General features: G+C 44.6%; 1 protein-coding gene across 1 annotated transcript; it reads right to left on the bottom strand.

Moving 5' to 3' along the window:
* Positions 1 to 31,715: 31,715 nt before the first annotated feature.
* Positions 31,716 to 53,945, bottom strand: RIPK4 (receptor interacting serine/threonine kinase 4). The gene is made up of 8 exons (XM_086608265.1): positions 53,764 to 53,945; positions 45,639 to 45,930; positions 37,849 to 37,997; positions 36,999 to 37,048; positions 35,749 to 35,907; positions 34,687 to 34,790; positions 33,902 to 34,154; positions 31,716 to 32,893 (listed from the first exon to the last, which is right to left on the bottom strand). The coding sequence occupies exons 1-8, from the start codon at positions 53,943 to 53,945 to the stop codon at positions 31,716 to 31,718; spliced, it is 2,367 nt and encodes a 788-aa protein (XP_086464391.1).
* Between the last annotated feature and the right edge of the window lie 18,144 nt (positions 53,946 to 72,089).

Genomic DNA, 72,089 nt, shown 5'->3' on the forward strand with positions numbered 1-72,089 from the left:
GAGGGGATCGCAGTCCAGAGACTCCTCTCTGGCCTTGTGGGCAGTAGATTTATTTGTAGCTCCTTTATAGGAATAACTAGCTCTAAGGTCAGGTCTTTGTTTTGTCTCTCCCTGTAGAAGAATCTCTACTGTCAAGAAGAAGCTTGCATAGAGGGAGTAAGGATATAATTTTTCTCTGGTCTTTAATTAGTGGGTTTTCTTAATGGTTTCTTCAGAAGCTAACCCTTTAGGTTGTTACTATTTCTGACTTGTCTGACTCTAATGTCTGCTCTCTCTCTCCCCCCCTCCCTCCCTCCATGCCCTAGCCCTCTCATTTCCATTTTTGCATCTTTTCTTCCCTTCTTGTTGCATTTCCCTGCAGAGTTTCATACCTCTTCATGATCTTCACGCCTACAGCAGTCTTTGCTTAACCTACAGAAAGGATCAACCATTGAAGAACTAATGTTGACATTGAACTGTCATCGCTGTTACTCTGCTGTGCCAAGATTACTGGGAGATGGCCGAGAGGTCTAGTTGCTGAGTCATTGTTTGGAGACCTCTGCAAGCTTGTGTGTGTGTGACTATTTCTGCCTGGTTCTTTTTTTGGCAGGCCTCTCCTGTGACAAACAAGGTCTAGAGTCTTTTCCATTAAAAAAAACAATGAAAAGCAAAGAAACCCTCTAAAACACACTTAGCGTCTGGGTTTCTACCCAGAGCAAACTGGGCTCACAAACCACACACTCCACTGCCTTTCTGCATGTCTCAAGTTTCACGGAGCTGCTTTTGTGCCGTTACGAAGAGCAGGCTGGACATACAGTCAGGAGTAGCATTGAAACTGATATTTAGATGGCCAGCTAAGTCTTAATACCCATGGAGAGGCTCTATGTTCCCATAAAGTTTGGGACTGCTTGCATACCAGATGTATTCTAGAGAAAATAAAAGTCTAGTTATGGGTTTAGTTATGCAAAGCAGGGAACATAAGCGAGAAGATGAATTACGTTTGATTTGAGGATATTTTTAACATAGCATCAAGCTAACTTACTTAAGCAAATGGTGTACTTGAGTCAACGCCCACCAGAGCCAGCAGCAAGATCAGGTTCCAGAAAGATGAACATGATGCTTAAACAATATTAGAAATTGTGTGTGACCATTTGGCTTCTCATACAAAGAGCGAGCAGAGAGTAGACTAGGTATGCATCAAGCAAGCAGAGGATGAGGTGACAGCACACAGGCCAAACCCTGGTTGCCCTCCCTTGCACTCCCCCTGCACACCCCAAGAGTCACGATGTCCTCTGTCCAACTACCTGCCATGGGGTGGGTGGAGGGAGGGAGGAGGAAGGAAGGAGAGTAGGAGGAGCTTCCACTTTTGGTAGCAACAAGTTACTAAGCCTTGACATGAGCTCCTACCTTGAAGCAGGGCAGTGAGAGCAAGGGGCAGAGCAGGGCAGCAGTCACCCTGCCAGTGATGGTGGGGATGGATCTGAGGCAAAAGATGGGGCATGACCCTGGCCTGCACAGCAAGATCTGGGAGAAGATGTCAGTCTCTGGTGAAGCTGGTGACAGCCCCACAGTCTGTGCTCGGAAAAAGTCTATGACAAGCCTGTTTGTGGGGAAAAGAAGAAAAAGACTTGAGAGGGCAGCAATGTGGAGAGCAAAGAGGAGAAGTAAAGTAGTGAAGGTCAATTAAAAAATTATTTATTAGTTAATTTCTTGAGTTAATGGAACAATAGAAATGATCTGACATAGAACTTTTAATTTGAAAGAGTCTGAAAGAGGCAATGTTTTCTTTTTGAAACTTTCTTGCTTTGGTTTCAGAGTATGATTTGAAATACCTTCATTAAAGAAATCACTTTCCCAAATACCATGTTTATCTGTGGGGGGAACTGGACAATTATTTTAAAAAAATGCTTTTTTTGGGCAGGGATGTGGAGCAGGGGGGAGAAGTGCTGCTTGTATATATGCGTGTGTATATATATGTATACACACATATAAAAGTCTGTCAGGAAGAACCTTCAGTAACTTGCATGAAATACATAGATTTTAAAACAGTGTCTTTCAACACAGAAATCTAATTACACTGGCACAGATTACTTTTTCTTCTTAAATGAAGTAATCTTCTCTAAGGCTGTTATGCCAGCTGTGTGCTGGAGCTGAGAGTTCAGGTATCTGCAGACAAGTCACTAATGGGGTGCTGAAAGAAATGACCTCTTGTTTCTCATGGCCAGGGATGGCTTCATAATGAATCTCTGTCCTGATGCCATAAGTTAGAACTTGGTATAGACCGATCTGCATTGTAATGATGATACATTATTGATACAAGCAGAAATATTTTGCTCAGTTACAGCGCAGACCTCTCCCATAATATCTTCTTGTGCAAGTGCATTGAAATCTCTGTTGACATTGAGCGTGTCCAGCTGTGTCATTATGTTTCCAAATGAAGCCACTCCTTCTCCCCATTGTTTCTTAAGCCTCTCTCTGGAGAAATTATTTACTTCAGTGCTAACTCACAATGAGGAAAAAAAAAAAAAACCAACAAAAAACAACCCCCAAACCAATAAGCCCGAGAAATCTGTCGTAGGGCACTTTTCAACTAGTAAAGGAAAGAAATGCTTTTGTGAGGTGTGGTTTTAGGAGATCTTTTCATTACATTCTACTACATTTTTCTTCTTCATACTGAAATTTCTTTGGGAGAGGGAGACTGCTCACACTAAGCAGATCCATCGATGACAAGTGTCTCAATTTCAAGATGGAATTGCCCTCAAAAGACTTTTATTGCCACATCTATTTTTCTGCCCCAAACATTAAATCCTGTTGGATTGTAATTTGTCTGTTGACACATTGTCTTCCTGCTTCCCAGACAAAGTACTCATCCACACTTAAAATACTTGGGATTTTTCAGGGGAGGGGAGACTCTATTTTTTTTTTTCATTGCATTTGATTATCAGCAGTACTGGATTGTATAAAATCATGAAACAAAAGGAGCCTTTCGTATAAGCACAAGTTTGTCAGCACAGGAAGGTCTTGAAAAAAGTATAGCCATGAACAAGTAGTACTTACAGGTGAATGAAACTTGGAATTCCTGTCTATTGAGAGGCTTATATGTTTTGCTGCTGAGTATAAAACCGTTCAAAAAAACTTAGTCCAGAAATACTTCAGACTGGAGCCTGTCAGTTGCTGCTACTGGATTTTTCAGGTGTCCAATTGGAACTGAAATTAGGGCATGTCATGTCCCTTCTTCTTTTAGGATCAAGCTGCTTTGTTGAAAAACATCTCCATTGAGGAAATACTGTATGACTTGAATGGGTAGAAAATACATCACAAAAATCTAACTGCTCAGCAGAAAACAATAAGGGCACTGTATACCTGATTTTCTGTACTGTGTGACTGATAGCAGAAAGGTGGTGTTAAGCTGCCCAGAAAAACCTGAAACTGTGCAAGATAAATTAAATTCTGAGGTCAGAGTAATTTTTCATCCAAAAATATTTTGGTCAGGAAACTCAAGCTTGTGTGTCTTTTGTTACGTATGAAAGTGGCAGAGACTTTTCTGTGGAACTTTGCACGTACACTTGTTGCCTCCTGTGTGTAGTCTGCAAAGCAGTCAAACAATGACAAAACCCAAGTGAGTAATGTTTTTTTTTTCCTAAGAGTTTATGTATGCTGGAACTTATATATCCTGTTGCAAGGTGACTGAGTTTATCCTGTGTAGTAACTTCAGGAATAGACTCAGTGTGAACTTCCTTGCCAGTTAAGGAGAGATATATACATCCACATACTTATTCCGTAAAATGCCAGATTACAGAGCAAGTTCTATGAGACCAATGGTGATGCGAAAAAAATATATTCGATGAAACTGGACAAGTGTTAGTCACCCCTCACTCGACCTGGATAGGAAACTTGGCTACTGTTTGAAATTAGCGGGAGTCTTAAGTTCAACTCACTCGGTCAGTTTTGAAGTCTGAGTTCCTCCATGTTTCAGAAAGGAACCCCTCAGGTGTTACACACCAGTCTACTTTTGAGTTCTCACATCTTCATTTATTTCTTTATTTGAACATACTGCTAATTGTGCCAGTTAAACACATAAGGAGCAAGAACACCCATGGTGGTTTAAGGGCAAGCTGGCTTTCAGCAGCAGAAGTCTACCTTTGGTGGCAGAGAGATCATGCACATGTGTTTCAGCTGTTTTGGTGCCAAGTGATGGCCCGTAACAGAGTCTGAGCTGGTCTGTGAGCTCAGCCCTGGGGAGGTTGAGGTGCCAGCATGTGGTCTGTTTTACAGCCTCTCTTGTGTCTGGCCATGCCGTGCGAAGGCCTGGGTTGCAAACAGCTTAACAGGTAGCAGCATCCTAAATTGCTGCTATCAAACTTGGCATTGCATGCTTGACCCATGCCCTTAAAAGCTTTTGTGAAACCACTCTCCTTTAAGCTGGTGATGAGACCTTTGCAATTTCTGAGCTTGTTTTAGTGAACTGATCTTATCTGAAGATCAAAATAGACTTTTAAAGGTGTCAAATGCTTGCAGTGTATCTCCTATAACAACGCGCTTGTCAGAACAGGTGGAAATTCCAGATGGAAGTGTATACTGGGCTCGGCCACTCTTTGCTCTCCCACCAGCTTCAGTGAGGCTGTCTGTGGGAGAGACGTGAACTCTCCCATTGTACAGAGCAATGTGACTTTTTGGGCTGTTTGGAGTATGCATTGCACTCTGGTCTCTGGTTTGAGCTGTTGTTATCACTATGTTTCACAAGGACAATGTTTGGTTTGACACACATGATGTTTTTGTTTTCTGTATCTTACTATTAACTCCCTGACTGGAAGCACATTGCTGCGTAATTACACACAGGCATCTTCCTTTGGGTTTAGAAATAAAATTGCAGGTGTCTGCAAGGGGAATGTCGTCTTCTGTCTATTCAAAGAAATAGCAGCCATCTCGTAAAACGTGCAATGTACTCTTGTTCTTTCAGCCTCAACCAGAATGAATTCTGCAATAATGCTTGGTGACAGACGTCTGTGGGGGTGATGGGGTTTAATTTTTCATCTTCGGAAACGGTGCTTCAGTGATGCTGAAACACTTTACAGCACTTAGAGGGTGTTATATAATAACTTAAGTGTGTGCTCAGAGGAGTTGGAGAGCTTTGACCAGGAAATCGGGCTGGGGAGAACAGTCATCACGGGTCAGCCCTGCGTCTGGGTGTGCAGCTGCTTGCAGTGGGGAGGAGGTTGGGCAGCCTCTGAGTCTTGGAGCAGAACTGGATTGGAGATACTGCTGCTTTAGGGTTACTTCCCAAATGCGGTGGTGGAGGGGGGAAGTGTTAAACCACAAACAGGACGAGGCATCTGTCAGTCTGTGGGCAGTGCTGGAGAGAGCTGTCCTGAGAGGTGCTTCGTGACCTGCGCTCTAGGTGCTAAACATCTGCTTCAGGCAGAGCTGAAGTCGGGGTGAGCGGATGTTGTTTAAGTGCTTGCCTTGCCCCACAAACCCCAGCTGTCCCCACAGCCTTCAGCAAAGACAGCACAGGGTCACATCTTTGCACTCAACCGGCATAGTCGCAGCACCTTACGGGACAGGAGGTGGTGGATGAAGTCCAACTGTGCACAATGGTGCCCGTGCCTGGTGAAGAAGCTCCTGTCCATACTGTAGTCCAAAGCAGAGTTGAGCTTTCCCTGCCACCATCCCTGGAGCATGCCCAAAGCCTGCAATGAGTATGCACTTGGGCACCTTGTAGCTATGTTCAGATTGCAGCGTGGAGCTAGTGCCCCCCTCCCCAGCACCCCCCCCAGCTATTTTCTAGGTGCATCATAGATGCTATGAAATACAGGAGAGGATAGAAAAAAATAGGCTTGTCAAGTGCTGTTTTGTCAAAATACAACCAGGACAAGTGCAAACTAATTAGAAATCTAGACAACTCCCATAGAAAATGCAATGGTGTGTCATGTGTGTGCCAACACGCAGAGTCATTACTCAGTTGTTGTTCAGGCAAAATTCCCACTGAGTAAGGTCAGAGTAATCACCTCAGGATCAGGCCCTCCTGTGTTCCCCTCCAGTTGTCATAGTGCTTTCCATGTGACGAGCACAAGGTACTTTCTGATCTTGGCTGGGTGTGTGTCTTGTGCTCGCCACTTAGCTGAGTCAAGGCTTGGCATGGCACTTGGATGTCCCCCATGCTCTCTGAGAGGAGGCAGAATTTCATGGGCTTCTGCACATTGTCCTCCTGCAAGTCCCTCTATCCCCATGCTGTGTTACCAAAATGGCCACAGTGATTAGGCAACGCTGCGTGGAGGTTGCTGCCTATTGGAGTCATCACTGTCGATTCGTCCTTATCATCTGTTTCATCTTCCCCTGTTTTTCCATACCAGTGGGCAGGCTAACTGGAGGCAACTGGGGCCATGCTCTCTGTCCACTTTTCACCAGAAGCCCTGCTGAGCTTTTCCCCTGCATGGGGGGAAGAGGACGGTGCCCAGGCACAGTCCCACCTGGCATGGGGGCACTTGCCGCCAGCCCTGCGGTAGCCATGTGCTGCCTCAATCCTTTGTGTCACAGCTTCTTGGAGGCAGGTGCATGTCTTGTTCTGTTTCTACAGATTTGAGGCTTGTATGCACCTGAGACTCCTCCTGTGCTCCCTCAGGATCAGTAACAGTAGGACTGTGATATTTTTGGATGCTTTTCTTCATGTAGAGGGATGCTTCTTTGCTGCCTGGGTGCCCCCCACCTCCATCTACCTCTCATCTGCAGGAGTGTATCAGACCCTTTTTGTACCTCTCCCCAAATCAGTGTTGCTCCTCAAAGGCCAACTCCAGGGCCTGTTCTGAGACTTGCTGGCCCCTCTGGAGGTCCGGAAGGTTGGTCTGGTTCCCTTATTGCAGGTCAGCTTTCAAGATTTGGCCCAAACTTTTCAATATGAAAAGGAGGAGAAGGTGGGCACCTTTTTTTGAGGGGTAAAACCCTGGCACGGCTGCAGTCCTTTTAGGAGACTGTTAGTGCCGTGAACACTGCTAGGCATGAACTGTCATGCTGTGTTCCCATCGCTCTATTTTAGGGATTTTCAGTTCCCTACGTCCCTCTCCTCCTACTCTGCCATTTCCCAGCAGGGATGGATTGGACGCCTAACTTAAATATCAGGGGCTCTCGCTATCCTCCCTTGCTCCCTGTTCACAGCGCTGAGCAAGGGATTGCATGCATCTTATCTCCTGTACTGTGTTTCTCTCCTGCCCCACACCAGCTCCCCTCTGCTCTCCTTTCCTCCCTGGGCTCCACCCAGTCTTATCTTATATACAGACGGAGAGATATGACACACTGTGTTCAGACCTTACTTCACTTGGCTGATGATCTCTTTCCAATTAACTTAAATGCAAGCTAGCACAGCAAGAAGCAGTTGTCTTAGGAGGGCTTGAGAGAAAATGTCACGCGTTGTGGTAACATCAAAGGAAAAATAAAAAGGTTTGATTTACAGCAAAAGGAGGCTGCAAGATGGACTTCTAGTCCAGTTAGCAGGAAATTAATGATAAAAGCATAAAGTGTGAAAATTTTGGCCTTGGTTCTTCTGTTGCTTGTGTGTAATAGGCATCTGACCAAGGATGGCAAGAGATGAGCTCTGGGAGATGTAGCTGTGGCTGTTTTGATGTCCCTTTCTGTGCCCTGCCTCTCTGCTGGAGATTGATGTCTATGCAGTGGGGCAGCACTGAAGGCAGGAAGACCTACAGCCCAGCTGCTGCTCTGTGTTGTCCAGTCCAGTTCCCGAAATCAGTAATGATGGCAAGATTGCACTAAGATGATCTGAGCCCAAGGGGGTGCAGGGTGGGCATAAATAATTTTCTGGCACCTCTTCCGAGAAGATACCCTTTGGAAAAGAGTGTGTCGGGAGGGTGGTAATGCTAATGTCTTGTCTATGAAGGCTGTCCTGTCCGTAGACAGACTAATTCCCACTTTGACTTCACTTTCTTAGGCTTAATATTGGTTTTCTCTTTACATGCCCCTGGCTGGATGGAGATAGACCTTTTGACGTTGTGTGACATCAATGCTTTGGAAGGAAATGTCTCCATTTATGCTTATTGTGGATATTATGTATGGCTGCTGGGAAGGAAAAGGCCTGTCCTTTAGAAGAGCCTTATTAAGGGAAACCAGTTATTAACAAGTATATATGGAAAGGGTGGAGTTCCTCATTGCTCCACTCATTTCAGCATCTCCTATCTGCCTCAGGAGTGCATCATGGTGATATCAGCCTTTATTAATATAAAACTCAGTATTACGCACCCAAGATTACACCACAGGGAGCTAACTCAGTGGGTCTCTGACACTGCAGCCTATCTGATTAAAGTGGCAGTGGAGCGATCAATGACAGCAAATTAACCTGTTGGTGTCAAGGAGCTCTTGGTGTTATGGTGTAAACTTTAAATGATATTCAAGGATTAAAACCTGGGAGACTGTGATCTAATTAGCTGAACTTTATTCTGTGAGTGGTTGGGGTGTAATGACTTGGAGATGCGGAGATGAAAACGCCCAATGGCCAATTTTCTCTGTGGGAAAGTGAGAAATTAATTGGGTTTGGTGTCTGCTACATGACTTGTCCGTGTGCATTTTTGACGGGCTCTGTCCAGTTTGAGGAATACACCATTGTGGCAAGATGTATTATTTTTAACTCTTTTCCAAGCAAGTATGGCTTACAGAGCTTTCTCCATCTCTTTGAGGAAAAGTGTCTTTATCTGGTTCTTGCCTTTATCACAGGAGTTACCGTGAAACTTAATCAGGGGAAACACGTTTCTGGTAGTGGAGCTGCTGAGAAATTAGTACTTCTGTTTTGAAGTCCAATGTCAACACTTAAATTCTGTGTGGGAAGAAAATGTCCACGTTTCTTGCAAAACAAAACTCAGTTATTTCTAACGAAAATTTTCTAGAAACTTTTCCTTTTGATAGTATGGACATCTTAAACTCTACTGTTACACAGGTAAAACGATTTTAATAGAGAGAACATAATTTTTAAAAAAGTCACCTTATCAAAACAATTTGCTCATTCTGTTTTGTTAATCTGAAAAACTGTTTGGTCTCTTCCTTTCTTCATTTCTTGAAAACACTTATATAAAACCATTTCTGCAAAACAATTTGATTCTGTTTAAACTAACTTTTTTTCCTTTTAATAGAAAAATCCTCCCTCAAATATTTTGATTTGTTTTATTTAGCATATGAGTGTCCAGTGTTTCAGATCCCAAGAGGCACAGGGTGGCTTCGGATGAATTTTAAGGGACTCAGCATTTCTCAGCATGAGTCCCACAATATTTTCCCAGCGATGAGACAAGCAGATGTAATTATGTTGGCCTTTATCATTTTCTCACAGCTGTCTTGCAGATAAGCTGCCCTTGGTGAGAACTGCTCATGCACATTTGATGACGAACCGGCATGTTTGCATGTGTGTGTGTGCACATGCGTGTGCGCAGAGACATCAGGGCTGCCTGACAGTACCCCTCCCACCCAGCCTTGGAGCAAGGGGGAACTTGGAGCTCTTACTGTCAGTATTAAGCTGCTGTTGCTATTGCGGATTTCTGATGTGATTCAGTTGTGGCTCAAGACTCTTCTTCCTTCCTTCATCCTTCTCCCTCCCCCATAATTGGGCTCTGTGAAATGAGGTCCCTCAAAGTTGACCCTTGCTTCAGAGAGCTTGGCACCCAGGCTGGCCCAGTTCTGCAAAACTTTGAAATAAACCACCTTTTCCAAGTGCCGTTATGCTCTGTCCTCATCAGAACTGCTCTTTCCCTTTCTTTGTTTCCTTTTTCTTCCTCTAAACCCAGGCTGTATACGTGTAGAGGAGCCCAATCCTTCTACTCTGGCAGCAGGCTCACAGCATGTTCTTTGCCTGGCTGCAGTTGATGGGGAGGTTTTTATCATCTGCTATCAGCGGATGAAGCCCAGCACCCCGCTGACCATTTGTAGAAAACAGAGGATAATATGGAAGGTTGTGTTCAACCAACACACGAATGGACAAGAAGAGTCAAGCTATCTTTTAAAGCAAAACATGAGCTGTAAAAAAATATTTTTATCTGAATGACAGTGAGAAAGTGATATAAGGAATGAAAATAATTGGGTGCAGCTCGAAGAATGAAAAATGTCCGAGATCTGTAGTCTCTCCTATATGGCAATATTTAACTGTTAAATTTTATGGAGGGGGTATCATAGGATCTATACTTGTGTTTCAAGTAGTGCCTTTGACCTACTTGCATGATAAGCTTATTACTTGGTGTCTAAATTAAACTTCTGATGACAAGTCAATGATGCTATTCCCAAGTGAACTGTACAAGAAATGTGCAGGTTACTAGTTAACTCATTTTTCAGCTTGGGAGACAGACACTGGAGTGAAAGCTGAGTGTGAACTTGCTACTGTGAGCATTAAGCATTGGAGACATTCATGGTTGCTCACAGGCTGTTAAGTCAGTTTCCCGTTCCCCAGTACTTTTCTATTTCTACTTTGGCAGGTTTTGTCTCCTAAAGGGTATATTTTCAAGTCTTCTCACCTCATTTCTCTTTCCATCAGCACTGCACCTCCTCTTCAGCTCCCTTATGCCTTTAAAACATTGCCTACATCTCTCGTGGCCAGGAAACTCACTGTTCTCCTCCACTTCGTTGCTGGGGAGGAAGAGCAAAAGTATTGAGAAAGATGTGAGGAGCTGAGGTTTACATCTTTTTGCAATGAGTTTGGGGTGGTTATTTTATGGGCAAAACTTTTGTTGTGCTCAGAATTTACATTCATGTCAATATGTAATTCATGAAAAGGAAACCCTCGTTCCCATTTCATTTTTAATTGACATTTTTAATATATCCTGCTTTGTGTATTGGCAAAGAGAAACCTTTTCTTTTTAATGCTTTCTCCCTTTTTGACTCTTTTCTTTTCACTCTGTTCATTTCCAACATCTCATCAACCAATTTATTTACTTAAGGTTTTTCAAAATACTGTTGTGTTTTTTTTTTTTTTTAATTTAAAGACAGTAGATTTAGATTAGGTCTAAGGAAGAAATTCTTCACTCAGAGGGTGGTGAGGCACTGCAACAGGTTGCCCAGAGAAGTTGTGGATGCCTCATCCCTGGAAGTGTTCAAGGCCAGGTTGGATGGGGCTTTGAGCAACCTGGTCTAGTGGAAGGTGTCCCTGCCCATAACAGAGGGGTTAGAACTAATGTTCTTTAAGGTGCCTTCCAACTCAGACCCTTCTGTGATTCTATTCAACATATGTATCAAAACATCCTATTCAAATGAATAAAAATAAGAAATATCGAGGATTTTGAGTCATCAAATCTATCTATATTATATTAATTTTCACAACAAAAGTTTAGTGATTTATTTTGGACATATTTCATGTAATAGAAACTTTCAGGTTTCTCCTCTTGATTCTTTTTTTTCCCTTAACCAGAAATTCATGTTCTTTAAGAGCTGTTTGCCCAGTGCCATTTTTATACTCCTACCATTATGTCCCATGCATACCTTTAAGTATTTAATTGGTGCTAGAGACTGTGCCATGTTTAAAACCAATTACGTTAATTCCTATATTTTTCACATAATACAGTGTGTGTCTGCTGCAGTCTACAGAGGCTTAATAACATGGCTAAATACTGTGTGTGGGTGCAGTGAAGATTAAGCTGGGCTGGTGTGGAAAGCATAGAAACCAAAGTAGAGGGGAAAGGCTTGTGTTCGACTAGAATGGGGTGAAAAACTTTTTCTTTACCTGGGGCCACAGAGGGCTCTCAGGTACCATATCAGTGGCTTTTGCAGTAGCACACACCAGTCTCTTTCCTTATTGCCCAGACTCCATACAGTGCCCGCAGACTTGTGATATGGCTACAGCCAGTGGGCTATGTGCAGCTTCTTGCCCAGCACCTCCCACCCCACAGCATCAGGTTTCTTCAGCTTGCTAAGCCTGGAGTCATTGTGGCATGCTGTAGCCCGTGTGGTACTGAGCTGCCCCAAGCCAGGCATCGTTGACCTGTATGGAGTTAGGAAGTCCTAGAACATCCTTTGGGACAAAGGGTGGAAATGTGGACTGGAAAAAGATCAAGAGAAGGGATGGGGAACTGAGGTGGGATTTCACAGGGCACCAGGCCATGTTCGAGAAGTTTATCATAAAGGTGGAGGTTTTCCACCTCTGTGCTAGACACTCAGCTTTCAAAATCAGCCTAGCAAAGAAACAGTTCAGCTCTAGCAGTGTGTGCTGGGAGCTGTGCATGCACAGGTATATTCCTTGATGAAAAACAGCAGCTGTGGCTGTGGTAGAGGGAGAGGCTCATCAGTTTGGGGATGGTAATAGCAGGACAGAAGGGACGTCTGTGGTGGTGTGTGTACAGGCAACGTGCTGCAAAATGATAGTTGTGTCATCCTGCCAGAGGGGATGTGACCCAGAGAAGATGATACAAAGTATGAAGGAATAAATTAACTTGGAGGAGCCTATGTTCCCTGACAGGACAGCAGCTGACCAAGCCATGCGGATGTAGTAGGGAGAACTTGTTGCCTTTAGCCTTGCTCTGGGGGGCCAGATTGGGTAAAACACATATTTATTAACCCAGGACTTAATTTCTAATTTCTCCTGGAGGAGAAAATTCAGAGCTAATCTTGTTCTTTTTTCGTTCCTCTTGACACCCTAGAAAGGAAAAGTAACCAGCCAAGGTTTAAAGTGCGACACCAGTCCTGATGCAATGGCAATACGGGATAAAATAACAAGTTGCAAACCCTGCCTGGGAGCATGGAAGATTACTGGTGCTGTGTGGAGGGACACAAGCTGCCGACGGTGCCTGAGCCGTGGCTTCCCAGGCGGCAGTCGCACCCTTTTAGCCTGTGGTGTGGGCATTGCCTTTGGTGTTACTGGCTCAGCAGCAAGAAGTGCTGAGCCAGATGCTCTCTATTTAGGTAGGGTTCCCGGCCCGTGTCCCAGGGAAATCAGAGTTGCGTAACGGCACAAGTTGGAAGTCTTGCTGGGGCGTGGGGGAAGAGGAAGTTGTAATGGGAGAAGCATATGTGAGGGAAGATCCTGTGGGAGAAGAAAGGGTGAGAGCCAAGTTTCTCTCTGCCAACTGGGGAGCTGACCATCCACCTGCTAATTTTTTTTAACTTTCTATCTGCTCATGGTTCACGTTCTTTGACCTGATGTAAATTCCTGTTCTTTGTTTACATCTCCGTCCTCTCCTGCCCAGCAGGTCCCTGTGCCATCACTAACAGCTGCTGGAAATGTCGGACCTGGTCTTCAAAACTAGACGCCTCCCATTCAGTTTGACTTGTTCTGGAGATTTGTGTACACACGTCCTCTACACACACCTGGACTGGCTGGTGAGTGGCTGTGAAGAAACTGTCTCACTAAGTTCCTTACAAGCACTCTTGTGGTTGTGCACACAAACCTTCCAATTATAAAAGGGAAAACCAAGGTAATACGATAGGAGGGTCTGTAACAGACCCCTACAGTATGGCAAGGGATGGATGTGGTTTGGTTTCTTTAGGTTTTGGGTTTTTTTGGGGGTTGAGTGGTGGTTGTTTGTTTTTTGTTTTTTTTTTTTGAAGGCAGCTATCATGTCTGTCTAAGGGATGGGACCCTGCGGTAAACAGACGTCTTGCTTTCCCAAAGGTCTGTTGGAGAAGCAGTCGAGAGGCCAGATTCCTCCAACACGGTAAAAACAACTCATCTCAGAAACGAGAGGCAGCTAATAATGGACTGGCTATTTCAGTACCTGTCCTGGTTAACAGAAACTGATTGAACAATCCAAAGGTGGGAGTTAATTGAGTGATCATAAAATAAGCCAGGTCACTACGATAAGAATCGTGGATTTCGGGAAAGGTATGGAGCTGGTTGGTTGTTATCTGGGACAAAAGTCTAAAGGGTAAAGGATGACTGGCAATAAGATACTGTATCCAAAACATGCTAGTAGACTTCCCTGATGTAGCAGCTGGCTAGAAAGCTTTGTCTGAAATGCCCTGCAGTTCCTAGAGAAGAGCTCAGCGCAGACAGACGCTCTCCTGCTTCAGGATGTGGCATGAACTGTAGCTAAGGAATAACTCCTTGGCAGCGGTGGAGCAGAAGGATCTGGTTGTGAACTGAGTACAAAGGATGTCCAGTTGCGATGCAAATGTGGCCTTCAGCAAGAATGGCCCATGTCTAAACAGGCTTGTGCTCCTCTATGGGCTCCCTGGGTTTGTTTGTGTTTTGGGATTCCAGCGCGTTGTATCTTGAGTGTTTCACATCCGCAGGAATGTGAAAAGCATTAAAATCAAGATGAGGACGATTGATACAGTGCTGTTTGTTTGCTAACCTGGTTACAAAAAGCATTCCGCTTTGTAGTGCACTCTGAACTATAAAGGAGAGTAGCCTGATGTCTGAATCTGCTCTGAAATGTTTGTAGTGTAACCAAACATTCACAGTGCCCCCAAACAGCACTGACGTGTTGGCCTTTGTGCAGTCTGGGAATGCAAGGGAGTACTCACTCTTACTATAATAATATTAATAATGAAAAATAAGATATTTGAAAGACATCCCATGTAATTGTCAAAGTCCTTCGATTCAGCTACACTTTTGTCATTTTCTAGCCCTTTCACACCCTAAGTATGTTCTGTTAGCTAGTGCTAGTGGTTCCTTTTACTGTTACAAAGCTAGATCATGAAGAGAAATATGCACCGTGTCCAGTTTTTCCTGTTTAGGGAGTAATTTTTTCCATGACGTCTAATCCTTTTCTTTTGCTGAACTGTCAGTAAAGCCAGACCACTTTGGTTTGGCATTTCGCCCACATCCACCTACATATTTTTCTTACCAGCAAACAAACTAATTAAATGCCTTTATCTTATGAGGCATTCCTTTCTCTCAGGTAGTTACTGATTAAATAAATAAATAAAACTTCTCACTATTTTGAAAAAACAAGAGATGAGTCAGTGTGTTCACAGCCTGGTTTATTATTAAATAAGAAGCCAAGATCAAAAAATGAGCAAGGTGGAAAAAAATGTTAGTGCCGTTGTATTATGTTTGTGGCCAGTGAAAAGAGTCTGTTCTCACTCCAGCAAGCGTTTCCAATATCTATTAAAATTAATGAGCATTACCTTTGCACATGAAGGTGGACAGGGGTGCATAAACGAGGCAGAGGTACATCTCGTGAAAGATTACTGCAATAAAATGTTAATTTATAAACTGTAGTTCATATTGCTTCATGTTAGGCATGTGTTTTAATAGCCTTTCCGATAATGCTAACCTGAAGCAGAAAGGCAGTTATTTAGAGAGTTGACAGAGGTTCTCCAAATCTAATAGATAACAATAACTTTACTAATTGCAGCTTTGTCTTCTTTTACCTTAAAAAAATGTAGACCTATAAAATTAATTAATTGGAAATGGAAAAATTCAGAGAGATCATCTAGGCCAACATCTACTAAAGGGGGAGTGGGGTGGAATAACAGTATGTGTGATCTGGAAGTTTATAACTCCCAAGCAATTTCCCTGATTTGTCTGTTTCCCCTGTATGAAATATCTTGTCTAGTGGGTGTCAGGACATGTCTGGGCTGCAGAATAGCATAGGGTAAAAAGGGAGCAGGAACAAGGGACAAAAATCCTGGCTGAGTGGAACCATGGAAGTGTGGGGGGCTTACGGCTCAGTGGCTCCAAATGCTATAGCTGGGGAGCAAAGGTGCTGCTAGGTAGCCTGGTGAAGACAGGTGGCTCTGCTTTTGTTAGTCATCTGAGCCAACCCCCACAAACATCTTGGGCCTGAGCAAAAAGGTTGTTCATTCAGCCCTGCTGCCTGAGCACTGACCACAGCATCCGGGTTGACCCAAGGCACCAGCCAGGCACTGAGTGCTGGACATATCAGTAAGTTCCTGCCAGGGTAGCGTGTGCTGTAGTACTCTAAACGCAAGAGAAAACAACAATAAAGAGGTCTTCTGTCCCTGTTGTCTCTTTCCCTAATATTAAGCCCAATCCTAGGCTTGCCTGTGTTTAGCTGGGGAGCCATTTGTGCCCCGAGACAAACCAGGAGACGCTTGCTGCTATTACCAGCAGCCCTCAGCCTACCTTGGGAGGTGTTGCAAAATGTGTAAATCAGCTTAGCTCTTCATCCCTTGGTTTTCTTAATCAGGACTTCAACTCCAGCCTTTGAAGCAGGCTTTACTCACAACAGACCTGTTAAGTTATTTGCTTCTGCTATTGTATATCCAGGTGATCCACACATGCCCCACAGTTACATAGAAGCCATCCAGACTGACACCAGTATTTATGCAAATCTTCAAGATTTATCATTTGGTATGGAGTTTGGGCCAAAGTGCCAACCCTATATTTAAAAATTACCATGCCGTGGAGTAGCATCCCAGCAAACTCTCCCTGCCCCAGAAAAAAAGCAGGAGCTATTGGCTTCCAGTGGTACCATCTCTAATCTTAGCCTCCAAGCATTGAATGATTCAGAAGCAAACCGAGATCTTCCTTGTGTTGTTTTGATCCCTAATCCTGCCCAATCCTCCTCTTTCGAAATGTAATAGAGGGCTGCTGTGGCAAGTGGCTGCTGTTCCTCAAAGGGTGGGTAGGAGACAGAAGATGCTGGAGCTGCTGAGGTACATTAGCATTGGGCAGAGTAGAGTCAGCATGGCCTGAAAAAGGAGATTTGCTGGTGGAAGTGGGAGGGCCCCATAAGTGGAGCTGATGGTGAGTTTGGATAGACAGTGCTCACTGAGATGGTAAGAAGAGCTAAATAACCCCAGCAGCACGACACCAGCTCCCATCCTGCCTTCCCACTTGGCCAATTACAGCGGGAAAACAGGCTCTTCCAACCCAAGCATTAAGTGTGTGCCCATAGACAGATATGTAGGAGTCCCTGCCTCATCCCAAATTAGTCCAAAAGTCATTTGTTCCTGCCAGCCCTCCTTCTGCTTATCTGAGCTTTGCAAATCACTTGGGCTCCTCAGACCCTGCAGTTTCTAACCCTGGCCCTCCACAGTACTTCTGGGAGCTCACCCTTAAGAAAAATAATTAAGCCCTTGAGGACGCTGCAGACTCTCATCCCAGGCCTTTGGATTTACCCCATGGTAAAACAGGAAACTCCTCAGCTCCTGTTGAATGAAGCCCTGGCCCTGCCCTAAGCTTTCTGGGGCGTTTCCACTGCCTTTGGGCTTTGATTAGCACTGGTGCCATGTGGGTGGGGGTTTGTGGCTCCTGTGTCTGAGGAACCACATGGAAAGGGAAGGGTCTAAAGAGCTGCATGGGTCAATATGTACATGTGCCTGCAAGGCTAAACAAGCAAAAGTGAGGGTGGCATCCTGAGGGAAAACATAACCTTTGATTTGTTCAGATGTATTTAAAAAAAAAACACAGCACAAGGCATGACAGTCAGGGTTTGGCTTAACATGGGCTAAAGATCTCTCGGGCTTTGTGTTCTGTTCTGTTGGGTCCTGCTACAAAAGTAGGATGGCTAACATGTGGGTGAAAAAGTCCTTATTCGTTTTGTACCAACTCAGGATCTGTAAGCAAGGATATCACCCTATTGTTAGGGCTTAAGCTGGCTCACAAAGAGCTGTAATTTCTGTTTTGTTCTTGTGATCTTGTAAAGCCTAAGAGTTAACATCACCTGGGGCAAAAGGGTCATAATTCATCCAGGTTCAGCTCAAAATCACTGGACTTAGAATGTTAAGAGCAGAAGCTGAAGAGTCTGATATAATATAAGGAACTGCAGAGCCTGTCTGGCTAAGATAAGAGTTGCATCATGTGGAGGCAAATTGGCTTTGATTTGCTCAGAAGTGAGATGAGATTTTTCTGGAAGGCTAAAACGAGCCAGTGCCTCCTAGCATGAATCCAATGTTGATTATTTTGGGCGCGATTCAACTTATTGAATGGGCGTTATGGTTTGCACCTAGTGCACAAGAAACTACAGCGTAGAAGCAGACGGGATTGTGGCCTAGACTTAAGACAAAGGGTAAAACGAGTGCTAGGTCTTAGAAAAGCAGAAGTTATCCTCATTGTGAAGAGTGGCAAGTTTGGCTGATCACTGAACATGAGGCTGGTGCCAGGAGTGCTGAATGGAATACCTTTGTTTAGGAGAAATGAAAATGGTTGGGTGTTACTGGGAAGGCTGAGAGTTATTTATCTCTTCTACTACCTTCAGCCTGCGTTTGCCTTCTAACCAGTATTGCCTAGGTTATTTCTTTTGATCCTTTGGTACTTAACCCAGACTCTGGCCTCAGCAGAATAGCTCAATGCAAAGCACATGCTGATAATACCTCTGTCTTTAGGCTGTGTTTGATTCAGTTCTGAACTTCCTCAGAGCCACCTATACCAAATGATCATCTGACCTACCCCTCCAGCTGTGAGCTTCCCTACATGCAGGAATCCTCAGCCAATTTCAGAATGATCTACAGCCCTTCAGAAACTTGCCTGCGTGCCCATGTACCGTACATCATCTTCTGCCAGGGCAGCCCTAAGCCCCAACCCTAACACAGGAGACCACCTCAGTAAAGCACTGTTAGCTCAAGGGTTGATGACCCAATTACCCCTAGAGACAGCAGTACTTGCTGTAGGTCTTTTAGTCCTTGCTTTTAACACAGTGGTAGACCCAGCTCTTTGGTTTCTTCTGTCCTTGTCCATAAGCATAACTCTAACCTTAGTGTTAGCTCGTTAGCCTGGTCAACTCAACCCAAACTATTAGACAATTTGCTTTGACAGCAGTCTCTCATAAACAGGACTCACCCTAGAAGGACCCATCAGATGAAATACTTGACTCTGCTACTGCCACAGTCCTCATCCTTCCTCAAGAGACTCTACAAGACATAGTCATGAGCCCAATTCTCTAGCTCCTAGACCAAAATCTCCTTATAACTTCGGCAATACCCTGAGGCATGTCACAGGAGCTTCTTAACATTGGCCTTTCCTGGGGCTGTTCTAACAACCAAGCGTAGGTATCCTTGGTGGGATTTGTCTCTCCTTACTTTGGCCAGCCCAGTTCCCCGGGGTCCATCTGAGTGGTCTACTTTCCCTCTTTGGTCAGTGCAGGGTGCTCGGCCCACCCAGAGACACACAGCTCAGTGTCTGAAGAAGATGGGATGAATAAATACATTGGGTTTTCCTCTTCCTTTCTCCACTGACTGCTGAGGAAGCTTTTGCACACTTTGCAGCCCAAAGTTGGGTGTGCTGCATTCCACCTGGCTATGAAAATTTATATTCAATGAATAACCTAAACAACTGTGAGTGTCGCTGACTAGCCTTATTCCCCCTCTTTTATTAGTCTCTGACTTGGTCACATATTTCCAGTACGTGTTGTTCTTTTGGCTCTTCATTGACACTCTCAATGATTAATTAGTCAGCCCTTTACCTGCTGTGGTCTGGATCAAGCCCCCTGCGCTGTGATCTGGGATGTGTGGGAGGGGAGCCCAGGCGGCAGTGTCTGCCTGGTCCCATTGCAGGAGGGCTGTAAGCACAACTCCTTGGTGATGCTTAGACAGTTGGTGCCATGAATTTCAGCTTCAGGGAGCTGAGACACTGCACTTAGGCAGTTGCCTGAGCCCTTCCTTGGAACACCTGCCACTTTGGAAAAAAACACTGAGATCCTGCATCCACGTTCATCCAGCACGTGTCAAAAAGAACAAATCATAAAGGAGGCCATAGAGAGATGCAGCAGTCAGAGGAAAACAAAACAAACCCACAAACTCTTTTTTTGTTGTTGGGTGTTTTTTTTTTTTTTTTTTTTGGAACTGTCAGAAAAACACCTGGTGGAGAGCTGATTTCAGCAGCAGTGCTGTTACCTGATACCAGCTTGATATCACGGTGCCGTCTTGGGTGAGGTCTTTGCAGAGAAAAACTTTGTTACAAGAGCATTAAAGCCATAATAGCTGACTCAAACAATGCAAGTAAAGGGAAATAAAAGAGGAGGATAAGAAAATAATTGGCATAATTAGGCAGGAGGAGAAAACTGAATAGGCTGTGTTGGGGGGAGCGGAGGCAGCAAAGCGCTGCTGGGCTACCTGCTGCAGGTGTTGAGCTGTAATGCCAAAGACTCAAAAAAAAAGTAAAAATTAAGAGTAGTGTAATTAATACCCTATGAATAATGCAAATAGGTGCCCTCACAGGTAGTTGAATAACTGATTTTGTTACAGGATGCTGCATAATTCCACAACGTGCTTTTCTTTCCCAGCTGCCTTCTTGATTTTCTTCCTTCTCCTCTGCATATCTGTTTCAAGGGTTGCTGGCTTTCCTTTAGTGAATCAATAAGACCTCCATGTCTCTCCTCGTTTCACTGCTGCTAGAGGGAGATCCTTAATAACTCTGCCCAGCCAAGGCAGGAGGAGGTGAAGGAAGGATCTCTGGGGACCTTCATCAGAGGTGGCAGAGAAGAAAAGGAGAAAGTGTCTTCAGAGGAGGGAGGGGAACAAAAAACCCTGCAGTGACTGGGCCAGGATACATGTAGGCTCAGTTACAGAGAGTGTTGGCATCTGTACTCCCACAAAATGCTGGAACAGCTTCTCCAGAGGAGCAGACACCCACTGCCTCCAACCTCCAGAGCATGTAGTATGGCCCCGCAGGGTACAGAGCCAAGGGAAAACCTGTACCGGGGGCTGAAACTTGTGGCCTGTCCCTTGTGTTTGTTTCCCATGCCCCCCATGAGTCACTAAGGCTTCGCCCTTCAAGCCTGGATGCGTTCAGTCACTGAAGACTCAAAGGACAGGACCCAGGAGAGGAGCAGGAGGTGAAGACAGCAGGCTTAAGCACTCTTCCAGTGGCAGCTGGCACACCTAAAGAAGAAAAGGGCAGGCTGGGTCGCTGGCTAGTGTGGTGGCTGTAGGCACACCTACGCACCCACAGGAGGTACAGCCTGGTCACCCTGTGGTGATGACACCCCTGGCACCTCCTGCTTTCCAGGACAAGCAAATGTAGGCATCTTGGAGCTGTCTTTAAGGTCCCCTGGGTTAAGTTTGCAGTCAAGGATGAGGTCAAAGTAAGATGGGACAGATATGTTTGCAGCTTAATGTCCTTTTAAGACAAAGGAAGAGCATTTAATGGTACCTAGGCACAAAGTAGGCGCTAGCTTGGAGCAGTCATTCCTTGGAGAGCCTCATAACTTCTCATGTGCGTGTATGTTAGAAAAAAATCTCAGCTGGATGTGAGCGTTTCCAGTGAGGAATAAAATAGCTTCCTGGCCCAAGTTCTTTTAATGACTTAACTGAAGGATGGGATGTCAAATAGGACTAAATTTAATCCGTAGTTAAAGGATTATTTCTTGGCTCCTCAACAATTACATATTCAGTGGAAACCTGGTGATCCTAAGTATGTCACAATATAATATTAATAACCTCATTACATATTAACCGTGTCACAACTCAGATCTGCAGCCAAACTCTGCTGGCAGCAGACGTGTTTGTACTGACATGTTAACTTCACTGCTGTCGGCCAAATGCCTTTTGAGCAAAATAGGAGGATTGGATTGGTTGTTCAGGAAGGTCATTACGGAGTTAAAAGCATTGGTGGGGGGGAACACACAAACTCTGGGCTGGCTCTGGGCTTCTGGCAGGTTTCTCCAACAGCAGCAATGGTTCTCCTCTGGCTCACCCATTTCCCATCCTCTCCTGGAGAGCAGCAGAGCTGCCCCTCAAGCCCCAACATCTCTCAAGAACTGGCCTGCGCCTCTCCAGAAATTAAACATTCTGGAGCGCCAGGGTGCTGGGGCTCACTCTGCCTGTGGGCAGCCCTGCCTGGTGGGGCTTAGCAGCACTGTCCCACCGCAGCCCAGCACCTTGCCCAGGTCCGCATCTTCTCCCTGGCTGGGTCTGCTTCTGTCACTTGCTAATGCCAGAGGAGCTTCATTATCTGATTGAGGAAGATAATTATTAAAACTCCTTGGGAGACCTTCGAGGAAGCTATAATCCTCTGGCATGTCGACAGGGCACAGCTCATGCTTGCTGCATGGCTGGCGAGGAGTGACCCGGGGCTGGGCGCAGAGCCCCTGGCACCCACCAGGCTTGCGGGTGGGAGCAAGGGGATGTTTTTAGCTGAGATAAATTAACCTAGGGGTTAATCTCCTTGCTGGGGGCTGTGGTCTGCTTGGCTGCAAAATTTTGCATCTTGGTCTCTGGTGAATATTGTTATTCTGGAACGTATTTAGGGCCTAAAGCAAACGTGGGAACACAAACAGAGCTTGGGAAAACAGCAGAAGGAGGCTTGATATGTTGCTGCTTGTAAAAGCAGTCTAGTGCTGCAATTGTGTGTGCATGCATACGTCTGCAATGGATGTAATAAATACTTGGTAAATACCTTCTCTATGGGCCAAAGACTGCTCTTCAGTGTGAACTTGATGCTGTCACTGCATCAGCAGAGACAGTTACTAAAAAGTGTGTTGAAGAAGGCAGCTGGGATACAGGGGGAGGAATAAACCGCTGCAAAGATACAAGGTCAAAAGTAAGTAAGTCACTCCCAGCGCCTCCAGTTTTCAGTGATGTAGCAGCAGCAGCTGCATGCACCATTTTGGACCCAAGTCCTTGCTGCTGGGTTTGGATTTGGGCTGTTAGGATGAGATGAAGATGGAGCTGTTGCGAATAAGTAGCATCGTAGAGGAAACTGTAAGTGTTTGTATCCCATATCTCATGTGACTGCTAGAGAGTAGGTAAAGACAACTTACTCTGCCGCAACAGGAGGTAGAAGCAGAATCCAAAGATGGCATGCCGTTAGACTGATCAAATACATGCTTTCAAGGATTTTCATATGTATATATACACATACATACCCCCACATATATATGTATGTGTGTGTATGTATAAAAAAATATATATGTATATATAAATATTAAAAGAAATGGTAACTGCTAAGAAGTGTAGGATTCTGGAAATATTTAAATATTTTTGATAGGTAATGTGAACACTGCAATAAGTGACTGGGATGTGGAAGGCATTTTCGCTATAAGCGTTTTACTTGCTAAGTGCTTAGAGCAGGATTACGTTTTGATTCTTCCTTAGGCTTTTAACACTGAGGCAAAACACTGAATTTGACGAATGTTGGTCTGATCCAGATTGTGTATACTGGGTTGGGAATACCTGAATGGGAACAACCATACTAGTGTTCATGGCTGTGCAAGTGGATGTTTCTTCCTCTTCTTTTTGCAGCCAGGATTTCAGTATCTCAGGGGAGTGGATTACAGGGTTACGGTAGTGCTGCAGATGTGTCTGACTCGAACCTTTGGCAGCCTCGAGGGATACGCCCTGAGGCAGCTTTTAGCCATCTGGATGCTCCGATAGACCACAGGGAGCTGGAATGGAGTAGCTTAAGGGGAGAGCTGCAAACTGCTGTGGTACTGAGTGGTCGGTGGAATGAGGTTAGCAAAGCATTGCACGAGCAGCGGTGCATTACTGCTGTCTCCTTTCTCGTTTTTGTAGCTTGTTTCTGAAAGTGAAGAATTATGACCCTGCCTGTAAGTAGCCTGGGCTGGAGTGAGTTTGGTGGACGTAGCTGTCTGAGAGCTCCCTGCCTTGAAAAGTGGTTAATAAAATAGCGGCACCATAAAAAATCAGAAATGAATATTGCGTTTGTGAGTGTGTGTGCACAGATGCACGCCCGTGCGTGCAGGCAGAGAGTAGACACGTGCACTTGTAAGCCTGCGTGTGCAGGTAGGCAAGCGCGTGTGCCTGTGTAGGTAGGTACACATGCACCGGCACCCGACCGTCCCTGTGATCGCAGTGAAGAAAGAGCAGCATTAAAAAGCCAAAATAGTTTGTGATCCCGTCCTTATTGCCTCTGGTCTCCTACCTCGCCCAGCCTCACCCTGTCCCGTGATCCCGGTTAATTGCTCGCAAACAGCAACAGGGACTCAGCGGCAGCCGGGCTTGCTGTGCACTCGCCACGGGGCTGATTGGCAGGTGCGGTCCTTCTCCGGGAAGCCGTACCACCTTGTTGCAAGGCTTGTGCCAACCTGTGACGCTGGCTGCTTTGGAGCAGTTAGGCAAAGGGCAGAGGGAGAGCCCTGCCCACGAGGTTGCAGAGGGGGCAAACTGGTGGCACACACAAGGGCCCCTTGCAGCACACCTCAGAGCACGGTTCTGGGAATTTTATATGGAAATAACCTGACTTCAAGCCCTGTGGGTCTTTTTCTGGATGCCTCGGAGCATGCACGGGGCTGCCGGCTGGAGGGAGGCAGCAGGGTGCTGCTGTCCAGCCCCTCCATGGGGCAGGAGGGAGCGGAGGAGGTGGCATCTGAAGGACCGGTCCCAGCCATCTGCAGCCATCAAGCACAACGCTGGCCAAGTCCTGTAAGTTGGCGTCCCTCTGATTTTAATGAGAGTCAGATGCATAAAATCCCTTGGAACCAAATGGCTTGCCATCATTAAGGGACTGACAATCTTCCCCGGAGCAACTCTTCCTCGCCCACTCCAGCCTGGGGAGATGCTGTCAAGGGGCTGGCAAAGCCCCATTGCCACCAAAATGTCATGAAGCAAAGCAGTCCCTTTCTGAGGGCAAGCATGGCTAGCTGTGCTGCTGCCGGGGAGCTGCACCCTCTGCCAGAGCCCAGGCCAGCCTCGCTTCCCCCCTGCCTTTTGTCTGCCAGCATGTACCCCACTGGGGGGAAAGAGAGCATCCCCCTTCAGGCACACACCTCCAATGGTGGGGAGAAGCCAGCGTGCTCCTCTGCATTTGCTGGTCTTTTAGTTTATTTTTTCTTTTAACTCCTTCAGGAAGGAGGCAACTAATTGAGAGGTGAGGGAAGCTCAGAGGGAGGAAGAAGAGGAGCAGGGAGACCTCATCTTCCCCACTGGCACAGGCTGGTTATGAGCCATGATGACTACCCAGCCATTTTGCTTTGCTGGGTGTGCTGCCAGCACAGTAAATTACCACTGCCTTCACCATCCGGCTTTACCCTGGCTTAAGGCTGGAGGAGCTGTTTTGGTTACTAATGGGGAGAAATGAATGGAGAAAGTCCAGAGGCATCTGCAACACCACCTCCCTGCCAGAAAGCCAGCTGGAAAACCTCAGCCAGCCTCGTCTGGGCAGGAGCCTCCCACGATGGGGAGGCAGGCGGCGGTGAGCCGGAGCCACCTGTAGCGTGGTGCGTGCCGGCACACGCCATGCAAGCTGCTGGGGTTCACTTGCCACCCAGGGCAAAGGGCTGCCGTTGAGTTCCTAGTCCTGGCAGGCCTGCGAGGAGGAAGGAGAAAGAGTGCTCTGCCGAAAGCGTGTCTGAGGTTGTGTCCTTGGCACTGCCATGGCACCGGGAAGGGGATGCTGGGAGGAGTTCTGCATCTTTCTCTTTCTCCAAAGCCGGCAGAGCCAAAGATGGGAAGAAAGCCCCTCAGTTTCCAACTCTGCAAAGATATTCGCTTTGGAAACATCCCAGAGCTGGGACCTTTTCAGCAGAGAAAGCACCGCCCCGGTGAAAGGGAGGACAACACATGCTGCGGGTTGTAGGCAGCTTGTCTGCATCTGTGTGGGTTGGCCGGGTTTGCTGCACGAAAGCAAACTTCTTCCCTGGGAATCGGTGCACTGAGAAATATGTCAGGAGTCTAATGGGTGACAGGAGAACAGAGATGGTCCTGAGAGTGGTTTGACTTGGAGAGCAATGGAGCAGTACCACCTTTCTGTAATAAACCACCCTCTGAATCTGGATTTAGGTGAAGTGGAAACAGAAAGCCCTGGCTGCTCGTCAGTGGCCCTTTGCTGCTCTTCTCCCCTGGGTCATGGTTACCACAGCAGCAGCAGCCATGCAGTGCAGCTTCCTCCTCTTCTTCCCTACTGCTCCCCGTGAGGGAGCTTAGTTGGGGAGCAGGCTCACATGTCCTTGTGTGGAAAAACAAGGAGCTTGAACATGAGGAGAAAGCCTGGAACCTCCCACCCATCCTGAAGGCAACTAAACAAGCTGTAGTAGTACCTGCAGTGAGTTGTACTCCAGCTGTGCCAGGCAGAGGGGTGCTGTCATGCTCTGGAACTGTGATCAAGTGGGAAGATACTAGGGAAAAAAGGCTTTTTTCCTTTAAGAAGCTGGTGGTCAGGCTAAGTTCATCTCAAAGCATTGAGCATCTTCAAGCCAGCATGGACCAGTCTGCTGACTATACTTTAATATTTTTTAATTTTTTTTAAGGAAAACGTTGCAGATTTTTGTGAGCCCCTGAGACTGGCAGAGAGACTTCAGGTTAGGCTGAAGTCAGCCTTTATATTCACCCCATACAAACTTCTAGACTTTGATTTTGCAGATGTCTAAACCCCGTTGCACATGTGCTTTTGGATATAGCTACCGGGATGAATGTTCCCAATGGCAGTTATAATTGTGGCCTGCTTAACTTTCTACGATGCCCCTAACTAAGCATCTTTGCAAAGAGCAAGACAATGCTGGGACAAAGCCAGCCTCAATGGGGGTTTTAAAACACATGGCAGACGTCAGTAATGGCGGCACAGGACTTGGCATGTTTTGCCTGTGAGTGGACTAAGAAAAGGAATCCTATTTAAAATCTATTTAAATAGATAAAAAGGAAACGTATTGGACCCAGTCCCTAGTGAGGCAGGGTCAGGGCATGAACTCATGTGAAAACTGGCTCTGCCAGGATTTATTTCCTCTGATCCGGTGAGGTGATGGAGACTGAGGGGGGACTCATCAGGCAAATTTCTGTCTTGTGCATGTTGTGAGTCTGCAGCCCATGGGCCCACATTCCTGCTGTGGTCCAAGGTTACTCTCTGCCTGTGGGGCAGAGCCTGCCCCAGGGCGTAGCGCCTATAAATGGGCTCTTGCCTGCTTTTCCAGGGAAGAGTGTAGAACATCTTTCCCCTTATGGTTGCCACAGCTGTAGTGTGTGTCTTGTGCGTTTGCATGTTACTACTCGAGCCTCTCGGAGCCAGGTGTTTCTGTGTAGATCACGAGTAGCTCTTTATTAGCTTTTAAATCAGCTTTGCTCTACATAACTGCAGAGAAAAGCCTAAAAACCTTTCCCACAGCATTTCAAAAATGCATGGTAAATAAAGTGGTGGTAGCAGCGATTTCAAACCCTGTTTTTGCTGCCACTTGGTTCCCTGCAAGCTCAGGACTTCCCCGGTGCAGCAGCGAAGGCTTCCCGGTGCAGGCGAGCGTCATGCCTGCCTCCCTGCCGGCACAGCCTTCCCGCCGCAACACCCTGCCCGCCGGCCCCGCGTCTCGCTGCTGGCGGCCCGTGACGCTCAGCCGCCGAGCGACCACAACGGCCTGACATGTTGGGATCTGCCTTCCGCCGCCTCCCCTGCTTGAAAGGGCTCCCTGCCCTGTTACGCTGCCCTGTTGAATCAGCACTCGCTTTGAGTTGTGAATCTCTCCTGGGCTCGGGTCAGCGATGGGAGCGCTGGTGGTTGGCGATTTGCCATAGCCCCCCTCCCTGGTTAAAGTGCATCCCAAAAGCAGGGAGAGGGGAGGTGCCATGCATGACCCATCCCTCCACAAAACCGAACCGGTGTTGCAAAAGCTGTTGAAGGCTTCGTGCAGAGACCTGGGCGCACGTGCAGAAGGTTTTGGCCAAAGAACCAGATGGGCTAAGTGCCACTGACATCTTATCTCAAACCTCTGGGCACAGGACTTGTGTGTAAAGAAGCCCAGTGCTCTTTCTTGCTTGCTTTTGTGGGTCTTCTTCAAAGAAACAGATCTAAATCAACATTGCTTGAAGAAAGTGCTCTCTGTCTGAGATGAGGAGGAAAGAGGAAAGGCTGGATGCCTCCTCCCAAAGCGCAGGGACGATGGTATCTGATCAGCAGCTGGGTCCAGAGAGGAAATGCAGGTTTGCACTCCAGCAGCAGCACCCAAAGGCTTCACCTGGGTTTTGGGAACACCTGCAAGCTGGTCTGCACCTTATGCCACCCAGCTGGGGTTAAAGGAGCATGAAGGATATCTGAGGATGTCCCCCCTCCTCAGACCTCTCCGCTAAAGGAGACCTTGCAGAGCAGCTCCCACATGCCTTGTTTTTCTTGCAACCCTGTTGTGCAGAGCCAAGGTGGTGCAAGAGAGGAGGCAGGAATGAAAGGGCTGAGGTTTGCCTCGGGGCCTCTTTGCAATCACCCAGCAATTCTCTCCCCTCCGCCGCCGCCACCACTGCCAACCATGTTTGAACCTCGGGCTTGTCGAGTCCTCTCGAGGCCTGTAGAAACACGGCACTGCAGTGCCTCGTGCTAAGTAGCAGGTAAATAAAGCTGCCGGCTGCTGGGAACAAACTTTTGCAAAGACAGGTGATGCATCAGGGGCTGCGCTATCCCCCCGGAGGCGGAGGCTGGGACAGAGGAGCGAGGAATGGGGATGGTGTGAGACACCTTCCCCACTGCTGGGGCACCTTCCCCGCTGATGGGACTCCTGCACGGGGAGCTGGCAGAAACCCAGACTACGCTACCGCAGGCATGCAGGCAGAGGCCAGGCTGAAAAATCATGTCTAGGGATGAAAAGGTGAAGCTTATGGTCGCTAACACCCTTTCACAGTGTCTTTTTTCCTATGTTCGTTACTCTTTAGGCTGCAATAGCCACTTTGGTCAGAAGCCCTAAGGAAGCAGGTGAGCATGGTACACGCAGAAACCCTGCAAGCAACCTCCACCTGATTTCGGAGGTGAGCAAGAGGACCTTATGTTCATCTTGCAGCCCTTTCCGCTGCCAGGGAGCAGTTAGGCAGCACAGGAGACCTGGAGCAAGGCTCAGCTTCATGGAGCCCTCCATGCCCTCACACCACTTCTCAAACCCGCTTCCCGGGCGTGCGGGGTTTTGTGCACGTTTCAGGGGTTTGCTTGAGGGCTGGAGCTGGCAGGTGAGAGGGCAGAGCCCGCGGCTTAGGAGCTGGTTCACACCGTGTTCTTGGTTTGCTTCAGGGCATGAGCCAAAGTCGAGGGAGAGAAGCCAGCAGAACGTGGTGTGGGGAACAAGTTTCCTTTCAGACTTGGGGCAGCCAAGTTCAACCTGCCAACTCAACCCGGGAAAAGACATCGAATGATACCAGGTGTGCCTTTATGGTGGGCTTTGGGGATTTCTTTTTTCCTTTGGTAGAGCTTGTGTTTTTGTGGGTAAGTAGAGACAAGGCCTGACATAAGGTCATTCTGTGGATTTTTCAGGTATTTTTTAAAAGAACATGGCTAAGATTGGAAAGTGGCAGAGAAATGCTTGTAAACTTCAGGTCAGCATCCCAGTTAGGACTTCAGCTAAGTCAAGAGGAGTGCACATATGACCAGGAAAGTCACCCGCAGGAGACCTTTACAAAACAATAATTCATAATTTCTGCGTTAGTGCTAATTTAGCACCCCCATTCATCCCTCCTGCCCCCAAGGAAGGCTGGTTCATAGGGACAAATACCCACTACAATACTGGCAGCATGTCATTGCAATCCCTTCATTGTTTTTTTGTCCAGTGCCAGTTGTGTTGCCTTCTATGTAATGCATCGTTAGTGCCTGTTATTGTGAAAGACAGCATGGAAAATAAAGACTCATGAGTATGGCCTCACGTTTAATTAGAAGCTAATGTGCTAGTATTATTAGGCACTGAAGGAATGTACTGGCAAAGCAGTGCTTGAGCTGTTTTAAAAGCATTTTATAAGTGTACTTTCCCCTTGCCTAGCTGGCATACACCGCCTTTATTAGGAGGCACAAGGCTGCTGTTAACCTGGTCTTACAGCACTTTTACAGTTCTGGCAAATACTGCTGGAATCGAAGTATCTCAACTCTCACTGTTTGGAGGACTTTGAAATGGAAGGGTTATGGTGTGTGCTAGGCTAGGACAAGTGTTTAATCACAGTGGCCCAGGACTTGAGAGACTAAGTGGTCTATAAGGAGAGACTGGTTAAGTACAGCTTAATGAAACATGACAACCTTATTGGTCTGAAAAGAAGTTGAAGGAAGCAGTAAGAAAATTACAGTTTTGTTTGTTTAATGAGAAGTTTCACAGTCAGCACCTTTAGGAAGCTTACTGTGACTGTCATGCTCCGGTAAGAGGTATATTGCTTTGTAACCGCCATATATTGGCATGAGTGTGGCTTCACCATCTATTCTTTAATAGAGTTTCATTAGGCAGCCAGTGAACGGTCTTGAAATTCAACAACTTGAGGAGTTGCATGCAGGTACACAGAGGTACCTACTTGGAGCCAGAAACAGTATCAAACAGCAGCAGGCTGCCTGCCCCCTCTGCGAGCACCCATCCTCCTTTGGTTGTCACCTTCAGCCACTACCGACTCCAGTGATGGGAGGCCGCTGTTTGGTTTTTAGGAAGGTATTGACTTACATGGGGCTAGATTCGCCCAGGAGCACTTTGACTCCTAAAATGAGATACTGAAGTAGCACCGGGATTGGTATCGCTGCCATCAGGTATGTGCAAAAAAGGTCTTGAGCAGGAGCAGCTTTCCTGTCAGGGGAGGTGGGAGCAAAGCAGGACACTGCCCCTTGCTCTGTCGTATGCCTGGTGGGAGCACATCACTAAGGAGAGGTGAGGTACCTCTCTGGGCAGCAGCCCACTAGTCAACAGGGAAGATGCAAAAGCATTTGGCTTGGCTTCAAGGCCAGGATGACCTTGAACGGCTACAGCACAAAAGGAAAGCATCCTAACTTGTACATCAATGTGTTATGCACATAAAGACTAGGTTATGTGGGGTTTTTTTCCTATAAATTTATTCTGTAAATAACAGCTCCAATTCATTCAAGTTTTCTCACCTTCTACATAAAGCTAAGGGGAGTGTAAAACTGAGGACAGCCTCACATATCATCAGTTTGGGCTTCAACATCATTAAGCACATTGCAGTTGTGTGCTGCTGCTGGTCAAGGGCTTTCAGTTGCTTTAACAACTACAAAATACAGACAGGTGTGGAACACAATCTTTTATTAATAACAGATCACATTTGAACTTTGAAAAGAGTGAAATTAAAAGGTGTATTAAAACATACCCACTCTAAGCTGTCTATTTTCTTCAGTAGAAAAAAAGCATACAACAAGTAGAACTACTATATACACAGTATATCAGTCTAGTCATCAGCCCCTCCATTGTTTTGCAAATTGGTATAATGGTGTTAGAATATACCATCCAGTTACAGTCCAGTATGAATTTTAGCTTTTGACTTTTTCATTTAAGACAAACCACTAAGCACCTAGTTCAGGTCACTGATCTTAGAATACATACAAGGTGGTACCATATATGAAGACACCCGTGTTAAGCTTTTACTTCTGCTTATGTATTTTTGGGATCCTGCCTTGCTAACACGTCTGCCTTATCAGTTTTGAGTACATGGAAATCTGTAATCAATGTCTCCATTAAACAGAGTACCTTCTGACACTGAAACATGATTAACTATATCTTAAATAGCCCTTTCCTCATATCTTGCATTAATTTCAAGCAGATTTGTGTTGTGTTCATTCTAGGCTGGAGGCTTTCAGCCCAAAATATAGATCACTGCAATAAACCAGGAATCTACGCCATCCCTTTTTTTTTTTTCCTGGGGGGAAATAAAAAAAGCAGAACCTTAGTTCTTAAATTAGTTTGGCACATAAAAAAAAGCAGGGGGGGAACCTACAAGTTGCATCCTTCTCTCACACCATCCTTGGGAGGGGAACGCCAATATACAGACAGGGCAGGCACACGCAGAGTGACCGATACAGACCACGGCACAGCCGACTCCAGCTGTTAGCCTTACATCTGGCCTCAGTCCATGTGTTCTCTCACTCACACGCTCAAACACAAGTAGCTTCTGCTGGTTGCACCTCAGTCCATCAGCTGACACTGCTCATGAGCAGGTCACTGCACAACTGGAGAAGGCCCTCATGAGTCAAGCTCCAGCAGCCTTCTCACACCAGGTAGAAAGGTAGCAAGTTATGTACCTTCAGCCTAAGTCTCGCTTAACAACACAGTAACTGAGCTGTTACTGCTCTGCCGAGCAAGCCGTAGCAGGGTCTGACATGGGGATCTTTGCATGTCAGCGTGCGCCCCGTGCTTCAGAAGAATCTCAACTGTTTTTGTGTGCCCTCCTCGTGCAGCCAGATGAAGAGCTGTCAACCCTTCACTGTCAGAAACATTGATATTTTCTGAACTGACAAGTTCTTCTACTACTTCAGAGTGCCCGTTTTCTGCAGCAAGATGTAATGCTGTCCTATTTAAAGGGCCTCTGGCTAGAACACTGGCTCTTTCATCTATGAGCAACTTTGTTGTTGCTAAATGGCCGCTGCGAGATGCCAAGTGCAGAGCAGTGTATCCTTCTCCTGTTGCTGCCTCAATGTTTGCACCGTGTTTAAGGAGCAGCCTCGATGTGCTCGTGTGGCCAGTTTCAGCGGCTATGTGGAGGGCAGTCTGCAAGAGCGTGTTCTGTATGTTGACATCTGTCTCCAGGTCTATGAGAAGGCGAGCGACACGGTAGTGTCCTCGTTGAGCAGCCAAGTGTAGGGAGGTCCTTCCATCCACGGTCTGCACATTCACATTTGCACCTCGCTGTTTGGCCAGAAGCTTTACGATGGGGAGATGACCTTGCCAGGCAGCATAGTGCAGTGGCACCCAGTCATCCTTTCCTTTGATGTTCACATTAACACCTCTTCTCAGCAGGATCCGCACAATATTCTCTTGGCCGTACTGACAGGCTACATGGATGGGAGCTCTGCCTTCAAAATCTACCTCATTTAAGGATGCGTTCTTGTCAAGCAGCATTTTGGTGCTGAAATCATCCCCGTTTTGGGCCGCAAAGTGAAGAGCAGTCCACTGATCTTCATCTTTGGCATTAACGTTGATTTTCCTAGCCATAATCAGCTCCACAATGCTTTTAACTTTCTTCTCAATGGCTATGTGGAGAGGGGTGGATCCTTTCTTGTTGGTGAGGTTAGGGTTAGCGTTGTACAGGAGGAGCCATTTGACACACTCTTCTTGACCAGCTTCAACAGCCAAGTGCAAAAGACTGGAGTTCCCATCTAAAACAATATCAACATCTTGAGGCTGGAGGATCTTCATCAGCTTGCTGGTATCTCCAGATAAAATGGCCTCTGTTAGCTTCCTCTTCTGTATGTCTGTAGTTCCAATATCTAGATAGAGATAAGGAAGAAAGTTTTTACAGTGACAGTGGTGAAATACTGCAGCATGTTGCTCAGAGAGGTGGTAGATGCTCCATTCCTGGAAACATTCAAGGTCAGGCTGGATGGGGCTCTGAGCAACCCAATCTAGTTGAAGACATCCCTGCTCATTGCAAAGGGGGTTGGACTAGATGACCTTTAAAGGTCCCTTCCAACCCAAACTGTTTTACAATTCTATGAAATCACAATTCTGATACCCATTAAACCTTACTTGCCCATGGCTAATGCATCTGGTGGCTTCAGCAATGACTTGACTGCAAAAAAATTTCCCGCCCCCCCCCCCCCCCCTAGTACTTTCAGGACAATTTCAGGTCAGACTTGGCACCCCACTTACTCTTATTCTGCTGCTTGTGAAATGAAGAATGAAGGATGCTGTGGTTGATCTCCCTGCACTAATCGTTGTTCATCTAACTTGAAAATAGATGCCTGGGTTTTGTAGCACTGGAATGAAAAGGGAGGGGCACGTGCGCAACAGCGGGGATCTTTATTGCAATGTTCAAGGGGGCTGCTGAGAAGATGACTTGAGTCTTCTCAAAGCAAAAGGTGCTCAGACTTGGGCTTAGTATAACTGAAAAAGTCACAAACTCAGCTGACCTGACTGGGCATTGGCTTTAGTCCCGCTTCAAGTAGGATGCTGGACTAGGTGACCTCTCTTCCAACCAACCTTTACATGACTGATTCTGTAATTCCTTTGATGGGAATTCAGGTTGCTTCTTTTTGAAAGTAAATGAGATTTTTTTTATTTCTCATTAGAACATGTTTGGAAACCACCTAATATATTTATTTTTAAATAACTACCTCTAGTAAACAAACTTGCAGTGCTGACAGCAAGAGAAAGCAAAGCTAACAGTGATTTCCAGAATGCTATTCTTTATATGACTGTTCTCCAACCCATTGACTCCCATGCCCCAGTCCAAAAAACTACAGAAAAACAACAACAAAGAAAAACCTGACCATTACCTGAACTCTCCCTTTCAAAGGAAAGGGAAAGGGAGCCTCGGGATGAAAAAGCTGAATCTACAGATGAAACCCCTGAAAGCCGTTTGTCACTGGAGGCAAGTTTGGACTCAGAAGAGCTGCGGCTGAGATCCTCGGGCCTTTCCATAGTCTGCGAAATCCCCGAATCCAGCTGAGACAACAACTCTGAGAGACTGTAATCCTTAACTGATGGTAGAGCAGGCTCCTGTTTCGGCTGTGATAATGCAGACACCCCCTTCAAGAGAAGCACACAACCATTTTAGAAAGGTCAGTAAAGAAAAATGAGCATGAGGCCCTACAGGAAGAAACATAAGTTTGTTAGTTTGCAGGTAGCCTTTAAGCATCGTTTATGTTAAATTAAACCTATGAATAAGGCCACTGAAAATTTTCAGGTGCAGGAGGGCAGGTTTCACGCAGCTACTAACTTACTCACACAGCTACTAAAGCCACATGGCTCTTCTGTCTACAGGGTTTTTTAAGACCAGTCAGACCCATGTAGTTACAGCCTTTATTTCCTAACTGTCCTGCTCTCCCTCAACAGTCTAAGATCCACTTGCGCTTAATTCTGCACTGAGGTTTTCCTGAGCTGGTCCATGCATCTGCTGTCATTTTTGCATTCCAGTCCGTCACCAATACCCGCTTCTATCAGGCAAGAAGGTACTCAAAAGCAGCAAAGAGAAGGTTGCTTTGGAAGTTAGAGGTCATAGAGGAACGTGCTCCTCACAAAATCTAGTGTACTTAAAATAAGAGGCAGAAAGAAAAAATACCTCAGGCTGCTGCTCTGGGGAATTCTTGGTGTCCAGGTCCTGAGTAATCTCTTTTGTTTCATCTTCTGGTTTTTCACAAAGGGCTTCTGTTTCTGAAGTGATTTCTTAGAAGAAAGCAAGAGAAGGTTTGGTTTTTTTGTTTGTTTGTTTTTTTTTTTTTTTTAATAGGAGGCTTTTCTGAGATGCCCTGCTGCTTTTCTCTGGCATTAGAGTTTAACAGCTTTGAGATACCGAGGGAGAAAGACTCCAATTTTGACTATTCCATCTCACACCTCATCCGTAGGTGCAAGTGTGTAGCTAAGTAAAGAGTGCACAGGGCTGACTGAGCAATTCATTTTCACACTCAGACCAGAACAATGTTACGTGGTGGCTACACTGCAGGACTGTGATATGGGAACCAGTCTACTCCTGACAGATTTAGACATATGCTTTTAAAAAGACAGGATCCCTCTTCCCTTCGGTCTCCATACCTTGTTTGGGCAGGAGGAGGGAGAAAGAGGCAAATCTCTCCCATTAACGCTAAACGAAGCTACCTAGAAGTAGCACTTGCTACATCCTTCTGCACATTGGAATTCATAACAGGTGCTTTGGGAAAGCTCAAGCCTTTGACCACAGCTGACTTTTATTGGCAGAAAAAAATGATGGTACAAATTATTCTGTTGCAAGAAAACAACTGGGTTTCTAGCAAACAACAGTAAATTTCAAGAGCCAGGGCCTTCAACGCTTTGGTATGGTGGAAACCGCACCAACTCTGGCTTGGCATATGCCCTGATACACACAATCAGAAATGAACATAATTTCTGGCTAAATGGTACAATTGGTTGAGTACAGGCCTTATTCCTGACGCGTTTACATAACACCGTCATGGTCAGACTTGTCCCCAGATAATCCCTTCCTCCACAAATGAGTAAATGGCCTGTATCATTGTCTCTACCATACAATGTGTTCTATTTATTCTGTCACAGAGGTTCGCAGCATTTACCCCAAGGATTACCAGAGTCCTGAGCAATAACGTGACTCATAGAAGAATAAATGGGCAGCCAAGTTACGAGGAAATCTTACCCTGAAATGTTGGCCGTTCACCAGGATCATCTTGCCAACATTTTTGCATCAGTTTGATCAAGTTATTACATGAATGAGGTCTGGATTTGGAAACAGCAGGCAGCTCTGGGCGGTGGCCTTTAACTACTTTTACCATAATATGTAAAATGTTGTTTTCCTCTGTAAAGCAAAAGTACATAAATTAAGAACTCTCAGCAAAGGGAATTATTTCTCTTTTGTCTAAGAGCATTACCAATACTAGGCTGAATCTTTGTTTTCATGCATTTTTTCTAGCTTTAGAGTGCTTTCTTTTATCAACAGGGAAAAAAAAGCTGGTCTTATCCTCCTACAATACATTCGTCAATGCAGTAACACCTACTTCCCATGTATCACAAAAACAATTGTCAATGAGTGTCTGTGTTCTTTTTCTACCCATAAAAGACACAGAACCAAAGGGAAAAAAAAAAAAAAACAAACAAAAAACTCAAACAGATCTTTGCTACCTCTCTTCGGATTTCCATATCTGTTGTAAGAAAACCGAACCACAGCTTTTATTTAGACCAGGTATCTGAACTTTTCATAAAGGTGAAGGAAGGACACAAATCAAGCAGAGCAGTACCGTGGCTCTTGACTCTGAAGTCAACCATTGGGCTAAATGGGATCTCTCACTTGGAGAAAAATTAATAGTAGACTAGAGCCTGTTCAAACATGTTTGCTATACATAGGCTAGTCATACACACAGGAAAAGTCATAAAGAATAAATAGCTGCCTGTTGATCAGTACATTTACTGTGGGGTGGAACAAGGCTTATTCTCACAGACAGCTTTTTTTTTTTTAAAAAAAAAGAACAAATCTGTACCCACAATCTACAAATAAACTACAGAACCTCTCTACAGAGAAGCTCTTTCTGAAAACAGCACGGCTGCCTGCCAGTTGGCTCTTTGCTTGGTGCTGTTCCTCGTTGCCCGCAAACATGTCAGGAGTCTGCACAGGGCCACACACCGATCTGGATCTGTACCACGAACTCCAGCAGAAGCAAAAAGATGCAGAGTAGGGGCCCCTGCAGCAACTTGGGTTCTGCTTTCACCATGCAGGACAAAGGAGGACTTACGTTTGTGATCAGAATTTGAGAGCTTAAAAGCATCTGCCACACAAGACACTCGGAATTTGGAGGACGTGCATGCAATCTGGGGCTGGTGGGGCAGGAATCATGCTCATCAATAGGAGAAAGGAAAAAAATTCCAACACAACCCACGATACATTAAACTTACCTGCAAAAGGCTTTTTCTGTGTAAGAACTCCCCAAACCACGATGGAAAAGCTAAAAATAAATGAAAAAAAAAAATTCTAGAAAAGCTTTAAAAAAACCCCAACTAACATAAAATAATTCTCACAGAAATATAATTTCTTTTCCTAAGTTCTCTTTCCTTGTCCTTCACTTATGCACCTAACTCAACTGATGAACACACACAGCAAGATGCAGCCAAGATCCATGATTTGAAAGTCTAGTTTTTGCAGGGAGGAACCTGAGGCAGCAAACACAGGGACTTGCTGGAGGCTGCTGAGCTGGTAACATTTACCAGCTACTCTACACCAACACTGACAAAATCAGAGAGGAGCAAAGCATTACTGTGGATTTTATTAAATATTTCTACCCTGCAAGATGACTTTAAAGAAATACATTCCATTTACAATATGATGATATTTTAATGTAGAGCTATGATTTCCTTTTTCTAATAACCTTACCATGAAAGAAGAACCAAAGACCTAGTGACGAAATCCACTGAAGATAACTAAGAATTTTATCGCAGACTCAAAAAGTAGGTCAGGATGTACCTTTTGATGGGGAAATTAAAGGTGGGCAGAGTGCCTCCCATGCCAGCTGCTAATAAGTAAGTGTTACTTGGAATGATAACGCTCAAGACCCAGGATCAGCTGCAGTTTAAGAGGCCTCTCCCTATAAAGACTTTGCAAAAAGCAAAGCAAACGTTACCCTTTGCAAGGTGAGGCTCAAACTAGATTTCGGGGTTTCATGCTTAACTAGGTTTTATAACCAGAAAAAGAGAGCTCATTTTGCACTACTTCTTAAAGCGCTTTTAAGTGTTTTCATAGTTAACTGACCTGTACACATCATGTTTGGTGTCAAAACACCTGTTTTTCTCTTTGATGCGCTCTGGAGGAAGGTACGCAATTGTGCCACACAAGCCGTCCATGCTGATGTCATGGGAATGGGACAAGCCATTGCACTTTGCAAGTCCAAAGTCAGAAATCTGCAAAAAATGGAGGAGGAAGAGGGGAAAAAGAAGCATGTGCTACCATTAGACTTAAGAGGCATTAACAAAAATTTTTCTGTAAAGAATGACAGATGTTAACAGGATGACCCAACAAAATATAGCAATACTTAAGCTAAGAAAACATCTCTGGCAGCATTACGCTATGGGAGGTTTTTCTTTATGGTTAAGCCTTAAAAAAAAAACAAAAACCACAAAACAGAAGAAAGCAGTTTTTTGCAAGCAGCAGCGTGTTAGCTCTTTACGTAGCAAACACAATAAACACTCAAGACAATTTATTGTAATTTAAAACTAGTCAAATTTAGCTAGTGCAAACTACTTTAATGTAATTATTGGTCCTGCCACCCCCTTTACCTATGTAACCTCACGTTGTATGCTATGTTTAAGCATCCTGAGCACCTGTTTTCAGATCATGAGCTCTCCAACGAGAGCAAGAAAATTGTTCTTTCAGATACTGCTTTTACATTGACCATGCCAACAAGGAATAAGCCCAACACCAGAGGCACCAAGTGTTAAAAAAAATCCAACCCCAAACCAACACACACACACATCAAAAACCCACACAGGGAATTCTTTTTGGCAACTAGGACATACGGTAAGTTGGTGCAGTGATGCAGTGAACCCAGCTGAAATGAACAAGTGACAGCAAGTTTATAAAAAGGGAAACACACCTCCACTTTAATTTGAAGTGTCAAACAAATATGCATTCATTTGCTCTCAAAGGCATACCAATCATCAAGCAAACAGATAGGCAAGGAATTTCCTTTGTCTTACTTATTTCCCGGTGGTCAAAAATGTCTATTATGCTAAGTGGAAATTTCAAGAAAAGTCAAGTCTTTTTGGACCACTCATCCCACTAATTTTTGTCTACATGTTAGATAAGATTTCCCCCACACACACACTTATACATTCTTTTTATCTAATAAATACTCAGATTTTTCAATGACTCATTCACCTTTTGATCTTCACAGCTTCTCCTTTGAGAAAGTTCTCCTCAAAACAGCAAGCATAATTAAAACAAACTTTTTTTTTTTAATAGGCTCCAGCTTTACACTTTCAGAAGTTTCTGGCTAAAGATACCACAAAGCTAGTCGTAACATGCATCCATTACTGGAAAGGGAGAAAACTACTGCCAGATTCATCCTCCTGGAAAACAGGCACGCTACACAGCCATTGGTCTTCAAATGCTAGGAATCTCCCTTTGCCATAAAACAAACAAAGCAACCCACGCAGCTTCAGGAAGAACCTCTCCCAGGGACAAAGAGCTCAACAGAAGCCTTCTCAGGAGCTGTAGGCTTGTAGCCCAGCACACAGGTATATCCTACCTGTTGCACATCTGTGTCTTAAATCTGTAGGGTAATGTGGGAATGACTTGAAAAGAAAAAAGAAAGAAGCAGGGAAAAAAAAGGGAAAAAAGCAAAGTCACCTGGAGGAATAGTTCCTCATGCTGGTAGGGCTACACTCTCAGAGGGGGATGGCTGTCCTCCTCAGCAAGCCAAGCACTGGAGCCCAAGCAAGCATTAAGTACTCGAGAAACTGTGATTCTATGGTTCTATAGAACCCAGGTTCACAGTCAGCTTACCCTGGGAAGAGCTGAATCGACCGCCCCAGGAAGTGCTGCATGAGTTTGGGGCACTTAGTGCTCCACAAGAGAACAAAAGCACAACCCCAACATCACACAAGCCCACGGTGTCAGATTAATAAATGAACTGCCTGCTGCAAGTCCGAACAGATCCGACTTGGCGAAGCGCTGCTATCCTTTGATTAATGTGAAGCAGAGGCTCGTATACACCTCAAGAAATCCATATGGCATGCAGGCATAATTAAAGTAATACACCTTCCCCTTTGTCTAAGCAATACCAGGTTTCCTACTATGTAAGTTAAGAAATGAAGATGAAATACAGACAGCACAGTGACGCTCCTGCGTCAAGTGCCACCAACTCCGTCGTGTGAATCTAAGGCTAGGGCTAAGGCAGGAGGCAAAGCACATGAGAGAGAAGTCTCAGTCTCAGCCTACAAACCAAGAAACAGCTAAGGTACATAGTATACCCCACCACCCCCCCCGGCTAGCAAGAAATTTACCTTGTGAACCTGCCCCTACCTACTGTGAAGGACTAGGTTTTATACCAATAGGAGATTCATCTGCAGAGCAGAGCTTCAATTGTATCCAATTCTGCAGAAAGCAGAATCTTCCAGGCTGCAACAAAACAGTAAGATTCTGCAGACAGCTTTGTGGCTTTCATTAGTTCCTTTAGGGTAAATTTTCCACACTACATGGTGTATTTAGTCATACAGTTTCTTTAAACATCAGTGGGAACTGTGCAGTGGGTGGAAGACACAGCCATTTAACTTACCTAGTTTGCCTTTAAATTGTTTGCCAGGTACCCAGTTCTGCAACACAAGGCACCCTTGCCGGTGAAGGTAGTGAAAGTGGAGCACCCCTCCCCACTTCTTCCTCCTCGTCCCCGCTAGCCCTTGCAGCCCACCCCGAGATCTGCCCTGCCCCACAATCCGACAGAAGCCCTAATCTCACTCCTCACATCACTTATTTCAGGTGGATCCTGTCTTGCTTCAAAAGCATACCTAATATTGGCAGAGTTAAGAGGAGACATGGAGGCGACAGACTGCTGCATGCAAAACACGCGGTGAAGAGGTAGGAAGAAGAGAAAAAACATTGGCCAAAGCCCACGCAGACAGTGGGATTGTTCGTGTTCAGACAGCTCGCTCGGTCTCTGCTCTTTAAAGGTCTGCATGAGAACAAACACGTGAGGAGCAACTGAGGAGGGGAGCTGTACGTGTTTTCCTGCCCACTGCCCAGCAACGCTTACTTTACTGAGAGATTCCGAGATCTGAAGATCTTTCTTTTTCTTTTCTTTCTTTCTTTTTTTTTTTTTAGTTTTGTTTGTTTTAAATTGAGCATCCTATGCACACACGCCTTTCTCTACTTCTGTCATTTGTGGACGTTTCCATTCTAGTTTGTAAAAAACATTCACTTGGAAAGATTTCGATGCTTTGAGTTTGTCAAGTTATTTTTTTGAACTTTTTTTTTTTTTTTAAGAAACTATAAGATAATGCTCACATAACTACAATGGTTACTGAAGTCAGCTATTCCCAAACATTGCAGGGATCCAGCTCCCAGGAATAAAATTAGTGCTTGGAAAGTGCTTTCACTGACGACTCCTGACAGCCCATCCTGAAGTGCACACTTAGCTTCTGATGCTGCATGTCATTTTTCTGCAAATAAGACTCACAAACCCACTGCAATGGACTCAGGGACAGAAGTTACCAAAAGGTTTTCTTCATCAAATAGATAACAAAGCCATCAGATTAATTTTTAATCGCTGCTGGCATGTCCAGTATTTGTCTCTGTCCAAAGTCTCTGTGCACTTGGATATTGGGAATGCCACCCCATTTGTCTACAGGGTTTTCAGGTGTTGGGGGGGTTGGCCTTGTTTGTTTGTTTGTTTTTCTGGGGTAGGGGGGAAAGTCTGGTTGTTTCGATTTCGTTCTTTAAGAAACGCCAGAAAATTTTCAAGAGATTTACATGGGTCACAGATTTGGACTACTAAAAATTACGAATCAAAATTAATTCCAAGCGTAGACACAACCAGCATCTGCACTTCAAACATACATCTTTACTTCAGTGTTTATGAACACACTTCAGTTAGCTACTAACAGAAGTCTTTCTGAAACAGACTGTATTTCCATCCTTTTCCAATCTGTCCTGAAACCTTAACTCCTCAAAACCTGTTTCAGGTGAGACATTTGTAACGTTCTCTTTAGAAGCAGCAGGAGCCAAAGCCACAGCCAAACATCCATTTTAATCCATCGTAAATCTGCATTACCGTAACAGGGATGGTCTTGTGCCACCACAATTAGATCGATTAGAGAATCGATCAACGTGAAAACCAGCTTTGTTGGTTGGGATTAAAGAGCCATGTAACAACAGCCCTACATGGAAACCTTGATCAGGAGTGGTGGGAAAAAGAGAGAAGGGATACACAAAACAACAAAGCCTCTTCTCATTTCTAATAACAGGAGAGCATTTGCAGCAGATAAAAAAAAAGTGGCTGTGTTAACTACATTAGCTAATCTAATAAAAAGAGACAACCGCTCTTTACCAGCCTGGCCTCTGGGTATTACTTTAACCTACAGATAACAACCTACACTAAGAAGCTTTCCGATAAACAAACTTGCTGTCTGACCAGGTGGCTTCTAACTCCACACTCAGAAATTTTGCAGACCCTTCTTCAGCTGAAGCAAATAAGGTTGAAGACGACAGAGGCAACCTATCCGTGTTTAGTAAGACCATGAGCAGAGCATAACAGAGCAGCAAACTTCACTCTTCACACTAGTTTAAATTGGAGCACCAGAGGGAAAAAAAAAAAAAATAAAAGCAACTACAGTGAGCTTAAAGCAGTACGCAGCTGAGACCAGCTCATCTCACTTCAAGTTCTTTAAAAACAAAATCTAGGAGATGAAAAATAACTGGTGGGATCTGCCTCGGGGGGTGTGTGCATGTGTGTACCCACACATATATACACACGTGTGTGTGTGTATACATATATGACAAGATGAGGAGCTGCAAAAAACACGCTGGACAGTAAGTGAAACAAGAACTTACAAATAGTGCTTTTGCCCAAATATTAAGTTGCAGGTTGACTTAATTTTAAATACCTGAACAAGAAGTAACACTTTTAACCATGAGAGACTGAAGATAAGAAACTTGGGAAGCAGAAATAGAGAGAGCATGTGGGCATGGTAGCTGGCGACAATTTAGGGTATGAGATTACTGCATGTGAGGAGTGTGAGTATTCTCCTACTGAGGGCCCTGGAGAGAGATCACATTGGAGCAGGGAACAAGCAAAGCAACAGCGCGCGAGGGCTGCGCTGGAACGCAGCATTGCTTCCCCAGTGCAAGTGATTGCCACAACACAGGGAGCTCAGGGGAGCCACCCAGGATGCGTATGGAGGGCAGGAGAGCCGAAGAACAAGCTCATACGATGTGGTCCAGCTAAGCAAAAACTAGGTGTTAGACATGTCACCCCAAAGTATTGGAAAGATGTGTATATGGAACACTGGAGCAAGAGGCAGGGAGGATCTTGTTGATACAAATAGAAGTAACAGGCTGACATTAAGGAAAAAAAAAAAAATACAGGCTGATCCCTGCTAGCAAAGCTTGCCTGGGCATGGAATAATCCTTCCAAGGAAACCACACTGCTTAAGGCAACCAAGACAGAGCAGGACACTGCAGGGAAGGGAGCTCCTAGCTGGGGCTCCTGTCAGTACTGAGCTCCACCACCACTGGCAGAGGAGGAGGCATGCACCCACCCATCCTCCAAAAAACAGCAAAGCCTCATCTTGCATTGCACATATTATATACATATATTTACAATCACAAAGGAGTCCCCCAACATGCCTTTGGAAAAGTTAATATCTGTCTATCTATATCCCTGCTCAGTGCTCAGGCTAATCCCATCCTCTTAATTATCCTCCCAAGAACAAAATTCAGCACACACTTATGTAATACACTGGAGACAGCTTTATGATATGGAGGCACCCACTTGATGATAAGTTCTGTACAACACTACTGCGTTAGTCATCATCCTCACTTAGGGTTTTTACAGTAAGTGTCGTGCTCGTAAAAGAAGAAGGGCGTGTTTCCATTCAACCAGCAATAGGGCACAGAAGCATTTCTAATGTGCTCCACTGGAAGACTGTCTGTTTCCTGGCTCAAGGGCAAACACTTTATAAAAGTCCTCCCTACCTCCAGACTCTTCTTTTGCAGTCTGCAACGTCTCTTCACTCACTTTAAGATTCTATTAGGGACAGGTCACCTACTAAATTAACACTAACATTTGAAAAGTAAAAACGCTTCAATCATCAGCTCCACTAGCCTTCCAGCAAGAAAATGCACATTAAATCAAGCTGCAGGGTCTGAAATTTAATTACAAGTCTCACATCACACAAAAAGAAGGTTTGGGGCCATATTTTTAAAGTGAAAGCGCCTCACAAAATATGTACATCTCTTATTTTGCATACAGGTTCATATGTCTGCTTTACTGCTTGGAGAAGTTTCCAAGATGCCTGCAGCTCTAACAAACTCCTGGCTAGAAAAAGGTTTAGATTAGACCATTATTTTCTGAACTTAATGGAAAGGGTCTGAAAACCTTCATGGGTTTCACATAAAGAGCAAGTAGCAACAGCTTCGGGATGTCAACAATGACCTCATCAAAACCATTTTCTTTTTGGTATATTTCACACTTTGCCCCCTTACATCACCACCCAATATAGGCTATACAGTAGGCAGAATATCAGGCAACATTTCAACCTCCTTGAACGGTGAGAAAAACACAGCCTTCACTGATGAGTCAAGAAAGAGGAATTTACGAAGTTATGCAAGCAAGCACAAACTTTAGGTAAATAAATCCTTTGCGAAGGCCTCTCAGCACCAATGTGTGAGAATACACTTTCAACAGTTCAAATACTGATGTTCTGGTCATAATACCTGGACCACTTGTAGATGCCTCCTATCTCAGAAGGAAAACCCTTCTTAAGAAGTAAACCACTAAGAGGCCCGGCAAAAACGCTGAGACTGGCACAGGCGTGATTTCACTATAAGCACACGCCTCTTACGGCTCCAACCCTCTCATGACATCAGGAGAGACGCTTTCATTTCACGAAAACATCATTTTAGAATGGTACAGGCCAAAGCCATTTGGCCAGTTTGAGGGGGACAGGAAAACAGAGCAGATGGATGATGGCACGGATTAAAATCTATGACTACTTGTACTGAGTTATATCAGCCAGTTGGCATGATTAATCCTGCAGACCTAAGGTGAAGAATTTGGCCACTGATTTGAAAACAGTCAGGAAAAATATGTATTTCAGTCTCTTCCCCAGAAGGAAGGATCAGAAAGCAAGCACAACCTCCTTAGTCCAGCTGTCAAAACAGAACCTCCAACAGAGAAGGCCAACAAGTTTTGCATGCTTACTCTGGAAATGGAAAATGAAAAGAATTTCATGCTGATACAGCCACAAAAATTTCCTTAAGTGACCTCTGGTATGCATAAGCAGTCAGGATAGAGATACTTCTTCACTGTATAAGCTTGGAGCAAACGAAAGAAGAAAATGAGTTGCCTCCAGGAAGGCTTCTCAGGACTCCAGCTGTAAATGTGATTTGGGTATTTATAGTGGAGCATACGAAGCCAGAAGGACCTAGACAGAATAAGGTTACCACTGGGAGCTGTGGAAGTAGCATAGACAATTTAGAGGTGCGCACTGCTTTTCTCTCCCTTTTCTTATCTGCCTCATGACCTTACCACAAGGGAATTTGCAGCAGGACCCACGAGCTCTCAAAACCAGAACTCACAACACTAGCATCCTCCTAAAATTTCAGGAGAGTTCTCACATGCTCCCTAAGTCTACCTCTATTTACCAAATGCACCAAAATGGTGCATAAATCAGGGAGACAAGTTTGAGGACTGGAGGAGTTGGGTTGGTGAGCATCTTTCTAATTCAAAAGGAATGCTGCTGGTTTCTCTCAGACTTTTGAGTCTGGCAGGAGCCATGCAGGAATATCCAAAGGTGGGTCCCTGGCAAAGACTGTCAAATACGTACCTTGACATGGTAGTGGGCATCAAGCAGGATGTTTGCAGGCTTGAGGTCTAGGTGGAGCAGTGGAGGGGACATGCAGTGCAGGAAGTTCATCCCCACGGCTGTCTCGTGGATGATGCGGAACCGCAATTCCCAGGGCAGAGGTTCGGAAGCCAGGAGCTTTTCCAGAGACCCCGTTTCCATGTATTCCATGACCAAGCCAACTGGCTCTTTACAGATGCCATAAACAGGAAGGATGTAGCGAAACTTTGCCATTTCCATCTTCCTGGCTTCTTCCAATAACTCCATGCGCTCCCTGGGTAGAAGAGAACAGATGGTGAAGGACTGAGTAGCTGTTTCTCCCTCCCATACACACAGAAAACATTTCTTATGAAACTGAACACCGCATTTCACGATAATCACTTGGCAGAACCACGCTACGTCTCACGAGCCTTTACTCCAAGCATATTTCCACATTTACTAACTTTGTTTTGTGCTTCTAATGGTAGGCAGCTCACAGCTGCTGAACCACAGGCAAGATGTATGCTTCCACAGCGCAAACATCCCTCGCGCAAAGCCCGTCTCCTCACTTTGATGTTTATGCTGTGCTGTTCGGAACGAGGATGGTACATGCAGTGCCCAGATTTACCACCACTGTAACTCCTTGGGCTACAGTCATTAACTTTTTGTGAGTCATAAGGCTGCGTTAATCAGGAGTGAGCACGGACAGCATTGCTTCAGCTGCCCTGCTGCCATGCCTTGGGAGCAAAATTCCCGAGACACACGATTTAGGGGAGCAGGCTGCCCGCCGTAGCGAGGGGGACACAGCAAAAACCTCTTTGTCCTCAAAACCCAGACTTGGCAGCTCCAACACTCCGCTCACTCGGCTCCAGCGGATGAGGAAAACTCCCGGTACGCTGGTTTTGGTGATGTAACAGGCTCAGCGCCGGCACACGTAATGAGCACCCCCGCGTTGTTTACAGGTCACTTTAGCCTGACCCCGCAGAGCACTAAGCGTTACTCAGTCCGAGCGGCAGCCTCCCAGGTCAAGACCCTTAATTGCCATGCCCTCCTTCCGCACCTCACGCACGGCCAACATGCGCCAAGTGGAGTTCGAAAGAGGAAACAAGGGTCCTCTTGCCAGGCCGACCGCACCCTCACAGAGAAGCCACACCTGATGGGTGAAAAAACCTTCAGTCCTTCAAAAGGTACATTATTAATGACGATGGGCAGCACCCAGAGCAGCCTCGGGCCATGGTTACCGATGCATCAGTGTTGCTGCCACCCACCAGTTTACACAAGAGGACACAGGGAGGTCAGATAGATAATATTTCCTGAATGGACCCTCTTTTATTACACGACAGCTCTTGTAACAGACCCACGGTGTGTACACTATTTAATGGAGAACAGTACCTGAAGTAATAGGACCAAGTTTTAACACAGACTCCTGGTAAACAGAGAGTCCTACTTTAAAATAAAAAAAACATTGCTTTGACACTCTCCCATCCCACCCAGGCATTATGAGATGACCAAATCTCCTGGAGGACGTTGGGGTTTACATATCAAGTTCAGTGAGCATATTCACAGCAGCCACAATAACTGATGGAAGAATGATGCTCGTACCTTATGCAAGACAGAAAGCTCTGTTGTCCACCCTCTCCACCAGTCCGCAACAGCTCTGAAAATGACCCCAGGACTGATCCTGACCCAGTCACAGTTTATGCCCTGCCCCACACCACTAACAAATTATGCCAGTTCCCACTTGCTATCAGCTCAATCAAACTTTTTTTATTTTTTTTTTAATCTGACACCAGCTAGAAGCCATCTCTATTTCTAAAAAGAGAAACGCCAAATCCGACCTTAGCCCAGTGAAGTCTTCCCTTCCTGCGTGTCCCTCCTCAATGCCTGAATGACCCAGGGGACAGCACACACCACCCATGCTGAGACACAGCCTGCAAGGGACCCTCCGTGCTCCCAGACTGGAGCCATTTCAGGAGCCATCATCCAGCCCTTAGACTCGGCACTAGGACGCTCCCGCGAGCCTGTCCCGTTCCCCTCCGCTCCACCGGCGGTGGGAAGCGCAGAGCTGACGTTCGCCCAGGCGAGGTTGGGAGAGCGGTCTGCGGCCGGTGCCACACCAGCTGTAGCAGCCTGCAATAACCCACTGCAGTTAACATTTTATGCTAAGGGCGAGTCTAGCCTAGCAAGAACCGGCAGACCTATTTCAGAGGCAAGATCAGGCTGAAAAATGGTTTAAGAGGGACATATACACTGGGAGAAAAAAAAAAAAGATAAGGGGAATCTTTTCTCTCCATTAACCGTGTTGGCTCCTGCTGCTCCCTACAGCAACTTTCTTGTGAAATAATTGCCTTTGTAGACAAGTACCCAGTTTGCTCTGTGGCACTGCTGGAAGGGAGCGCCTATGAATAACACAACCAACTCCTTGCCCCCGAGCCACATGCATAGCCAGCATAATTCACCAAGCTTCGGCTGGCTGAGCTCTGGAGTCAGGGATGTAAAATACCTGTCTGAGCCCTCCAAGGCAAGGCAAGAACTCAGCAACAGCCAAAGCCTAGCAAGAACCACTAGACTCGCGAGGACGGGGTTGCTGGGCTAATGACGCCTCAGAAAACATTACCAAAACCATAGGCAACAGCTGCTCAAAATGGGGCATTGTCCTCAATGAAGAGCGAATTTCCAGTTTCAACAAAACTAAAAAAGTTCCCTTTCTTCTTGGACCAGACCCAGTTAGTTGAGTGAATTAGCTGACTAATTAACAGACAAGTGTCCTTTATCTAATTTGCCTGTTTAAATAAAACCCCCGTACAATAATTGCCCCTTTAGCATCTTCCCATATCCAGAGTGTTCAAAATTGAATCAGCCAGTGACCTGGTATAGCTGGGAAGACATGTCAGTTTTCAAATACAGGCCCTTCTCACCTTCAGAAAACAGAAAAGGAAAAAAAGACAAAAGAAATAAAGAGAGTCAAAGTACAACTCAGTCATGAGCCAAGTGCTGGAGTGCACTTGCATTAATCATATTAACACGAACAGCTCGATTAAACCAAGATCTCCTCCATCAGGCAAAGATGAAAGGTCTTTCCCTTTCCTTTTCCCTTAGAGAAAGGTGCGCCAGGTAGTCTGAGGTGTTCTCAAGGCGCCCATCACCTCCACATGCAAGCGCTAATGCTGCATGGAAGGATGCTATAGGCATCCTTCAAGTTCACATTTAACAGATCAAATTAGGAGAGGGAGGGGGGGCAGGTTATGCTGCTCAGTTACTCCTAGTGCTTAGAAATTATTCTGCACTATCACCAAGAAACACTTCCCTCCAAAGTGGTGGAAAAGAAAAGCTCCTTATGAGGTTTCTCAGTCAAGAGGCATGAGATCAGCTTCTGTTATAACAGTTTCTTATTTAACACCTACACGATTGAAGAGTCAAAAATCACTTTCTGTAAGCACTTTGGCTCCAGTCCCCTTCCCCTCCAATACCATATTCTAACATCATAGTAATAAAAATTAAAAAAAAAGAAAAAGCTTGCACACAGGACAGTTGAGCTCATGTAAATCAAGGGGTGCATAAACTTTCCCCTAGAATAGCATTAGGGGGCAGGGGCATACACAGCAAGAGATCTAGCACTGGGTTCAGTGCCAAACAGCATCTTTGTCAGAGAAGAAGTCAATGACAGGTCTCCCATTTTCAAAGCAATTAGAAGTATTACATGAATGGGGGACCTCTGATGTCCCCGAAACAGCTGCCTGCTTCTGCTCAAAGTCAGACCCTGAACAGACAGGGCTGAATTCTTTGGATTCTCCTGGAGAGACAAGGGACTTACTCCTGCCCACTGCCTCACTCCCCAGGGACCAGGGCCCAACCACAAAACCCTGCCACAAGAACAGCAAGAATTACAGCTATATCCACATCTGCACGTATCCAACCTTTATGCCCTAAAGATAACACTGTGTTGTAAAAATACATGTTTAAACTCACAAGGCGGTCCTTGCAGTTTTATATTCCCCCACCACTACCACCAGATTTCCTTAAAGGAATCTGAGACAGAGCAGTTAAAGTTGCTTCAGAGAAACTCAGAGAGCCCTGAAAACCCATAATAGGGCCGTTTGTGTGAACCACCTCCAGATGCAGAGCAGCCAGGCTTCTCCCAGCCCAGGGCAGATCCAGCCCTGCGCAGTCATGCTACTCTCCCACGGGGAACACAGGCTACCTCTTTACAAACTGCTGGCAGTGAAAATGGGGTCTGCAAAAATACAACACCCCTGAATTCTTTCAGGGAATCTTTTTGTCTGCATCGTGGCAGGTGCTTAAGGCATACTGTGACCTCTGCTCTACAGGGTACATCTTTAATGACCTTCACAATGCTGGTCCTCAGAGAAGAACGCAAGCAAGAGAAGAAAAGAAGAAATCAGTGCATGGTCAGGACAGAACATGTTGGGGGGCGGGGAGGAATTAAAAAAGACAGAAGAAAATCCCTTCTTTCAGGTTAACCCAGATCTCAGCCCTGCTCACAGATCTCTGCTGCAGAGTCCTGGTACAAGAAGGATTAGAGGTTAATTTGGACAGCTAGGCCCATCCCTACTCTTTAAAGGATCACAATTCTACCTACACATCCAGAGACTGCTACGACAGACATCACTCACCTTCATCACCTAAATAACACAGCATCTGTTAACAGGAAGGCATGTCTAGAACCTCCTAAATTTCTAAGTCCTACTGCATTCCTAAATCCAGGTCCTGCAGAGAGAGGTACATGTAGAGCTTTGCTCATTTCTGGTTTTTTTTCCAATCAAGAAGGTTTTTTTTCCACCTCCACACCCTGTAGCCACCCACACCTCCAGCAAAGAGCCCTCTCTGGGAACCGTTACATCGTTCATACTTGTTATAGTCTGTCTGCACATTTACGTCCAGCTGTAAGAAGTCCACAAAGGCTTCCAGGTCGTTCTCTGAGCTCGCCACCCTTTCTCTCCAGACCACACTTCTGTTCTGGTCAATGGGGATGACGAGAGGAGACTTTACAACTCGCTACTGCAAATCCTGGGGGAGAGTCCTCTCCACCACACACTTTTCTGCAGGCTTCCATTGAACCTCCCCATCTTGAAAGCATCTTGAGTCACATGTGGGAAACGTGATGTCAGGAGCCAGAAAGTGGGAGCAAAAGGGTGTTAGGAATGGAATTTGGCTCAGTCACCTGAGAAGGCTCCGGCTTAAAGGCAGAACCACTTCTGGCTGTACATTCAGTTTTTCTCCTGCTTGAGGCCACTTGGCTCTATGCTGTGATAATTGCCAAGGGAATTACTTCAAATCTCTTACTGTCTGCAGAAAGTATGAGAGACTCCAGAGTATTACCACCACCAAGCCATTACAAACCAGGTTTTAATGTGGTACCAAATAAATAAATAAATAAATAAATAAAACCCTCCGTGTTTTTTTTCAGTTAGTGTGTCCGATACCACTGGTAGTTCTTCTAACTCTGCTGCTTCACAGGGTTCCAAGAAACAGCTAGTCAAGTTAATCTCCTGGATCAACAATCTAATTACACAGGCTTGTTTCAACCTGCAAACTAAAGAGGCCACATTTTATTTTGTCTGTGCCCCCCACCCCACTCTGTCATATGAACGGCACAACTTTCTTAGAAAAGTTTCAGGTGAAAAGTCTCTCTGGGGGTGAGGAGACAGCAATGTTACTAACTACCGAAAAAGGTTTGGCAGAGCAGCCTAGAACCGAAGAAGAAGCATATACAAATTCAGCTTAGCTTTAATTTTGCAGAAACAGCCTTTTCAAAGGCTAGAGACCCTCCAACTGCTAATTAATGCTCCCCTTAAGCATCTGAAGCAGATATTCTGTAGTAAAATAAATAAACTAGCATTTCAAGGATGGAATTGTTAAAACAAGCCAGGAGCTGCAGGAGCCCCACGCCCTCCAAATTCCCAAATTCTCAAAGCATGTTTTTTTTACAGCACTGCACATTTGTATGGTCTCTCCAGTACCTGCACACCTCATAGCCACTAAGGGACAGGCAGTTCTGTATTGCTCATTGAAAATATAAATATAGAGATTTGGTAGCAACTGTCAAAATTAATTGTTCATACAATAGGCAGCGGCATCCTTTGTCTCTGACTGAAAATTAACTTTTGAGCAAGTTCCCAAATGCATTCTACAAAGAAAAGTATAACAAATGTTCTAGCTTATTTTTAAGAGACGTTTTAATTTTAACTGCAAAATTAGTCAGCTACAATACGATTTTGATTAGGCCTCAATAAGCACCAAATCTGAAATTTACTTTGAAGTTTTAATGGTAGGAGGGCTTGCAGGTTAACCCAATAAAACACCCTCTGCAATTTTGAGGTCTTTTCCATTTTACTCACAGAAGCACAGTTACTCTATGCATATATTAAACTCCCCCTCTCCCCTTTTAAACAAGGAACACTTTTATCTTATTTACTATGCTATACATAGCCATGCCTAAGGCAAAGTCAGCAATTCAGATAATGGGCAAAACGCCCCACTACCCTAGTAATTTTCTAGAAGATGGGTTTACAAACATTTTCAATCCCTCCTCCTGCAGGAACCGCAACAAGAGATACCTTTTGTGACCCAACCAACTCGTGTCTTAAAAAACGAACTGCAGGATCAGCTCAAGAGTTGGCAGAGATCCCAGAGATCAAGGTGGAGCTCGAAAAGCTCCATGAAAACAACTCGGCCATATTCACCTCTCTCTGCGCAGAGGCTGACCTGCAGAGAAATCCCTACTGTCCCTCAAAACAGAAAGATGCTTCTAAAGATGCATCTGGCAGCCTTCCTCTCCTAGGAAAGGAGGAAGCCACACTCAATAGGGCCCTATCACGTGCAGACTGTGTGAGCATGTCCTCCACCATGGGCCACAGCTAGCTACAGAGGGGAGATGAGCTGGAGGGGGTTCACACTATGTGGTATCTTTACCTGCACCATGCAACACAGCTCCACACTGGCCTTCCCAGTGAGGACACATCCTGGGCAAGACACAGGGAGAAGCACTGGCCCTCAACTGAAGCTGGAGAACATATCTCCCAGCACAACTCCTTTCAGCACCCAGTCCTAAAAGACAGCACGCCCGCACCTGCGCCCCCCACGCGCCGACATCCCCCACACCAAGCCTGCTGCTTGCCCCACCAGTGTCTACCACATGGGAGTCACAACTAGTGCACCTGCAAATGCAAGCTAAAGGGCTGTTTTTTTGCAAGCTGCCTGGAGCAAGACACAGCAGGACTGAGAAGCCCCTGGATCCCATTTGGCATTTCCACTCCCACACTTCCCATTTGGAACTGCCTTTGACAACCTTTGGAGCTGCGGCAGGCGTAACGCTTTAGCACAAGCCAACACACGCACGACCAGGGCAGGGCGAAATGTTTTCCAAATGGCTCCAAGGGAATAAGCAAGACCCACACTGCGGCCGAGCTGCAGGTCTTTCCAAGCAGCTGCCGAGTGGCTGAGCAACATCACTCATTCTTTGAGGGAGGCCGGCCCCATTACGTGTGATATAACTCAAGGTGTTGGTTCGGGCTTCGCTTAAGTGTGACAAAGGCCACGTTCGCCATGGGAATATTTAACCGCGCGGCTCCTTTTGCTGCGTTCGGTCAGACCTTCGTACTCGTCGTCGCCATCGGCGAACCAGGCTGCGAGACGGGCTGCAGCTTCAGTGTTCCCGCCGTGTTGGTTTGTTCTTTTCCAAGCACGTTCCCAGGATCTGTCACTCTGGGCTACGTCGCTCGGTTCGTTTCTCAAAAATGAGGTGCTGGCGCTGGCGGGGCAAGTGGTATTTAGCATCTCGTTTGGTCTCAGAAGCGTTTCAGCTGCTCTTAAGCACAATTACCTACATTTGCACGCCTCGTGTAAGCTTGACCCAAGAAAAAAATACGTGAAAAAATAAAAGCCCTGACAACAACAACAAAAAAGAATTTAAAAGAAAAATCTCTGAGCTCCCAGGAGCCGGGCAGGGCTGCGGAGCGGGGGGGAGTTCTCGGTCGTCCCGCGGCTCCCCGGCTGCGGGAGCCGGGGAGCCGCGGGACGACCGAGGGCTCCGGGCCGCCTGGAGAGGGTGTCTGCTGTGCGAAGAGCCGCTTCGCCCCGCCACCCCCCGATCCCCATCGCCCCTTACTTCTCATCCACATGGAGGCTGGGCGAACACTTGATGGCGAGCCAGGTCTTCCAGTGGAGGTGGCGCACCTTATACACCTGCCCGAACCCTCCCGAACCGATCTTCTCCCAGCTGCCGAACTCGCTCTCCTCGAAGGTTTTGAGCAGCCCCATGGCCCAGGAGGAACCGCTCTCCCGCGCCATGCTGCCCTTTCCGCCGCCCGCCCGGCACCGCGGGTGCGCAGCGCCGCCGCCGCCGTCACCGCCTGCCGTCCGTCCGTCCGTCCGCCCGCCCGCCCAGGTGAGTCAGGTGTGCCGGGGAGGGGGGAGGACGGGGTGGCGTCACTTCCTGGGCCGGGCACACCCCCTCCACACACACACGCACCGCCGCGGGCAGCCGAACGCTGCCAGCGCCGTCGGGGCACCCGCCAGCGCTCGGGTTCCGCTCCCAGCTGGGGCGGAGGCAGCGGCGCCGGGTGTAACCCCCTCGGAGGCAGCCGGAATGCCCTGTCCCCAGGGCCGGGGTAACGCGTGGGGCTCGGCCTTTGCTTCTCCTGACACCCATAAAGGGCAGTTTCCCCTTCCCCGGGGAGTCTCCCGTTTCTCTCCTGGGCACCCTGCACCCGAGCAGGGCAGCTCCCGTGTCGCGGCAGCCCCGAAGCCTGGCAGCGGGGTGCGGCACGCGTGTCCAAAGCCCCTCGGGCAAAAGCGATGGGGCAGGAGGGGGGTGCGGCACAGGCTGTCGAGCTGTGACAATTAAGCTATTAAATAAAAGGGGAGGGAAGCGCCAGCAACTGCGTTCTTTCCGTTTCTTCTACACAGGGCCTGCTCTGGGAACCCCAGCGAGGCTGTGTTCCTCCGGCAAAGGAGGACAAACCCTTTGTCTGTGTGTCCTGCTCGGGTCCGAGAGACTCAGGTCAACCTGCTCCGGCTGGCACAGGCCAGGGTCTGTCCAGGCACGCTCCGAAGCACCAGTTTTTTGGGCTCGGGAAAACTGTACAGTCGAGAACTGATGCGCCTCTGTTTTTTAGTTGCCCCTGGGATTAGGTGCTTTGATGATCCCAGCGGCAGACTTCAGTGCCTGAATCCTTTTGTGTATTTAATTGCAGGTACCGCAGGACTCGGACCAATGGATGAAGAGTCTTACTCTGTTACTGAGGTGGTGCAGTTGGAAGGAAGGAGTCTGCAACCTTTGGTCTGTAACGTGACGGTAAAGAGGCTATTCCAATCTGCATTACGACCTTCACACCGATCACATGTCTGAAGGTTAATAAAGCTCGTGTTTTGTTTGTTATAATGAATATCAGACTCAAGTTGATTGTTCTAGGCAGTTAGTGCATGATCATTTAATCCGGTGGGTTAGGCAACAGATAGCGGACAATGTGTTATAAATCTAGGATAACAGCAGTAGTCAGCCTTGTCTTTGCAAAGCTCCATTTAAAAAAAAAACTATAGAAATGTTTAATTACTTTCAAAAGACATGGGACATCGAGTCTGTTCTCAGGGCTTTATTCCACATGGACTTGTTCCTGCTTAATTTACCCTGAATTAAACTAAACAATTGCTTACTCTGAATGGGAATATCTAATGTATAAATGAATCAATCAGGAATAAGAAATAACTGCGGATAGAGACAAGCCCTTGGGCTACCTGTGTGACCCAAAAATGCACCTCTACATGACCTCCTTCTCCCGGCTATCATCCTAACTTGTTCTTTGCTTTGATTTGGGACTTGACCTGCAACTGGATCAGCCTGGAGAAACTGCTGTGCTCTCAAGGAGCTCTGCTTAAATTGAAATAATTTAGAGAACCAGGGCCTTGGACACTGTATCTTCTGGAGGCGTGCACGACTTAGTTCCAAATAGCACACCAGATATTTTATTCCATTAATGATCCATTGTCATTCAAACTCCTCTTTCACTGGAAAGATGGTGAAATCTGTGAAACTGCACGAGTTAGACAAAACTCAACTTGCACTTAGTCGGCAGTTGAGTTTAAGCAAGGAGTGGATTGTATACCTTCTGCTTGTACTGTGATTTGAGAATTAATTCAACAAACACCAGCAACAAAGGAGTGAGGGCTCACGACAGAACATAAAAAGAGCTGGTCTGAGAGAATTTCGATTGCTTAAGTGCTCTCAAAAGGGCTGGACCTGAATAAAATTCACATTTAAGATGCTTAGAGAACTGGATGCCCAGCCTCTGAGCTTTTAGTTGGTAAAGTGTAGGAAGGCTGGAAAACGGCACCAGAAGAGCTTGTCTTCAAGAGGCGGAAAAAGAAGTTGGCAAGGAATTTCCAGAGCAGTCAGGTCCCTGACTAAAAGTGAATAAATAAATAAAATTTGCTAATAGCTAGCCAGGCTGACAAACAACAGTCAGTACTAGGTTTATTGAGAACAAATCACATGAAACCAACCTAGTGTATCTTTCTGTGGCAAGGTAACCAGTCTTGTATAACTCCTTCTCTCCCCTGAACGCACCTTAGCAGGGGCATGACAAAGAAAACTCTCTTCTTACTCTGTTTCATTGTCTTGCAGTATTTCTCAGTCCTTTCAGAGAACAGGGTTTAATACAGTGCTTTAGCCTTTTCTTTTTAGAATGAAATCCTTCTAAAGCGTTGCTTAGCGTGTCAACCGACCTGAAGCTTCAACAGGTGGTAGGGCGCTTTTGTCCAGTATGATCCAGCTGAAATGTTTTGCTTCTGTGTTCTGTGAGGGGAGAGCAGATGGCAACTATGTAATAGCTTTAAAGCGAATACAAAAGAGCACTAATTCGCAACTCCCAACTTTCCAAAAAGATAAAAGAAAAATCCGTGCATTCGCCCACTCTGCAAACACTTAAACTACGCTTAGGTTTTTATACACAAACGGTGCAATGCTGCTGTTGGCTTAAGCCGACCTAAAACTATATTGTCTCTGAAAAAGACCTGCCGTGCCCTCTTTTGAGTCGCTGCTAGTATTCACACGGTTGTACTCCCATTCACGTGGTTGAACAGTAACTGAATCAGCTCAATGATCTCACTTAAAAAACCTCCCTCGGTTAGTTTTCAGACAGATCACAAAGCTGGCCTGACTTACCAGATGCTCGTTAATGTCAACACAAAGCCAGGCGAGTAGGCTGGAAGGAAACTACCTCTGAAGAAGGTGATGAAAGGGGCATAGTTACACATGGTAGCAGATGCTGGAGTTCCTTGCTGATCTCATTTAAAGCACACCCTTGCAAACAACTGAGAAGCGTGGTGTGGAGGTGGAAATAAGTGGTAGGAAGAGGGTGGGAATTCTTAAACCAACTTTTCCACTGAAGAGAACAAAACAAAATAAAAAAAAAAATACAATACAATACGCTGTAGGTAATCCTTCTGAAGTCAACTACGACACACTGCAGCTGGACTGCTCCTAGTGCCCAGTCAGGCATGCATATGAATTTTTTGCTAGTTCAGAGCTTAAGTTAATAACAGGTCTGCCAGCTCAGCACCCCAAGAGTCAGTTCCTTCATATATTGATTTGAACTTACCAAAGTAAGCCATGAATTAAAAGGCAGGCTGGGGGACCATGCTTGGGCCTTCATCTGCATGTTTTTAGTGTTCATGACTGTAATGGCTGAACAAATCAGAACATAAGTAAATAAAAATTTTGTGGTTTCCTTGTAAAGCTGAGAACTCTTCTTCAGAGGCAGAAAACTGAGGCACATCGTAGTTTGTTTGAGATCACACAAGCTCCTTGCTGCAAAGGCAGTAACAGAACATACCCTGTATTTGATGTGATCTAGTAAGGAAAGTACTGTTTCAGGGCTTTAGGTAGGCATTGCAGATGGTTTTTAAAACATCTTACTTCATGGAATTTATGCCAAAAACCAGATCAGGGCAACCACTCCTCTCCCACACACTAAACTTTAAAGCCTGTGCAAAATAATAGTGCTGCTTAATGATCCAGTTTTGAGAAATTTTTTTTTGAAGAGACAAATACCGTGCCTTTTGGCAACTGCTTTCTTAGAAACTACTGAACTATTTTTGCTCATATTCTTCCTCTGTAAGGATAACAAAAAGCCCTGCATTCAGGAACTTCATTGAGATGTATTAAACAACCCCAATTTTACATATATCTCATTATCATCAGCTCTGTTTATGATGGTAGAGAGCCTGTACAAAGTGAAAAAAATACAAATTAAAAAAAAAAGATTAATCACATTCATGTAAGCAGTGAATGACTAACACACACAGTTGTTTCTGTGGTATTAAGGATAATAATGCCTAGTGTTAAATCTTCACTCTCAAACCTTTGAGAACGAAAAGGGTGTTCTGCATGAGTTCCTCAAGCTCCGTCTTGCTCTGCTTCCTGGCAGACACCATCATTTTTTAGGTACATTTTTTTTTCCTGCTGTTAGCTGTGCTGCAGGGCACCATCTCCGAGGTCATAATCAAAGGGTTTCTTTGTCAGCCTGGTAACCTGTCTCCTCCTGCCTCCACAAAGCCAAGGACTAGTCCAGTCCCACCAAAATCCACAGAGGTCCCGTGCCAGAGCCGCAGTTAGACGTGATGCTGGTTTTACAGACTCGTTTTACAGTGGACCTGCGCCAGTTCACCTTATCTGATGATCCGGCTCCATGAGAACAAGTCCCTGATGACTCATGTCCACCTCACACCTGCTGTGCACGGGAAGAAGTTGTTTGTCAAGCCGAGTCCCACGGATCCCACCAAATAATGTCTTGTTTCTCCTAGAGCATCTTTCTTCTAGGAGGCACTGAATAATGTATGTGTTCAACAAAGATATTTGCTTGACGTATATCTGTATATCCCATGTCACTCGATGTCATGGGACACGGTGGCAGGGTGAGCCAGTGCGTGCGGTCTGTAGGCACATTTCGGGTCAGCACTCCTTCAGACCCAGCAGCACTGGCTGTGGAGAAGGCAGCTTCAGAATCACGTTGAAAATTAAGCAGAAACAGAGAACTAGTTTTCAAAACTGAATATATTTACCTACAGTTATTTTAGTACAAATAACAAGCATGAAAAATAAATTTGGTATCAAAATCAGAAAATTAAAAGCCTCTTTTCACCAAAGGGCTTTCATTCAGACAGATATTTTATTTTGCCTTGTACATGCAAACCAGCATCTTGGAGTGTTAATATAACACCGAAATATTGACGTAAAATTTGAAAGAACTCTGAAAATAAACAACTTTTAAATCCATTGTCGCTAACTACTATTGCCTAGTAACTTACAAGGGTGTTAACAAAGCCTCTGTATGCAAACTATGTCTTTTTATTGCTTTAGAATAAACTATTTGATTTAGAATGTAAATTCTAAACTAGATGACTGACAAGAAATCAAATGTAACCTTTTTTTAGCTTTGCAAGGCCCTTGCATGAATGCAAACACTGTGAATAATAATAAAAAGTGGAACAGGTACCTAAGCAATAGGATAATAAAACTCTGGAATGTCATTAAGCAGCACAAATGAGGGAAATGATTTTAAAATACGATTTTTAAATAACAGGTTTCTACTAAAAAATTATCACACCATTCTGTCTGGCCCCCCAGTTGATTTTGTCTTCCAAAATGCATTTAATAGGCTCACACGAAGTTGCGGCAATTTAGCACTCACAGGTCATAGCCCTGCCCTGCAAGCCTGGTTCCACGGCTCAACTACAAATCCATGACTCCGTGTTTAAATCTGTCATGGGAAGCCCGGATCGGGCTTTGTGTCAATGAACCTCGGTACCTGCAGTACAGCTCGCACTGAAGGCAGCAGAGTCCCCATCAGGCAGGCATGAGGATGTGCCCAAGGGAGTAAATTGTTGGATATTGGATTAGAGGCTTCCGGTAGACTGTTGTAAAAGATAGGGAAAAGACTCCTCTCTATTCTGATTGACTAATACTTTCCATTATAAAAGACTCTTTCTTTGGGAACCATTAACACCTCTGGTGCTTGTTGCAGGCCTTTGATATTTAGCAGGGGAAATCCCAGAGGCTATAGTGGTACTTACTCATTGCCCAGAGAAACGTGAGTCAGCTTCGCCCCATTGTACAGCATTAAAAATGCTGTGTTTCTGATTCATGCACAAAGGCAGATTAAAATCAGGCTGCCACCCACATCTGTCTGGCCTGCCCCCACTGCACAGATGGCTCCAGTGCTCTTGAAATATCAGCTGAATTGCCACAAATTACAGCCTGGCATGTTTAATAATACTAAAACCTGAGCACAAAGATCTCGGCTGTCTGCACAGTAGGAACTTTCCAGGCAGGAACTTTCTGGGCAGTAACAAGGTGGACAGCTATGGGAGGAGATTTTTACTGCTGTCACTTTTAATCTTCCTGTGCTTGTGACAGGGGTCTTAAATTCTTTTCTCTCTCTCTGGCCAAGATTGCTAAACATCGCAGACAATGCGGTCTAGGTTGTTAGGCTAAGGCAGCAGTGAGCACTGCTGTCTGAGCAGGGTGAGCAGCCAGGGCATTATTAGGGCTGCCTCCTGCAAGCCCCGCTCCCATCCGCTACGCAACTGCAGCACACAGCACCGACCCTTCAGCCGGCTCTCTCTCCCCACGCTCTTCGCGACAGCAAACGTAGGGAGCAGAAGGAACAGTTCATGTCAGCGTGTAACAGATCCTATGCTGATGCCACCTCCTCATCTGCTCCTACTGGCCTTCGTGAGGGCCCTGGGCAGAGCACTGTGCTCTTCCAGCTGTGGGGATGGGAGGGGACCAGTCATTCCTTCCCCTAGCTCCGCACACTGCTCTAGCACGTCCTCGCAGGCCTTGCACGCAACAGCGGTCGGCAGTTAGATGATGAGGGCTGGTTCAGGGGAGATGATTTTCTCCAGAAGATGTGTGGCGTAAATCCTCTCAAACAGAAGTGTCCCAGAGTCCTTGGCGGTGTTACATGGCAGGCTCACTTCCACTTCAGACAGCCTATTTTGTTCAAACTATTCCCAGTTTGTCTGACGCTCCATTCTGGTTGGCTGGGAACTCACCCGTGTGCAGCTTGATGGCTTGTCCTAGGCCCTCAGTATCAGTTTGTCTACGTAAAGAAATGAACACTCAGTCAGCGGTGGTGATGTAATACTGCTCTGCACAGGTGCTGAAGTCACTTTCAAAGTGGTGCAGCAAGTCCTTCCCAGAGAATACTTCTGGGTCCTCAAGGGATGCTGGCTTGTAGTAGCTAAAACAGAGTAAGTCAGTCTTCTAGCTGACTGAATACTACCTTCTCCTCTGTGCAAGTCTTAGATATTTTAGTTGGGGGGCTCATTCAATTCTTGTTCTAAAAAAACGTTTCAAACACTGTAATTCATTTTTACCGTGATAAAAGATATCTGTCTTTTTGTGTATGCCCTTTATACAAGAATCAAATAAATGTCTTCGCAAAGCACTTTTCCTAACAGGTCAGAATATCTATGGCTATGTGGAATTATTTATGAAGAGACAGTTAGGCATGTTTAGCTATGCTGCCAATATCATTCATTTACTTTCTTGCCATTGTACCTGCAGCACCCCACAAATAACTATAAAATTTCCATTATACCAAATGGTTTATAAATCCCAAAGTCAGCACTACGAACACCTTTAATTGTTTTATTTAGACATAACTTTCTTTTTTATTTAAATGTATTCATTTAACAATATACTGTAGCTTAAAAGTCCATTATACTAATAAAGTCTCTCTAATAACTCTTGAAATAAAGTCACTAAGTAAAGCTCAGAAAACTGCCAAAATTGTAAATTTTTTATAGACAGCTCACAAGCTGTTATCTGATTTCTAATAAATAACATAGTGGGCTAATAAAAAATGGGATGTTTTACCAATTCAAACTGTTTGTCTCTTGCATTGGCTCAACACTTTCCCCATGGGCTATAATTTTTAAATAAATAAATACACATGCACACATATATATATGCTGTAAGAATATACAGTTTCTTCTCCAAAAGGCTATAAATTAAAGTATTCTATGTGCATAATATTGTGTGTACCTTGCATATATTTTCTAAGCACATTAGAATAATTTAATATTAAAGCTGAGAAAACACAGTATTATATACAAGATTTGACAAGGATAAAAGTGAAGACTTTAAAACATATTTTGTTTTAAAAAAATAAACCTCTTCTGAAGAGTATACTTTTCACAGTAAAAATCCACAAAAAGGCTGTTTTTCTAGAAAGCTATCTGAGTTCCCAAGCCCCGTTCCATTTCTACTAGTTTTTCCTTCACATTCATTGGTGTTGCTTCATCAGCTTTAGCGGATGCACAACAGTTCTCAAGCGGCTGTACAGCAGTTTGAAGTTCAGAACACACAGGCTCTGGCACAGAAACCTCTCTTTCTACCAGAACATTTTCTACAGTAGCTTGTGACTGTGGCTGAAACTGTGTGAAACATATTTCTGCTGTTAAAGTGTCTCTTTTGCAAGAGTCTCCTCCTCCTTTTCCAAAACTATTTTGACTTGGTGAAGACTTATTTGTTTTCATCTTGTTATTAAGAGCCTGACCTAAACTCGTAACAGCATTATATACTGCTAAATTCAAACTCATATGACCCTCATCTTCTTTATATCTAAGGGAATAAAATTGAAAATACTGAAAGTACAATTACAAACATAGCATTTATAGCAGAAAATAAGAATAACATCTACTTAGATTGCCAAAACTGAAAATGTCAGCAATTAAAAGATGAATTAGATTGCTATTTCATTAGGTGGTACTCAAACAGAAGACTCTCTATGTGAAGGAGCACCTGCAAGAGGGTTCCAATAAGTAGTTTTTAGCAAATATGCATCATGTAACAGCAAATAAGAGATACCTATTCATAATTATATTTTATTTGATGGATTTTCTTGCCCCAAAATGGAGAGTATTGCTTGTTTATACTACAGAAGGTGTTACGTATTTATGTACTCTCTTTGGTTGATACAACTTCCAGGCTCAAAAAATGTCTTTCAACATTCTAGGGTGCAAGAATTTCACAGTGGTAAAAGCTATAAAGGCAAAAAGACCTTTTTTTCCCTTGGTTTAACCACCTTTTCACTAGATTTTCCATCATGATAATGAAACCTAAGTAGTAAATTGTTTCACGCTTGTAATGTTTAGAACTGAACGAAACTTAAGATATCATTTAATTAAATATCTGGATCTCTTAAACAAAAAGTTAAAATAAATGGCACTTCAATCTGAACAAGAATCAATTGGTAACATACCTGAAACAGGAACAACTGCTGAGTTTATGAGCTTTTCGAAGATGTAGGGTCAATGTATAACGCTGGGAGAAGCATTTCTGACAGATGTGGCATTTCTATTTCACAATATCATTACTCTTGGAAAGAAAGACTGTTAGAGTCATTGAAGGCTTGCACGTACACATGACAAAAAACAATCCTTTGTGAAAAAGGGGAAAACCACACTAACTAGCTGAAAACCTTTTTGAAGTTAACTTCCTAAAATGTTTAAAATTTGTTGGGTTTAGAACTTTTTTGATTAAGGAACCTCAGTGAACGTGGAAATTCTCTGTATTGGCCATCAGCACTGCAGATACCTCCAATAGCAGCCTGACACGTAGCTTCCACTAAAATATATTCATTTTACAACACAGCAGTGATCCTAAAACAGCAAGTTGAAGAAACAGGCAACAACCATGCATAAATGATAGCAGCCAAAACTGTATTTTAACTTTGTGGCAGACTCACTCAATTGAAAGTGATGTAAGCTTTACACGCATTATAGTTTCTCTGTTTTCAGGTAATGTATTAGTTCTAAGGATGGAATACCAACATGAGGAGGAAAATGACATTGGATTTTAATCCCTGAAATATTTTGCTGTTGAGCTAAAGATTGTCATGTTTAGTTGTTTGTTTGTTGTTTCTTTTTTTAAAAAAAAGAGGATGAGGGGGTTGGCCAGAGTTCAAGACTGTCAGTATGCAACTGCATGCACCTAAAGTAAGCACACAAAATCCATAGGTAAGGATGAGTCAGGTATTTGCATAATACTTGCAAGAGTCCTAGAAACGTGTGCAAATAAGTACTTGATTTGATGCAAAAATGAAACATTTCGTCAATTCACAAGAAACTAAATGCACGTAAATTGGAAAGTTTAGTCTCATTTATAGGAATATACTTTATTCTGCTATTTAATATACTCACCACATGCACTCTCTTGTAATGCTGTCTCAAAGTTCATAAAGTCCGTGAAGTAAAACCACATCCTTCAACACCACAGCTGTAGGCATTTGAATCATTGTGTGTTTCAACATGTTTATACAGATCATACGCTTTCTTAAAACTGAAAACAAAGTAAAACAAATAGCAGATATAATAGTACAGAGGAGTAGTCTTGTGGTTAATGTTTAGGACTGGGAGGTAGTAATTTCTGGCTCTGACAATACAAGTGAAAGCGGAATATGTGTAAATCACTTCTCTGCCTCATTTTTTCCACCTATGAAAAGGGGATAGTACAGACATCTCTTTGATGTGCTCTGGATTTCATTTTCCATTCCCTCTTTCTTCCCACACATCCACTCCATGCCCAAATCTAAGTAATTTTTCCACAGCCGTGTGCAAGGCATCACCCTCTCTTTCTGTTCACATTGAGAAAGTTATTGTCCATTATCAATCGGTCACTTCAACCTCTCTGGTCTAGAAATTCAGATTATTTTCTCCTGTCCACCCACAGTGTGAACACAAAAGTACTCAATTATCTGTTCATTTTATCCCATTTCCAGCATACAAAGGCGAGACCTCTCATCTTCTTTGGCAAAGTTAGACATCATTTGCCAATGCTTATATATGTAACTCGGTCTATCACATCACAATGCCACCTTTTTTTTTCTTTTTTTTTTTTAAATTTCGCTGCTGTGTGGCATCATATGGTGAAAGCAGAAAAGAAACCACCACAGAAAAACGAGAGTGCGAGACAGCAGAAGATACAGTAAGCCTGTAAGTAAGAAAGTAAGTAAGAAAAAATCACTCAAAGGAGAAGACTGTGACTCTTCCACTCTCCCAGCAAACAGCCAGGAATTGTTTAGATTGGTAAACTCCAGTTTAGGGCACTACTGCCACACATTTCAACTTGCTGTGATGACCATTTTGTAGTACACATAGTCTTGCCAAGAAAATTCTGCTTTTAACACATCAGTTCTACTTGCATCAGAAGTTCATGAACTATGATGTCTCAGCAGCTGGAGGCAGATAAACAGCATGAATTCATCAGATTTCTTCATTGAACAGTTGATTATTTTGGGGGCCAAAAACTTTTCTTTCTTTACTAACTCCTATGTAAAACACTAACTTGATTCTACAGTTCTGCTCACATAAATACGAGCCTCCTCGGAGTTTTCTTACCTGCTCTAACAGAGGTGACAATGGAAAGGACATTCATTACGGTGTGGAAATCTGATGTGTGCTTTCAGTGAGGAGACACTTGTGCATGCCGCATCACAAAGGGCACATGTTACATGATTAACTAGAAGAGGTAGTAGAAAGGAAGACACTTTCAGTTCTGTATCACAGCTTCACCAAGACATTGTCTGCTACGACATATGACAAAAAATGTATTAAAATATCATATTAAAAGTAACAGTTATAATACACTTGGAAGCAAAATATACAGAGAAAAAAATGAGATAAAAATGGAATACAGATGTAATAAAGAGGGTAGTGAAATAATGGCCAATCTTACAATGTTTCAAGTTACTTTCAAAGAATAGATGGTAAGGGCAAAAGATGTAGAGGATCCTGTTTCACTCTCTAGGCTCTAACAAAAAGGATCATTATCATCCTGCCCTTGGCACTTTGGGAGGATTTCTAAAAGGTGGATGTTGTCTGGAAGCCTTTGGACAGACAAGCACTGGCAAATCTACTTCTAGTGTTTAAGGTATTACCACTCTTAAAAAGGTGGCAGAAAGAATATGTGTCTGTCCTCCACCTCCTCATTTCACATTCGGATGTATTTGCTTAAGGCATAATAATGGGAGGTGCTTGCTAAGCTGCCAGACTAGGAACTGCAATGGCTGAGACACAGGTTTTCTCTGCCGACTCTGGAACTGGGGAGAATCTCTGCCAGGCTGGCAGGCAGGTCTGTAACATCTTAAGCTGAACAAACACTTGTTTCGCTGCGTGTGAATCAGCAACCTGATGAATGCAGTAAGAGGAGTCTCAATAAAGAAGTTTTGGATTTAGACAAAATCTGTTACATTTAGGACTTTGAAACAACACGTGATTTTAGCCCAGTGCTTTACAGGTGGCCAAAGGAAAACATGTAGTTGAAGTGTTTTCTCAAAAAAGGAAGTAAATACTGTAACTATTCTGGAATCGCTCCCTGCATAGGCACTTTTCCTTAGTTCGTCTTAAATCAGGAAATTTTTTTTTTTTTCTCCTCTCTAAAATAAATAGCTTCATGTGGAAAACTAGTCTGGACTAACTTAATCTGCAAAACTGCATCAGGGAAGTTCAGCAGTCTCTTGAAATGGGAGTATCTGGCACGTAAATATGTCCATGTAGGGAGTGATTTCAGAATACCTACAACATTTGCATTCACATCACAGTTGATTTCAGAATAATCTCTGATACGCAGGCTATTTAAAATAAAATTTCAGTATTATCCATACTAGCAACCTATTATGAAATATGCTGGAGTAAGAATCTGGAAATGTCACGTCTGCACTGGCAGTCTGCACTAACACGCAGAGACATATGCTGCCAGAATTTTTAAGAAAGCTGATTCATAAACTGGGGAAGTAACCGGCTCTAATATCTGAAGGGATTTAGGTTGTGCCTAAGCAGTTGGACCCAGGAATGCCTCCCAGCTCCCTCAGCCAAGTTCACATTGCAGCTGGTGTGCTCTGGCTTTCTGGGACATGACACAGGTTCACATCATCCTTGTTCCTAGGTCCAACCACCTTGTGATTTTCTCTGGCTGTGCAAGCAGAACACAGTCTGAATTATCAGCAGACAAGGACGGCCAGGCACCCTGTGCAATTCACAAAGGCTTAAGTGCAGCCAGACTGACCAGAAGCAAATACTTCCATTAGCCATGCGTTTTATTTAATATATCACCTCTGTCTTAACGTGTGTTATGCTTTAATTAAAAAAAGAGCATATTTAATCGTCTTCATTAGCTAATAAAAATAAAACGAACAACAACAACAAAATCTTAATTTGTATTTATTTCCGATTTCTATCCAAAATCACCTTGAGACAAAGGAATAAAACTGATCTAGTAAACAAAACAAAAATATCTGTTTTCTAATATAAAATATAAAAATTAAGATATCTTAGTCAGATGCATGTCAACTATGAAACCGTTTAAATACAAACACAGTCAGTCCTGGCAGCTCACAGTAAGCACCAAATCAAATGCATAGTTGTTAAGCATCAATGTGTTGATTTACAGACAGTGAAAAATCATGTTCCCTTAAGAATGCAACTGGAAAGCAGGATCTACCCTGACTGAGCAAGTCTGCACAAAGCCACCTGTATGTTTACACAACCTAAATGACTGGTGCCCAGGTCTGGCTACACGGTTCAAATATTGCTATTCCCAAAGCAAGGACCCACCCGCCTCTCGGCTTCTGCATTTCCTGTATGTCCAACAGCAGTATCATGTGTTCCCTTGTGCTTAGATGCTGCAGGATTCTTTCCCAGCAAGTCATAGCTGTTGTAGTGTAACTTGTGGGAATAATCTGGGGACCTCGGGGAGATTGTGGTTAGGTCAGCGAAGGACTACACCGTTTGAGTGAGGCTGATTATGCGCTGCAAGGTGAGCAGAGTTGCAGCCCGAGCTAAAACATCGCTTTGGCTTTAACCATGCCCCTTGTCATGAAAGCAGGTAAACAGAGATGGAAGTGAACAATAAGCATCTGCCACGGCAGCTACTGCAAAACAGAAAATTCCCTTAAACTTTTCGATCAGGAGGCATAAGAGGGGAATTTCCATGCTTCAGAGGGACTGGCAATGAAATTCCTACTTTCCAGCATTTGTAACGCAGTTGCCCTACTTTCATATATAAATTTTCTTAGCTGATACAACGATACTTATAGTAACTCTGTGGTTTACTAAAACTGTTCTGTACAAGGTGACCTTGAGAAAAGTACGTTTTATTTTAAAAAGCTCAGACTTACCATGTCCCCGCATGTGATCTCGCAGCAGCCTTTCAATGGCAAAGTGTTTCTGACAGTTCTGGCAAACAAATATTTGTTCTGAATTTAAAAAGAAGCTATTTAGTGGCAATACACATAACTTATGAAAGATTTATTAATTAATAACCTGTAGCTGCCAGTTTCATGAATAAAGTAACACAGCGTTGAGACCGTTTCAATATTCTTTTCCATTACCAATACTCTTCAGAAGAAAATTTAGTTTAGGCTTAATGAAAAGGATTGTTTATCAGTAACTTAGTTTTATCCTAAACAGAACAACAATCTGTTCAAAAAAACTAACCGTTTGAAATTTGAGCTCTTCTGTCAATTACCTAGAATGCACCTACTCTCCATGACCAAAACATGAAAAATTCCTAAATGTATTCCAAGCACTTAAAACCAGAAAAAAACAGCCACCTCTCTCTTCCTATTCGGCAGGCAGGAAAGCACAGTTGGTTGAGGTAGGGAGTGTTCTGGTGAAGAAAATACTTACTAGAAAAGCAAAGCTGAATAGAAAAAAACCTGCCTTTTGACCTGAAAGTAGTTAAATGATCATTGGGATTACTCGCAGAGATTTTGTAATCCAAGCCTGGCTCTTGTCAGTGTTCTCTCTTCAATAATCAAAAGTCCTTCCCGTTCATGGGCAGTTTCCCAGTTCCCAGTTTCCTTTGCTATGCCATAGGCACCAAGGGACGAGACGTAGTGCGATGCCACAGCTGCCAAGTGAATAGATTTTCTGCTGAAACACGGATCTAGGGGTGTTCTGTTGCTCACTTTCATTACCCTGATTCATCAGGCATGCAAACTCAAGGGAATTTGCTTTATGAAAACAACCGCCTTCCTGGAGTAAACCCTGCATTCATGCAATTGACTCATATGAGAACTAGAATGCTTATGAAATTACACGTGCATGTTATCACAAAGCACTTTAAATGAAAATCTCTTAGAAATATAAACAGGAATAAGAGCATATCCACTTACTGTCTTCTGAAACTTGTCTCTTTGCATGATCAAAAAACTTAGTGTTATTGGAAAACATTTCTCCACAAGTAGGACATGCTACAACTTTTTCTTGTGTGTGAGTTCTTAGAATGTTCCCATAGCTTATACTTTCCTTTAAATACACCTAAACAATCTAAAACAAACAAACAGAAAAAAAAGCTGCGAGTTCTGTACATTTTCTTATGTAGAAACAGAAAAGGCTGTTACATAGTTATGTCTTACTATTGCATTTTTAGAAACACAAAAAAAAAGCTCCTTCAAGGAAAAAAATAATCAGACTGGTACCATTACAAACATCACATGACATTTAGCCCCACGAATATCCATGACAAAGCCAGATGATCTATCAGTAATCGGAATGCTTCGTGACATGTTGGCCATGTGTCCCTCTTCTAAAAATTTGTTTCAAATCAGCATGCTGCTATACTTTCCACCCTCATATGTCAAAGTTTTTGGCTCCACATGTGTGCTCATACAGTAGACTAGAGATAACATCCATTACTAGTTCAGTTGCCGCCTCCCCCTACACCTCCCGCCCACATCACAGAAGTCCAGCAATCTTCACAGTCTCTGGAGAATAAGACGGGGTAGTGAATACGTATCAGCTGTACATCTCCAAGAACTCCACTTACTAAATTTTTTTTTTGTCTTCATATTTTCTGTCTTTACATATGCATTCATATAGTGGTTAACCGCAAGCAATCAGCTATCCACCAAACCACCTTTGTGTATAAATAGCTATGTCCTCAGATCTCTTGAGCTCAGGAACAGTCTGGTACTGTGGACACAGTGCGAGTTTTAACAGCACAAGTTGAAAGCTCTGGCTATTTATGTGTGACACATAAGGGGAAAATCCCTAGAAGACTAATGTATTCATATAAATGGAGCTAAAGAACTACTTTCAGGAGAAAACTTCAGGTAGATGTGAAGGAATAGCCTACCCTATCATATAAGGAGAAGCAGCCATGAGGGCCTCTCATCTACCTAACAGAGATAAAAGCTATGCAGAAAGCTACCTTTTCAGAAAGGTGAAATAAATCCTGGATCCAATCAAAGACTCTTCTTAAGGACCAAGAGAACTAAATTCCAATTCAAGGGTAAGAGGCAGGGAAAGATAAAATATTCTCTTGTGGATGACACATGATAGGAGTCATCAAGTGAATCAAACTCAATGACAGATTGGATACCTTTAGGTCTCAGAAATTGATACAGAAAATTAATTTAACAAAAAGGATTTGCCTATTTCATTTAACATCATTGAGTTCCATTTCTACCATTCACTGGGACATTCTCTCAAGTAGTACAAGAATGTAATAGCCTTGATAACAACCCACATCCACTCCAACGGGCAGAATATAGGCAAATTCCTGGAAGAGTTCCGAGCTCCAGATTAACATATTTAGTAAAGGGATGGAACTCTAAACTCCTTATTAAAAGACAAAGGAAATGCTAAAATTAGGATTAAAAGACAAAGGAAATCCTCCTTGCCTGCAATGAGGAAACAGGATTATCAGTGTCCCTTTCATCTCTACTGTTTACAGGGTACTTCTGATAAGGAGGGACCATAGAAAAAGGGCAAGCTCCCATGCCTAGACAAGAAGCTGGAGGACTTGTTATTCTTCTAGTGCGACATGAAGATTTCTGTCTCTGTTTAACCCCAGATTCAAAATGTAATATACAGGTTATCAGATTGAATCTCCCTCTTACATCCTTCCTTTGTGAACTCTGCCAGGGCCCCCAGTATACCAACAGCCTCTGGTTACCCCGACCAGCCTGTAGCCATCTTTCTCTGTAATCCTCCTCTGCAGCCATTTCCACCCCATACATCTAAGAGTTTAGTTGCCCGTGTTTGAGATCTGCTCTAATATGGTGATGCTGTTCAAGCTGCAATCACTCTTCTGTGAAAACAGCTAAGTTGTGAGAAAGAGCAGCGAGAAGCCTCATCTGAGGCCTCCACTCACACACCCTGTGCTCTCTGGCTTGGGATCTGCAGTTACCCAACCCGTAGCTCGGTATGCTGCACTGGGCCTTGCACCTCACTGGTGCTGCCTCTGACTTTGCTGTCTGGACTTGCTGGCTTGACCGCAGACCTCTCTTGTCATAGTGGACTTGGCTGGTGATGGTTGGGCCGTGGCTGACCCTGGCTAGCACCACCTGACCTGCTCTGTTTTTCTTATTCAGGTTCTGTGAGACTGCACCCTGTCATGAGGTCCCTGCCTGCTTGACTGTCATCCTTAATTCCCAGTTGCCTTCACTTGCAGAGCAGCCCACTCTTGCTGTACCCTCACAAATTCAAACCAACACAGACCACCAGCTAGTATACTGAGGGTCCCTGCGAAAGACTGATTAGTGCCTATCTCTTGTCTCAGTTTCATGACAACTGCTTCCTCAGAGAGATGAGACCTTACTGGTCTGCTTGCTTGTTAAGTTTGGAGGTGTGAATGAAAAGCTGTCTTTCACTGCCTGGACATTATAATTCTGCATTTCACTTTCAAATGTATACCACCACTCTGAATGTCAAGATCACAGACTACAACAGATCCTGTAAAACCCAGGACGTGTTCTTTTGTTCCAAGGCAGGATCAATTATATCTCGGTTTCAGAAGAGGTCTTCTCAGTTCCCTAGTAATACACAATCTCTATAATTTCGACAGGGAACTGCTACAGTATTTTAAAATACCCTATTAAAATGGCTTTCCTAACTTATAACTTGCACCTCTCTTGTTACAACTGAAGCTCATTGCTTCTCATCCTATCTAGCACAGACACAGGGAACAGATGATTTCACTGTTCCTAACAGCAGGACATTTCTTAAACATATTTGAAGACGTATCATACCCCTCTTCTTCCGCAATTCCCTTTTCCCCATTCTGTTACTTAGGCTATATGGTCACAGGAGTCCCTTTACCTGTCCTGATAGGCTGTATTTTCTAAAGCTGTGAACACACCGATGTGTGATTTTTGCTCCTCTAAGGACTACAGATTCTACACTATCAGGTCACCGGAGTGAGTTCCCCAGCCAAAAAATAGTGCATCTGTCAGCTAATCTCAAGAGGGGAAAGAAACAAAATGATGTTGCCTTGAATCCACTGATGGGATTTTGTCATTATTGCAGTGAACAGCTAACCCAAAAATTAACTTTAACCCATAAATTGAAAAGACATATCTGGGGGGTTCATCAACAGGATTCCAATCGAACCTGGATGTTGTTGACATATTTTACGAGACATAT

Source organism: Tauraco erythrolophus, chromosome 1 (genome assembly GCF_009769465.1).
Source record: "Tauraco erythrolophus isolate bTauEry1 chromosome 1, bTauEry1.pri, whole genome shotgun sequence".
NCBI lineage: Eukaryota > Metazoa > Chordata > Aves > Musophagiformes > Musophagidae > Tauraco > Tauraco erythrolophus.

Excerpts from the sequence above, each read along its gene's own strand:
- RIPK4 (XM_086608265.1), bottom strand. The coding sequence starts at position 53,945 with ATGGCGCGGGAGAGCGGTTCCTCCTGGGCCATGGGGCTGCTCAAAACC. Across the intron at positions 35,908-36,998 it reads ACAGAAAAAGCCTTTTGCAG|AGGAAAACAACATTTTACAT; the intron begins GTAAGTTTAATG and ends TTTGCTTTACAG. Across the intron at positions 34,791-35,748 it reads TGAACGGCCAACATTTCAGG|AAATCACTTCAGAAACAGAA; the intron begins GTAAGATTTCCT and ends CTTTCTTCTAAG.